Source organism: Zea mays, chromosome 4, assembly GCF_902167145.1.
Source record: "Zea mays cultivar B73 chromosome 4, Zm-B73-REFERENCE-NAM-5.0, whole genome shotgun sequence".
Classification (NCBI taxonomy): domain Eukaryota; kingdom Viridiplantae; phylum Streptophyta; class Magnoliopsida; order Poales; family Poaceae; genus Zea; species Zea mays.
In genome coordinates this window covers 211,457,271-211,529,359 of record NC_050099.1, presented here as the reverse complement: position 1 = coordinate 211,529,359, position 72,089 = coordinate 211,457,271, and the positions used below count along the sequence as shown (strand labels likewise).

The 72,089-nt window shown below is 44.6% G+C and overlaps 1 protein-coding gene and 1 long non-coding RNA gene across 2 annotated transcripts; both read left to right on the top strand.

Moving 5' to 3' along the window:
* The first annotated feature begins 45,883 nt into the window (after positions 1-45,883).
* LOC100383886 (uncharacterized) lies at positions 45,884-62,055 on the top strand. Its single transcript, NM_001346823.1, has 10 exons — positions 45,884-46,234; positions 49,738-50,542; positions 50,630-50,678; positions 50,786-50,889; positions 50,993-51,047; positions 51,116-51,175; positions 51,328-51,449; positions 51,567-51,633; positions 60,811-60,932; positions 61,011-62,055. Exons 2-10 carry the CDS (start codon positions 49,853-49,855, stop codon positions 61,581-61,583), a joined length of 1,842 nt encoding a protein of 613 aa, NP_001333752.1. The 5' UTR covers positions 45,884-46,234; positions 49,738-49,852; the 3' UTR covers positions 61,584-62,055.
* Positions 51,640-54,897, top strand: LOC111591370 (uncharacterized). The gene is made up of 2 exons (XR_002750555.2): positions 51,640-54,515; positions 54,596-54,897. It is a non-coding gene; the product is annotated as an uncharacterized lncRNA (long non-coding RNA).
* Positions 62,056-72,089: the final 10,034 nt, after the last annotated feature.

Here is a 72,089-nt window from a genome sequence, read left to right as displayed (position 1 = left end):
TATATCCTAAGGGAAATAATGCTTCGAAGGATGAAGGGCATTAACCATTAACTTCTTTCTGTGTTGCCTTGTTCTTAATTCATAGCATTTGAGAACAAGTCCCCAACAGACATTTAGCAATATAGTGTCCAGACTTACCACACCGGTAGCAAACCCTCTTTGAGCGGGGTTTGTACTCCTTCTCCTTCCTTTGCTTGAGGATTTGTTGGAAGCTCTTAATAATAAGAGTCATCTCCTCATTGTCAAGCTTGGAGGCATCAATTGGGAGCCTATTGGTTGGTGTAGGCTCTTCCTTATTTTCCTTTGTTGCCGTAAATGCAACGGGTTGCACCTCGGATGTGGATGTGGCAACTTGCTCCAAGTTGACAATGTGTTTGGAGTCTTTAACTATAAGTTCAAAGCTCACAAACTTGCCAATCACCTCCTCGAGCGACATTTGCTTACACCTATGATTCTCACGAATTAATTACACTTGAGTGGGGTTACGAAAAACAAGAGATCTTAGAATAACCTTGACCATTTCATGGTCATCCCACTTGGTGCTCCCGAGGTTGCGGACTTGGTTTACCATTTTCTTGTGCCGGTTGTACATGGCTTGTGGCTCTTCTCCTTTGTTGAGGACAAACCGACCGAGTTCTCCTCGATCGTTTCTCGCTTGGTGATCTTGGTCACTTCATCCCCTTCGTGTGCCGTCTTGAGGACGTCCCAAATTTCTTTGGCACTTTTCAACCCTTGCACCTTGTTGTACTCCTCTCTACATAGGGAAGCGAGGAGTATGGAGGTGACTTGGGAGTTGAAGTGCCTCACTTGGGTGGCCTCATTGGAGTCGCAGTCCTCATCGCCCACTTGTGGTGCCTGCGCTCCAAACTCAACAATATCCCAAATGCTTTCGTGGAGTGAGTTTAGATGGTGCCTCATTTTATCACTCAACATACAATAATCTTCACCATCAAAGTATGGTGGTTTGCCTAAGAGAATGGAAAGTAAAGGAGCACGTTTAGGAATGCGAGGATAGCAAAGAGGGATCTTACTATACTTCTTACGCTCTTGGCGCTTTGAAGATGTCGACTCGACGTCGGAGGTTGCAGCACCCCGAAAACTCAAATCTTGAAATTTTCTCAAACTCGCTCTAAATTCAAAATGAATTTTAAATTTCGTTTCAAAATGTTTGTTTGCGAGTTGATCTCAACAAATAAAATATAGTGGTCTATATTCTCTCCAAAATCCTCCACAAAATATCCTACAGATATTTCCCTAGTGATCCCCTTCAAGTTCTTTCCAGAAATACTGCCCAAATATTCCACCGATAATTCTCCAAATATTTTCCTCCTGAGAAATACCTCCAGAATCATTTTTAAAGTCCCTACAAATATTTTCTCCATAATTTTCCCCATGCTCGTATGTATACGTACGCCTCTGGTGTCATACAGTGAGCTCTACAAGCTAATTTCACTTATACAAGACAAATACGTGCTTATCTCCCACTAATCCTCGCATCCTCCCACTAATCCTCGCCTCCTCCCCCTAATCCCCCACCTAGCGTATAAATAGAGGGGCAAGGGCCTCCTCTCAAGCCACCCCAAGTCATTTCATGGCAACTCCCCCCCCCCCCCCACACGCCCACTCCAAGTCTCACACAAGCACACCACTAGCACAAGGATCGTTCGGTCGTTCATTCGATCGTTCGTCCACCTATTCTTAGTTTGTTCGTTTGTTCATCCGATCGTTCGATCGTTCATCCGATCGTTCATGGTTCGTTCGACCGTTCGTCCGATCATTCGCTCATTCGTTCGTCCAAATAATCTTTGTTCAGTCGTTATGCTGCTAAAATTCCGATCGTTCGTTCGTCCGATCATTCGATCGATCGATCGTTCGTTCATAGTCTCTATTCATCATTCATCGTTCGTTCATACGACTATTCATTGTTCATCGTTCGTTCATAGTCCCTATTCATCGTTCATTCATAGTCCTTATTCATCGTTCATCATTCGTTCATAGTCCCTATTCATCATTCATCGTTCATTCATAGTCCCTATCCATCGTTCATAGTCCATATTCATCGTTCATCGTCCGTTCATAGTCCCTATTCATCGTTCGTTCATAGTCACTATTCATCGTTCGTTCATAAGACTATTCACTATTACTATTCATCATGGTTGCTATTCGCCATTACTATTCACCACCTTTACTATTCATCGATGATTTTATCGTTACTGTTTCATCGTCACTATTTATCGTTACTATTTGTCGTTACCATTCATCGATCATCCAATCACCCCAAATTTCAACTGTTCATCCATCATGTTGTCCAATTCACCTAAGACATGCCAGACCAATATTCCAGTCATACGAACTCAGGTGACTGTGATTTTCTACTCAAGACTCTACCCATCCATATATCGCCATTCTGACCACTATACTAAATATTTGTTGATATACTTGCTGGTTTGTATGTTTGCTTGTTCATGTTGCATAGTAATCGGAGCGTTCGTGCCGTCTCGTGAAGGCCGGATCTGCAAGTCTACGCTAGACGGTGAAGCCAGAAGCCAGTTCCGCGAGCTCTCACCCTTTCGCCGGTTAAAGCACGGCAAGCTCATTGGATCCCTTTGATGCATAAATTACCTGTGCTTTTTCAACCACAACCCTCAGCCTGTTATTTTATGCATGATATGATTTTGGTAAGAGACAAGTTATTATGGCCACCCAACCTTAGAACTTGCCGCAATCAATCTTTATACTCCTTGACATATTTGTTACAAATGATTTGAGAAAAGGTGTGAGTTTTCAAAAGAAAATGTTTTCAAAATGGGTATGATGAAGGGTTGTCACCCTTATGTCACACTCGGGTTTCGGAGCACCAAGACCCGCGCGCGAACATAAACACCAGGTGTGCTGGGACTAAGTCTCACACATATGATGCATAGTGGCACAGGATCGAATGTCACATCTTTACTATATATAACAGGAGTTCTGTACAAAAATAATTAAATAATTACATCATATGAGGAAACGATCCAGCGACCCAAAGTTGACTGGGAGACGACGACCTAGACCTCTCACGAACACATCGCAGCATCCTCCATGCACCTCATCCTGTGGTACCTGATCTTGACCTATGGGGGGATGTGAGACAGCAAGAGTGAGCTCACATACGTTCATCGCTCAACAAGTTGTGGGGAATAATGTGCATGAACTCGCCAAAGGTAGGAGCTCATATGAAGTGTAAGGCTTACCAAAGAGGATGGTTAGAGCTGAGCATTGCTTTTAAAGTTGGTCAAAATTTTATTAGCAATTACTAAGTATAAGTAAATACCAACCCAATTAAGTAGTAGAACAAAAGTAACAACCTCACCTGCGATGCAATGCATATGACAAATTGAGTTTAAGTTCCATAATTTAATCATGTGAGTGTCCGAGCTGCTCATGACCGTGAGCACGGCTAGTATACCAGTTTTACACTCTGCAGAGGTTGCGCATCTTTACCCACAAGTCATGTTACCCATCTGCCAAGAGACGGCCAATCCCATACACCTCTACCGAGGAGGCGAGGCAGGGTAACACTACGAGGCCTTTACAAAGTTCCACTAGCTTCAGAAAACCCGCTACAGTTTATAGGAAGCTCCAGTGCAGGAGTCCCTCGACTGACCGCCATCGCAGCAAAATCAACCAAGGACCTCCCTACACTGACCACTCCCCTACTGCCCTTGCCCCTTTCGGGTAAGGTAATCATCCACTAGCTTTCCTAGTTAATCAGCCAAGGGCGTCCATAAACCCTTGTGGTAGCACTGTTTTCCCGGGTGGTTCTCCATGTTCCAATTAACATAATGATCTTAACATGAACAGTAAATAACAACTTATAATAAAGGTATAATCATGAATAATGCATCTCCATACCCAAAACCACATAAAGCAATAGCAAGTACTACCCAAAAAGTTCAATGGTAGTCAAGGTATAAAGATAGTCAAACTGGGGTAACCTATTGGGTCCCATCAAAATTAACCTATGCAGATCATTATGATTAATCAGAACATGAGTGGGTAAAAAGGAAGTGATCAAGGGCTTAACTTGCCTGGGACTTGAGATTCCAGGTACCAACTTGCCTTTCAGGTGACTCGTGACCTCGCGCTAGTCGAAGCAATACAAACAAACATGATATATGCAAAATTAACATCACACCAAACATAAGAACAAACTGCATAATGATAATATACTCATCGTGACGATACCGTGGGTTCGAGAACCAATAAATTCGGAGCTACGGTTATTAAGTTATGAATTTCCGAAGTTATTAAGTACTTGGCACGGGATAAATTAAGTAACCAATTTTAAATCTATGTTTCCTGTCTAAACAGAGTTACTAGGTGATAAATAATATTAAAACAAAATTAATGTAACTTGAATGGATTTAAAAGGAGCTAAAATGAATTTTCTATACATTAAATAAGTTTCAAGATTTATTTTTATACTAACAATCAATTTCTAATATTAGTTATCTAGTTTTCTCTGTTATCTGGACTGCGTGTCATTTACTAAGAAGCTTGAGGTTTAATTCGCAAAATCTACCAGACCCAGACTACTCCCGCGGGGACGGCGGGTTGATTTGTGAAAAAGGCAGGGTCTCTTTAGCAAATCGTCCAAGACGAAGGGGTACGAGTAGAATTCAACTGTTGGATCGGCATTTGAGGGCTCGGATTAGATCACCATCATATGTGAACTGGTATTCAATCCGGGCCGCAGGATCCGGGATCCATGGTCCAGATCTCATCCTGAAGCGATACGCCCTGGATTCGATCCCATACGCCCATTGGAAAACCAACGGTATGAAGATCATCACCCACCCGGATCTAATTGCACGCGTCCACCATGGATCTAACGGTTGGCACGCCATCACCCACCTCCAGCCGAGATGGACGGAACAGGGCATCGCCCCAAGCATGTTCACAATTTCACGTCAGCGAGCCCCTGACGACCGCGCGGATAAGTGCTAAAGGGGGGCAGAGCATCGGGCAAACAACAGACTTACCAACGTCGAGATTCAGAGGAGCTAGCCTCGGTGTAGGCTGATCCGCGGCGAGGCGCAAGCACCAGTGTTGTCACACCCGGTTTTAGAAGGCAAACCGAGTGTGAACCATGTACGTGCCAGGATCAGCAATTCACGTACACAGCAGTTACATAACATGGACATCATCACACAGTGCTCAAATAGTATTAAAAGGGAAATAGTCGATTACATCATATGTCTGAGACATCCACATAGTCTTTACAATAAATCAAAGTGCGAAAATGAAACGTAGATAAACGCGGCCTTCACAGGCAGCCGACTGGGGGTTGCCGCTAACCCACACCTAGAACTCGTCGTAATCTTGGAACTCCTGGAAGTCTCCTTCCACTGCTTCATCTTCTCTTGAGCAGTGGTTGCAATGTTGACAACCTGGGGATGGGGGGGTTGGTGTGTAGAGCAAGGTTGAGTACACTTCAACATACTCAGCAAGTGTCTTGTTTGGCTGTAGTGGACTAGCTTTATGTGGGGGATAAGTCAAGCGGTTGCTTTTAGTTGGTCAGATTATTATTTACTAGTAGAAAGCCAGGTTTTAGCATTAACCCAAGTTATTAGCCCGATGTACCCTTTCCAAACGGAAAGAATACCACTTACCAGCACCATAGTCATAACCAGAACCATCAATCTCATTGCCACCAGTAAACCAAAATGTCTCTGATCAAGTACCACTAATCACTGGAGCTCCCTTGGCCGCTCATAACCGCGAGCACGGCTGATATATCAGTTTTTTTCAAACACTATGCAGAGGTTGTGCACTTTACCCACAAGCCGTGATTCCCTTTCTGCCCGGAGATCATGACTCTCCATTGATCACTACCAAGGTGACCCAGCAGGGTTTCACTATGTAGCCTTTACAAAGATTCCCCGGGGCTGTAGCCACCCGTTAGGTTTCCTAAATGCACCGCACTCCTCCCCAAGGGGCGAACCCAAGCTTGGCAGAGCGAGCCGCATACACCGAGCCCCATTGACGGCACGAAGGCTAAGCGAACTACATCCCGGATCCTCTAATTATTCAGCTAAGGGCACCCCATTCCACCCTCATGGTTGCACTGTTTTCCCGGGCGGTCATCCAAAGAACAGGTCCTTACGGAGAGGCACTTGAGAAACCGCTCGAGCCCCCTTAAAGGCCACAAGTGTAACATCATAATAAGAAGAGTGGAGCAATAGCATAAAACTAAGCAATAATAATCCAACCCAAATAGGTAAACAAGGACATGGATAACAAAACTAGTCAATCCTTAGGCATAAATGTGTAATGCGGGAGGTGAATTAAAGAATGAATAGGACAGAGATAGGTCAAGGGACACTTGCCTCCACCAACCGACTGCTGCTCAGGGGCTTCTCCTGTGAGCTCTTTGGGCTCCTCAACCAGATCGTTCTCTATGCGAGCGCAAACATACATACATCCACATATTTAATACAAAAGAACAGTACACCATACAATAGAATGCAGTAAGTAAACAGACGTTTCATGCGGGTTCGCAATTAAGGCTAAGAGAGAAAGAGAAAAAGACAGACGAGAAACGATCACGTTACAATATTGTAAATCAAACTACTCGCTTAATGGAAAGGAATTAATTTGGATACTACGTTTGGCATAAAGTAAAGTCAAGTTCCACATTTAATCATTATAAACAATTGAAGATGAATAAAAGGGAGTGGCCGCACGTCGAGACGTACGACACGACATTTAGATTGCATTAAGAAGTAAACGACTCGCTACGCGACAAAGCGCCCAACGAGATGCTTGCACTAATTATAAATAGACGTTAAGCATCGCGCGATGAAGCGCACGACGACATACTCCAACAGAGCTGAGTTTAAAGTGGAATGTCGCGCGTCTGGACGCGCGACATCGTACCTTAAACAACCTGAAATAAAAATAGATCGTCGCGCGACGAAGCGCGCGACACAACACTTTAATAAATATAAACTAAAAGAATCGTTGCGCGACGAAGCGCGCGACGCAGCACATTAATAAACACAAATTTAAATTGAATCGTCGCGCGACGAAGCACGCGACGCAGCACGCTAACTAACGGAGTTTGAAATCAACTACAAACCAGAAATAATCACCGCGCGCGTGGGTTTACGCACGCGGGAACGCGTTAGGGGGTAAACGAGGCCACGCGAGTCACGCCGGGAGCTGGGACGCCACGCGCAGGGAGCTGCGCGCCGAGGGCAGGGGCCGAGGAGGCTGCGCCGGGGGGCTGGCTGCGCCGGGGGCAATGGCGGGCGGACCACGCGCGGGGCCGGGGGCGCCGCCGCGGGGAGGGGGCAGGGACGGGCGCCGCCGCGGAGCCAAGGCGGGGGGCGAGCGCCGCCGCGGGGGAGGCCTGGGCGGGCGCCGCCGCGCACGGGGGAGGGGCAGGGGGCGGGCGAGCGCCGCCGCGCACGAGGGCCGGGGCGGGGGGGCGAGCGCCACCGCGGGGGGGGAGGGGCAGGGGGTGGGCGCCGCCGCGCCGGGGGAGGGGCAGGGGCGAGCACCGCCGCGCGCAGGGGCACATGCGCAGGGGAGAGAGAGAGGGGCGCAGGGAAGAGAAGGGGAGGGAGAGGGAGAGAGAGGAGAAGGGAAGGGGAGGGGAGGGGAGCTCACCTCGGGGTCCAAATTCCGGTGATCGCTGTCTCCAATCCCTAGGGCACCACGGGGAGAGAGAGGTGGAAGAGGGAGAGGGAGGTTGCTACGCGGGAAATCCAAATGAGAGAGGGAGAGGAGGAGGGGGCGCATGGGGGGTGTGGGCGACAGAGGCGCGCAGGGCCGGGCCGGACTGGACCGGGCCGGGCTAGGTTGGGTTGGGCCGGGCCACTTCGCGAATCGAAACCCACGACACGCACGACCCAATCCGAGACGCACGACACAGGCTCCAATCGTGAACCGAAAATCGAGACAGAACGAGACGAACACGCAATTTCAGACAAAGAAATGTGCTTCAGCATGATGCAACACCCATGACACTTAGGTCTTTGTTCATACACGACACGGACACTTGTCACTATACTGGTTTGAAATTGGGAAGAAAGAGCAAATCAGGAAGAGAAAAGAGAGTAACGCCCGAATTTGGTGAGAGAAAAGAAGAAAACGTTCTACCCCCAAATTCAGGGCGTTACAAACCTATCCCCCTTAAAAGAATCTCGCCCTCGAGATTCAGGGTTGGCTAGCAAAGAGCTCAGGGTATTTGGCCATCAGATCATCTTCGCGCTCCCAAGTTGCTTCTTCCTCAGAGTGGTGATTCCATCTGACTTTGCACATTCTGATGGTCTTCCTTCGGGTGACTCTATCTGCAATCTCAAGGATTTGCGCTGGTTTCTCTGTGTAGGTCAAGTCCTCCTGGACTTCAAGACCTTCCACTGGCAACTGCTCTTCCGGCACACGCAAGCACTTCTTCAACTGAGACACATGAAAGACATCATGCACAGCAGACAAATTTTCTGGCAGACTGAGCTGATAGGCCACTTCTCCACGCCTTGCGAGAATTTGATACGGACCGATGTAGCGGGGTGCTAGCTTGCCTTTGACTCCGAACCTTCTGACTCCTCTGATCGGTGACACTTTCATATAGACAAAGTCTCCAACTTCGAAACTCAACTCTCTTCTTCTTGTGTCTGCATAGCTTCGCTGTCTTGATTGCGCTATCTTCAGATTTTCTTGGACCATCTTGATGTTCTCTTCGGCTTCAAGCAGAATGTCTGGCCCAAACACCTGCTTTTCTCCAGGCTGATCCCATTGCAACGGAGTTCTACAACTCCTTCCATAGAGCGCTTGAAATGGTGACATCTTCAAGCTGGCCTGGTAACTGTTGTTATAGGAAAACTCTGCATAAGGCAATCGCTTGTCCCATCCGGACTAATCTTGCAACACATAGGCTCTCAACATGTCTTCAAGAATTTGATTGGTCCTTTCGGTCTGGCCATCTGTCTGCGGATGATACGCTGAACTGAAATTCAGATGTGTGCCCAAGGATTCATGCAATTGCTGCCAGAAATGAGAGGTGAACTACGTTCCTCGGTCTGACACTATCTTCTTTGGCACACCGTGAAGACAGACGATCCGAGACATGTACAGCTCTGCCAATACTGCACTGCTGTAGTTGGTCTTGACAGGTATGAAGTGGGCTGACTTGGTTAAGCGATCCACCACTACCCAAATGGAATCGTAGCCGGCTCGAGTGCGAGGCAATCCGACTATGAAATCCATACCGATTTCATCCCATTTCCACTGAGGGATTTGCAACGGTTGCAACAATCCAGCTGGTCTCTGGTGCTCCGCCTTGATCCGCCGACAACTATCACACATAGCCACATGCTCTGCGATTTCCCTCTTCATTCCGTACCACCAGAATTTCTTCTTCAGATCCTGATACATCTTCTCACTACCAGGGTGAATCGAATAGGTTGTCTCATGAGCTTTCTTGAGAATCAATTCCCGAATAGACTGGACATTGGGAACACACAAGCGGTCTTTGGACCATATCACACCTTCTGCATCTTCTCGAAAATCTTTGCCTCTGCGATCTAGAATCAGTCGCCGGATCTCACTGATCTTCTCATCATTCTTCTGTGCTTCTTTGATTTCCCGCTCCAGGGTAGGTTCCAACTCAATTGTGACTCCTCGCGAATTATTCAGAAATCTGAGACTCAACCTATCAAACTCTTTGGCCAACTCATAAGGCATCGGACGAGCGACCACCAGGTTGACTTGACTCTTCCTGCTCAAGGCATCTGCCACTACGTTCGCTTTGCCTGGATGGTAATGGATCTCCAACTCATAGTCTTTGATCAGCTCTAACCATCTTCGCTGCCTCATATTCAACTCTGACTGAGTGAATATGTACTTCAAACTCTTGTGGTCTGTGTAAACATCGCATTTCTGTCCATACAGGTAGTGCCTCCATGTCTTTAGTGCGTGAACCACTGCTGCCAACTCTAGATCATGGATTGGGTAATTCTTCTCATGAACCTTCAACTGTCGGGACTAGTAAGCCACAACTCTCCCCTCTTGCATCAACACACATCCCAAACCTGTGTAACAAGCATCACAATACACCGAGAAGGGCTTGTGCACATCAGGCAAGACTAAGACAGGCGCTGTAGTCAACTTCTCTTTCAGCGCTTCGAAGGCCTCCTGACATTTCTAGGTCCACTTGAACTCGGCCTTGTTGCCTAGCAAAGCTGTCATTGGTTTCGCAATCTTCGAAAACCCTTCAATGAATCGCCGATAATATCCGGCCATTCCAATGAAGCTCTTGATTCCTCGAGCATCTGTTGGCGCTTTCCAGTTCAGAATATCTGCCACTTTCTTCAGATCCACAGCCAATCCTTCTTTGTTGATTATGTGACCCAAGAACAGGACTTCACTGATCCAGAACTCGCACTTGCTCAACTTTGCATACAACTGGTGCTCTCGCAATCTCTGCAATACCATCCTCAAATGACTTGCATGCTCTTCTTCGCTATGAGAATAAATCAGAATGTCATCGATGAATACCACCACAAACTTGTCAAGGTAATCCATGAATACATTGTTCATCAAGTTCATGAAGAAGGCCGGTGCATTGGTTAGACCGAAAGACATCACAGTGAACTCATACAACCCATACTTGGTAATGAATGTCGTCTTTGGAATGTCCGAAGGTCGGATCCTGAGCTGATGATAACCTGACCTCAGATCAATTTTGGAGAACACACTGGCTCCTCTCAACTGGTCGAACAGATCTTCTATTCTGGGCAAGGGGTACTTGTTCTTGATGGTGACCTCATTCAGAGCTCGATAATCGGTACACATCCTTTTGGTGCCATCTTTCTTTTCCACAAATAGGACAGGGGCGGCCCAAGGCGAGGTGCTTGGCCGGATGTAACCTTTCCTTGATAGCTCATCAATCTGCTTCTTAAGTTCAACCAACTCTGGTCCGGATATTCTGTAAGCTCTCTTAAAGATAGGGGCGGTTCCAGGAAGAAGCTCTATGGCAAATTCAACTTTCCGCTCTGGTGGCATACCCGGTAAGTCCTTTGGAAACACATCTGGAAACTCGGACACAACCTTGATACTCTCAATTGGGTTTGCTTCCATGCTATCAACAGCCATCTGATAACAACTTCCTTTCTTTGGCTCAGGCGAGACTAATTCGGTCACCACTTCCTCTCCTAGTGGGGACACCAACTTGATTGTCCTCTTATCACAACTAATAACTGCCTGATACTTATGTAGCCAATTCATCCCTAGGATGACATCTATTCCCTGAGTACCCATTACTATGAGGTTAGCGGGAAATGCTATCCCCCTTATTTCCACACATACATTCAAACAAATGCTATCGGCTCGAATTCTACCACCGGCTGAGTCAATTTGAATGGGGGTTGACATGGCAGTTATTGGAAGATTATGTGCTTTTACCCATGATGCAGTAATGAAAGAATGTGTTGCTCCAGTATCAAATAACACCTCTGCAATATGGGAGTCGACTGGGAACATACCTACTATCATGTCGGGGGTCTCCTGAACTGCTTCAGCCTCCAAGTGATTCAGTCTCCCATGATTATAGCGCGGTTGAGAGCGGTTGCCTGCTCCAGGCTGAGACACGTTCTGCTTCGCTGGGGCATTGGGGCCTGACTGCTGCTGGGCTGCCTTCTTCGAACATTGCATCACCTAGTGGCCTTGCTCTCCACAGTGGAAACATGCTCTGTTTCCAACCTGAGCTGGTGCTGCCTGGCTGTTCTTCTGGTTTGCTGGGGCAGGAAGACGAGGTGTCTGCTGATTCTGCCTCTGAAACTGACCTCCTCCTGACTGATTGTTCTGACGATTCGGATACTGGTGCTGAGGATACTGCCTTTGGAACTGCTGATGTTGTTGAGGTGGACGCTGGTTCTGCCTAAACTGCTGAGGTTGATTGCCTGAGAAACGAGGACGATTGCTGCTTCCAGGCGGGGGTACACTGATCTTGCGCTTACGATCCTCCATCTCTTTACGCTTCCTCTCTGTCATGATTGCTCTATCAATCAAGTGTTGGAATGTCGGGAAGGTATGATTCATCAGTTGGTACTACAGAGGGTCAACCAAGCCTCTCAAGAAACGGTACTGTCGCTTGGCGTCGGTGTTGACATCTTCAGGAGCATAGCGAGACAGCTGCAGAAACTTGTCCTGGTACTCGCTAACAGACGATGACCCCTGCTTGAGGGCCAGGAACTCCTCCTTCTTCACTATCATCAGACCTGCGGGCACATGGTACTGACGAAAGTTACCTCTGAACTCTTCCCAGGTGATGGTGTCGGGGTTGGCATGGATGGTGAGATAAGACTCCCACCATGACTGAGCTGCTCTTCTCAACAGACGGGGACCATACAGGACTTTCTCCCTGTCATCGCACTGAGCGGTATGCAACTCTCGCTCCACAGTGCGCAGCCAGTATTCAGCATCCATGGGGTCAGAAGAGTGAGCGAACGTTGGTGGATGACCTCTCATGAATTCAGCACGCTTGTCCCTGGGCATCTGAGGCATCTGAGGCTGAGGTGGGGCATGCTGCTGTTGCTGCTGAATGGCGGCCAGAGTCTGACCGATGGCTTGGACTGCCTGAGTCTGCATCAGAAACATCTGCTCGATGGACATCGGGGGCGGGGGCGGCAGTTGCTGTTGCTGAGGCACCTCATCCTGCTGAGCGGCTTGCTCCTGCTGAGCACGCCTTCCTCCTCTGCGCCTGTTCTCTGACATCTGCAGAATGCAACCACACATCAGAACTGATCTTGCAAATCTTGCAGCATAAGAAAAGGGTATAGAATTCTTCAGCAACACTAAACAGATGAGCATCTTCACTTATCTCCAACACAGACCACACAACTTCTTAGATAAAGAGGAAAGTGGAGTAAAAGGCTTCCCAACTAAATAACTAACTCCATTAATATAATAGGTAAACCAAAATGCAGGGGATACCCACACTCTGGTGAAAGCCATTACAAAGATCCAAACCAAACATAGTTCATCATGACAAACATAAATGCACAGGATATAGCAAACTACCCTGTCTAACTAAGACTAACTAAGAGCGAGACTAACGCTAGGACTGTAGCTTCTACGTATATATTTTGTATTAATTACAAGATCCGACTCTAGCGATCTATGGTTCTAGATTTATCTTGGTCTTGCAGTCGGGATTGCCATAAGACTGGTGTCCACGCCGAGGTGAGTGGTACGGGTGCTGAGTCCCGACAGGAGCGGGGGAACCATCATCCAGGTGACGACGCTCCGCGCGCTCAGCCCACAGCAGGGCGATCTCAGCACGAGCCCTACTCAGCTCGTCTAGTGCATGGTCCAGCTCCGTGTTTAGCACGGCGGCTAGGTTGACTGTGCTGCTCAACCTAGGATTGTCCTCACCGACAGGTGAAACAATCACGCCTCATGTGCTGCCAGATGGACGGCGGGGGTAATACTTCAGGTTGAGACCGTCAGCTACCCCACCGAGAACCGAGCAGTAGTGCGAAAGCGCATGTCGTGCGGCATCTTGCATGGCCGCCTCAGCTGAGTCCCGCTCAGAGATAGAATAGTGCTCTGAGAAGCCTCCGCACCCTAGAGACTGTTCTCCGGACGGCGCACCAAGCAGGTCGCCTCCCAGCGGTCCGGGTAGACCCCGCGACTGTGCTGGTAGACCACACAGCGATACTCGATGGACCAAGTACGCCGGTTAAGTGCCCGACGTAGCAGGGTGTCGAGCGCATCGTGAAAGTGACACCCGCGAGCAGCGTCGCGAGTGATGGGTCGAGCAACCCATCCTTCCGGCTCCTGGTCAGCAGAAAAGTCGGTGTCGTGGCTCGAGCTGTCGTCGCCACCTCCGTCGTCTGGGTCTCCTCCAGCAGCTACTCCAGAGGCTGGGGCGCCCAGTGGTGGTGCAGGGGGCGCCTCCAGAGGAAGCACAGGGGAGCAGTTCCTCACGGACTCTATCTCCTGTTGGAGCGAGAAAGAAGAGCCCTGCTGCTCCTGTCGTCGACGTTCCTGCTCCTCATGCAGGCGGTGGTGCAGCCTCTCCAAGTGACTGGACTGTCCGGCCACGGGACGGCGAAGCGGACGCTCAGCAAGGCGGGAGGGTAAGAAGGGGATGACGGACTTCCGTGCGGTGTGTCTAAGACGAGCCATCTACAAAAGACACCGCAAGCAAAAGAGTGAGAACAGAACTAATATGACCAGCAAGTAATGAACCATAAATAAATGAAGTATTAGAATAAAACACAATTTTCAGCAAGGTATAATATACAGTAGAACATAGTTTTGGTCGATATGACCAACTTTTGAAGGGATACCAAAGTCAAGGCAAGGACAGAGGCCTATAATCCTTAGAACGACCATTCTACTCTAGGTTAGCGGTCCTATAGTCAGCACGGCTTTGATACCATCTATGTCACACCCGGTTTTAGAAGGCAAACCGCGTGCGAACCATGTACGTGCCAGGATCAGGAATTCACGTACACAGCAGTTACATAACATGGACATCATCACACAGTGCTCAAATAGTATTAAAAGGGAAATAGTCGATTACATCATATGTCTGAGACATCCACATAGTCTTTACAATAAATCAAAGTGCGAAAACGAAACGTAGATAAACGCGGCCTTCACAGGCAGCCGACTGGGGGTTGCCGCTAACCCACGCCTAGAACTCGTCGTAATCTTGGAACTCCTGGAAGTCTCCTTCCACGGCTTCATCTTCTCCTGAGCAGTGGTTGCAATGTTGACAACCTGGGGATGGGGGGGTTTGGTGTGTAGAGCAAGGGTGAGTACACTTCAACATACTCAGCAAGTGTCTTGTTTGGCTGTAGTGGACTAGCTTTATGTGGGGGATAAGTCAAGCAGTTGCTATTAGTTGGTCAGATTATTATTTACTAGTAGAAAGCCAGGTTTTAGCATTAACCCAAGTTATTAGCCCGATGTACCCTTTCCAAACGGAAAGAATACCACTTACCAGCACTATAGTCATAACCAGAACCATCAATCTCATTGCCACCTGTAAACCAAAATGTCTCTGATCAAGTACCACTAATCACTGGAGCTCCCTTGGCCGCTCATAACCGCGAGCACGGCTGATATATCAGTTTTTTCAAACACTCTGCAGAGGTTGTGCACTTTACCCACAAGCCGTGATTCCCTTTCTGCCCGGAGATCATGACTCTCCATTGATCACTACCAAGGTGACCCAGCAGGGTTTCACTATGTAACCTTTACAAAGATTCCCCGGGGCTATAGCCACCCGTTAGGTTTCCTAAATGCACCGCACTCCTCCCCAAGGGGCGAACCCAAGCTTGGCAGAGCGAGCCGCATACACCGAGCCCCATTGACGGCACGACGGCTAAGCGAACTACATCCCGGATCCTCTAATTATTCAGCTAAGGGCACCCCATTCCACCCTCATGATTGCACTGTTTTCCCGAGCGGTCATCCAAAGAACAGGTCCTTACGGAGAGGCACTCGAGAAACCGCTCGAGCCCCCTTAAAGGCCACAAGTGTAACATCATAATAAGAAGAGGGGAAAACAGCGTATCATTGATCATTCTCATCATGTTCATTGATTAGAGTGGAGCAATAGCATAAGACTAAGCAATAATAATCCAACCCAAATAGGTAAACAAGTACATGGATAACAAAACTAGTCAATCCTTAGGCATAAATGTGTAATGCGGGAGGTGAATTAAAGAATGAATAGGACAGAGATAGGTCAAGGGACACTTGCCTCCACCAACCGACTGCTGCTCAGGGGCTTCTCCTGCGAGTTCTTCGGGCTCCTCAACCAGATCGTTCTCTATGCGAGCGCAAACATACATACATCCACATATTTAATACAAAAGAACAGTACACCATACAATAGAATGCAGTAAGTAAATAGACGTTCCACGCGGGTTCGCAATTAAGGCTAAGAGAGAAAGAGAAAAAGACAGTCGAGAAACGATCACGTTACAAGATTGTAAATCAAACTACTTGCTTAATGGAAAGGAATTAATTTGGATACTACGTTTTGCATAAAGTAAAGTCAAGTTCCACATTTAATCATTATAAACAATTGAAGATGAATAAAAGGGAGTGGCCGCACGTCGAGACGTACGACACGACATTTAGATTGCATTAAGAAGTAAACGACTCGCTGCGCGACAAAGCACCCAACGAGATGCTTGCACTAATTATAAATAGACGTTAAGCATCGCGCGACGAAGCGCACGACGACATACTCCAACAGAGCTGAGTTTAAAGTGGAATGTCGCGCGTTTGGACGCGCGACATCGCACCTTAAACAACCTGAAATAAAAATAGATCGTCGCGCGACGAAGCGCGCGACACAACACTTTAATAAATATAAACTAAAAGAATCGTTGCGCGACGAAGCGCACGACGCAGCACATTAATAAACACAAATTTAAATTGAATCATCGCGCGACGAAGCGCGCGACGCAGCACGCTAACTAACGGAGTTTGAAATCAACTACAAACCAGAAATAATCACCGTGCGCGTGGGTTTACGCACGCGGGAACGCGTTAGGGGGTAAACGAGGCCACGCGAGTCACGCCGGGAGCTGGGACGCCACGCGTAGGGGGCCGACGTCGTGCGCAGAGAGCTGCGCGCCGGGGGCAGGGGGGCCGCGCCGGGGGCAAGGGCGGGCGGACCACGCCGGGGCCAGGGCCGCAGCCGCGGGGAGGGGGCAGGGGCGGGTGCCGCCGCGGGGCCAAGGTGGGGGGCAAGCACCGCCGCGGGGGAGGCCGGGGCGGGGGCGGGCGCCGCCGCGCACGGGGGAGGGGCAGGGGGCGGGCGAGCGCCGCCGTGCACGAGGGCCGGGGCGGGGGGCGAGCGCCGCTGCGGGGGGAGGCTGGGGCGGGGGGCGAGCGCCGCCGCGGGGGGAGGCCAGGGCGGGGGGGCGAGCGCCGCCGCAGGGGAGGAGGGGCAGGGGGCGAGCGCCGCCGCGCACGAGGGCTGGGGCGGGGGCGAGCGCCGCCGCGGGGGGAGGCCGGGGCGTGGGGCGAGCGCCGCCGCGGGGGGGAGGGGTAGGGGGCGGGCGCTGCCGCGCTGGGGGAGGGGCAGGGGGCGGGCGCCGCCGCGAGCAGGGGCACGTGCGCAGGGGAGAGAGAGGGGGGCGCAGGGAAGAGAAGGGGAGGGAGAGACAGAGCAGAAGGGAAGGGGAGGGGAGGGGAGCTCACCTCGGGGTCCAAATTTCGGTGATCGCTGTCTCCAATCCCTAGGGCACCACGGGGAGAGAGAGGTGGAAGAGGGAGAGGGAGGTTGCTACGCGGGAAATCCAAATGAGAGAGGGAGAGGAGGAGGGGGCGCATGGGGGGTGTGGGCGCCAGGGGCGCGCAGGGCCGGGCCAGACTGGACCGGGCCGGGCTGGGTTGGGCCGGGCCACTTCGTGGATCGAAACCCACGACACGCATGACCCAATCTGAGACGCACGACACGGGCTCCAATCGCGAACCAAAAACCGAGACAGAACGAGACGAACACGCAATTTCAGACAAAGAAATGTGCTTCGGCATGATGCAACACCCATGACACTTAGGTCTTTGTTCATACACGACACGGACACTTGTCACTATACTGGTTTGAAATTGGGAAGAAAGAGCGAATCCGGAAGAGAAAAGAGAGTAACGCCCGAATTTGGTGAGAGAAAAGAAGAAAAATTCTACCCCCAAATTCAGGGCGTTACAAGTGTCCCTTCCCGGATTATCGGCGGCAGGAATCTGGTAATCACAGCGAGTACCAGTGCACGTCGAGATGGAGAACTCTACGGCGGCTACCCAGTGCACACCCCATGCGCAAGTCCTGGCGGCGACCGAACTCCGACTTCCCCATGGCGGCAAGCTTTCTCTCCCCCTCGATCTGTTTCCCTGGGTTATGGTGCTTCCTATCCGATAGAGAGGAAGGGGCGCAGCCCGATATATAAGCGCAGGGATGAGGTTCCTCCCGGGCGGAGTCCGCACGAACGGCGAGATCCACGACGAGTTCAGTAGCCATGCGCGCGGCGGAGATCTAGCGGAGCACGCAACAAACTGAGCAAGGAGAACGACCAGACGACGGGTCCACGAGCTAGCGACACAGCGCGGGGAGCGGCTGGAGGAATGGGCCCGGATTGTCTGCGAGAGAAGAAGGGGAAAGAGGGCAGCGCTGGGCGGGTGCTATGTGAGGCTGAGCAGGGGCTCCACCCGTTGGCCACACGCGTGAGAGAGCAGGCCGCACAGGGTAGAAGTGGAGTAGTTGGGCCGAGGTGGGCTAGTTTTGGCCCAACTGTAGGAATGCTTTTCCATTTTTTTCTGTTTTCTCTATTTTTTCCATAGATTTGAGTTTAAATTTGCTTTGAAATTCAAACACCAGTTAAATGCAACAAACAAAGAACCTCAACATGAATTTATGATGTATCTTATTTATTTATTGGTTAATTATTCCCCTAAATGAATGCTTCTATATGCATAATTTGTAAGGGATTGATTTACACATTACTTATTTAGTTTAGGAGAATTTTATTATCAAGTCTTCATTATGATTTATTTTTCTTTTGATCCAAATATTTCTAAGGAGTGCTCTAATATTTATCCTTATATAGTACCTATTAACTTTAAATAAAGGATAATTTATATAAGAATCCCTTTATTGAATCTTTATTATTAAAAATTTTTAGGAGATGTGACTTCAAAAGTTTTGAAAGAAGAGATTAAAAAAATTCTAACTCAAAACCTTTAGAAAATTTTACATAATTCTCAAAATAAGATTTTGAGGTGTTACACCTTATCACCTTTGAGCGGGATGATCAGGGACTCCCTGGTTTAGGGGAGGGCCTAAGGTGATGGCTCAGCTGGTTTAGGTGTGAGCATGAAGGATTGTCCCTCTCGCCTAAGGACTGGTTTGTCATCACTCCTTACCTATACTCTTATCAAGTACAACCACTCGAGACTGTATGGGCAGTCGCTTGATCTGAACTTGTACGGTCTGAACCCTAGGATTATGACGGCTGGGGAGCATCGGGAGGATAAGGAAGGGGAATGTTTTGTCCGGTTTGGGCATGGTGGTGGCCTTGTTCCTTCCGGTATAATCGATAAGGTAAGGACGTGCAAGGAAAGAGAGAGATCCGGCATTCGGATCTCATGACAGTGAGATTGCAGAAACCGGACTAGTGGGTAAAGTGTACACCTCTGCGCAGAGTTTAAAAACCTATTCGAATAGTCCGCATCCACGGATATGGATGAGTCATGGCTTGGATTTGACAATTAGTGTTTTGTTTTCCAAAAATGCTTTTGAAAAGTGGCTTTAAAAGGTCCGGCGATTGAGTCGTGAGCTATGGTGGACGGGAAGTCCAGTAGCTGTTTTTGAAAATGAAAATCATTGGGAAACTGCTGAGATACCTGGATGGTTTAGTCTAGGGGATTTTTTTTCTATATAGAAAAACTTTATGCTCCTTTGGGAGAGGATGTGCTTTGAAAAATATAAAATGTTTTACAAAATAACCCTACATCAAATATTGCTCTTTCTGCAAAATATCCTGAGCTCCACATACTCCATGCATTATATCTGATTTCCCCATTCCGTGGGTGAAGGTGGCCTGCTGAGTACGTAAGTACTCACCCTTGCTTATTTATTGTTTTTCAGAGAAGGAGATCGTTGATCGGGTAAGAGTTACGCCTGTTCCCAACTTTGCATGTGGCTGTTGGACCGCTGATTTGCTTTGCTACGTATATCGGGCTGCTTTAGCCCCACTCTAATGATATGTCCCGAGTTGTGGACCAACTCTTAAAGTTGATTGCCACCTTTATAGGTTTGTCTCGTTTAAGCAGATCTGGAACTATCTGATGTATAAATGTGTTTACTAACCTCCTGGGACTAGTAATTGTATCATATTTGTGTCCGAGAGGATTAGGGCGCTTCAGGTGGTATCGGAGCTGTTAGGTTGGCCGCAGGACGTAACCCTTAGCCTTGATCCAAAAGTTTTTGAGTCAAAACTATTTTCTTAAAAAATTCTTGCTCTCGTCCCTCCATTTCAAAAATGTTTTCCCCTTTCCTTCTCTTAGAAGTCAGATGGAGGTCCGCTGCCAAACCAGCTTTTGCCAGAATAAAGATGGTTTCCCCAAGTTGCTGAGAGAATGCACAGTTTGCCTCAAAATCAGGAGTCACCCAAAGTATGATGGTCGTGAATTCGTCGAGCATGGCACAGAGAAGTGTGTCGTGACTGTATACATTGGATCTAGTCTGCACCATGTGGAATGGAGTGTCACTGGTGTGGGGCACAGATTCAAAGACACCTGCCAAGTCGTCGCTCGCAAGGCATTGAGGGCCCTATGTCAGATTTATGAAGAAGAAGTGGCCGACACCCTGCTCAGATTCTTTTTGCCCCTTCAGAGAAACCATCCCATTTGGATGGCCAGGATGCGTGCATTGGAAGGACAGCAGCTGCTTGAGGACGACCCCACAGTCGTGTACCTCACTGCATACCTGCTCACCCTGGATGCACAGTATGATTTCTTGGCTCGGCACCACCGTCAGATGATTGCCTGAGCAGAAGATGTAGAGAAGCGCAACCATAAGCTCCATGTGGATCTCACCACATCTCAAGCACGTGTAGCTGCCTTGGAAAGTTGTGAAGTCATTGCTGTTGAACCCCTGAAGCAATCCAATGATGAGCACGTCCAGAAGTTGATTGAGGCCTACTTGGTAACCCACAACCAACGTAGAGCCCTGTGGATCCAAGAGCCCGCTTCATCCAACCCAGTTCAACCCATGAGAGGTGAAGATCCGTAGATTCTTGAAGGTCACTTGGTCTCTATCAGAGGAGAGAAGAAGGCTTGGGAACTCCTGGAAGGAGCCATAGTCTTGGAAGGAATGCCAGTCTCCCCTAAGGCTATGGGTAAGCAAGAGCACCCTGAATCCTCCCAAGATCCCCCGCCAGAGTTGTTTGAGCCCCTCGCCATGAAGAAGATTCCAGCACCCTCCCTCGAGATCAAGGAAGAAACTGCAAGCGTCCCGCCAGCACCGCCGCCCTCTAAGGAGCTACAAGAGCCAGTCCCGCTTGAAGAAGAGTTCAACCCCGTATTTCCATCTCAGTCACCGCTAGAAGAAGTCATCAACATCAGCTCCCTCTTGACCTATCCAGGAGATGTCTCAGATTGAAGTTGTGCGCCAGCCTCGCTAGAAGAGAAGCTGCCAGATCTGAAGTTAGTTATGCCCAGTCCTCTGCATGCATTGGGTAGTGCAGTTTTTCTTCACATTGGCTAGAGCCCTGCATGTAAGAGAGGTAATCGTGTAGCCCTGTGTTTTGAAAAACTCTATGTGTGGCCCCCTAGGGCATTCCAAAATGAATTTCGCTTGATGTTTTCTCCTCTTTTGAGTGCATATGTGATGCTTTAACATTAGTGCTCATAAGTCGCATTTAAGCATAGTTCTCAGTTCAGGAGCCGAGCAATAGTAGTTATGCTTAGCCCTCGAATCTGAGTAGTCCGTGCTTTGAGAAACTCTATTCTTCCCCTATTCAAAATATTTGATTTGTTTGTGCTTATCATTGCCGAGCTTTTGTGTTTTATTTCTTTTTAAGAAAGGTTTTCTCTAAAAACATAGATCACAAATTAGAGCTATTCCTCACCTTATGCTTCCATTCTCATCTTAACCCATCTCAAGAGAAAAGTACCTTAGCCAAGAAGATACCAGGAAGCTTACCCTTGAAGCCTGGAATAAGCTACAGAAGGAACTTGTCCAGCCACTCAGTTAAAAAGGACCGACCGTGAGAATCAAAGCATTGCCCCTAAGTCAAAGTAAACAGAAAAAGAGCGTAGAAGAAGTTATTACCATACAGAGAGGCTAAGATTCTTGGAACTAGAGACCACAAACATCAGGGTCATTGACCCCACCACTCACCCATGCCCCCCCGCACACGTGCCCGCCTCCATGCGCACTACCACCGCCCCACGCCCCCTTTGCAGCGCACCCACTGCCACCATTGTCGCCGGCAACAGCCCCCCGTCCCCCTCCCCTTGTCGCACCTGCTGCCACGTGGCACCTACTCCCCCCCGTCCCCCTCCCCTTGTCACCACCACTCCACACCCCCGAGCACCACCATCAGTGCAACTCGCCTATAAAACTCCCGCCCCAGCTCCCTCAGTTCCCATCCCAAGCAAAACACTCCCGATAAAAATCCCCTCTGCCAAACCACAAGCAACTCCATTTCCCACTCCCTCGCCCCTAAGATCACAATGCTTGGTGATTCTTGGGTTGAAGACTGTTGTATATGGTTCATAGTCTTTGGTTTCCTCCTCTGTATGATGGTAATACTCTTTGATAGAATCCTCCAGTGGGAAGAGCAAAAGAGAAAGAAAGGGGCAGTGAAAAGTGAAAGGAAAATAGTGAAGAGAAGATAAGAAGAAGGTTCTCCCAAAATCAACCCTGTGTCAGTCATCTCTCCGCAGCCTGCTCAAGCAGCAATAGCAGAAGAAGGCCCCGTAACACCCTTGTTATGAGGTACTCAAGGAGTTCAAATCCCCAAGATTCAAGAGTTCTACCCTCATTCATTTTAAGTGGGGTAGTGTTCCAGTAAGGTTCCTACTATGGAGAAGAAGAAGGCCTTTAGCAAGCTTGTGGTGGACCAGATCATCGAAACATATAAGTTTCTAGATGAGAAGTGGTCACCCAAGTTTTGTTGATGAAGCACCAGAAGACCAATCAAGGAATCCATGTGAGAGTTCACAAGAGGAAGGTTTGTGTGTTGGCATCGATGCTTCTTCAATAAGCAAGCTGCCAAGCGAAAGCTAGAAGCCTGAAGATGATCTTTGAGTAGCCAGAATCATCGTTTGCAATCAGCAATCGGATGCTCCGCAAAGGCCAGATTTTGTTGAAGTTCCATCTCCTCGAAGAGTCTCCAAAGTGAAGATATATAGCTGAAGTAAAGCTATACCGATAACCCTTCTAAGCCGAATCTCGAGGACGAGATTCATTTTAAGTGGGGTAGATCTGTAGCACCCAAAAATTCAAATTTTGAAATTTTCTCAAACTCGCACTAAATTTAAAATGAATTTTAAATTTTGTTTCAAAATGTTTGTATGCGAGTTGATCTCAACAAATAAAATATAGTAGTCTATATTCTCTCCAAAATGCTCCTCAAAATATCCTGCAGTTATTTCCCAGTGATCCCCTTCAAGTTCTTTCCAGAAATACTGCCCAAATATTCCACCGATAATTCTCCAAATATTTTCCTCCTGAGAAATACCTCCAGAATCATTTTTAAAGTCCCTACAAATATTTTCTCCATAATTTTCCTCATGCTCATACGTATACATACGTCTCTGGTGTCATACAGTGAGCTCTACAAGCTATTTTCACTTATACAAGACAAATACATGCTTATCTCTCACTAATCCTCGCATCCTCCCACTAATCCTCGCCTCCTCCCCCTAATCCTCCCACCTAGCCTATAAATAGAGGGGCAAGGGCCTCCTCTCAAGCCACCCAAGCCATTTCATGGCAACTCTTCCACCCCCCACACGCCCACTCCAAGTCCCACACAAGCACACCACAAGCACAAGGATCGTTCGGTCGTTCATTCGATCGTTCGTCCACCTGTTCTTAGTTTGTTCGTTCGTTCGATTGCTCATGATTCGTTCGTCCGTTCGTTCGTCCAAATAATCTTTGTTCAACCGTTATGCTGCCAAAATTCCGATTGTTCGTTCGTCCGATCATTCGATCGTTCGTTCGTTCATAGTCCCTATTCATCGTTCATCGTTCGTTCATACGAACTATTCATCGTTCGTTCATAGTCCCTATTCATCGTTCGTTCATAGTCCCTATTCATTGTTCATCGTTCGTTCATAGTCCCTATTCATCGTTCATCGTCACTATTCATCGTTCGTTCATACGATTATTCACCATTACTAGTCACTGTCACTATTCATCATTTCTATTCATCATCGTTACTATTCACCGTTACTATTCATCATTGCTATTTATCATCGTTACTGTTCGTCGATGATATTTATCGTTGCTATTTCATCGTCACTATTCATCGTACTATTCGTCGTTACTCTTCATCGATCATCCGATCACCCCAAATTTCAACTGCTCATCCATCATGCTGTCCAGTTCACCTAAGACCTGCCAGACCAATATTTCAGTCATATGAACTGTAACGGCCTGAATTTGGGGGTATAAAATTTCTTTCTAATGATCACCCAAATTCATGTGTTACTCTTCTCTCTCACCCTAGGTTCTATCTCTCTCTAGATCCTCTCTTCATTTTTCCCTTTTAAGTAGAACTAGTATCTAACGCGCGCCCTGCGTGCGGTATTTTTTATATTCCTATCAAAATTTGTATATAAAATAAAAGGAAGAATGATATATAAAGGTATTATTATAACACAACTTTGTTATTTTTTATGATTAAACTGAAGATACGATGATATGCATACCAACAGGTTTTCTTTTTTCGAACCGCGTCTTCTAGAATGCTTTCGTCGTGTGGAGAAGCCAAAATTCGTCCTATCCTGGGACGATGGCCGTTGAAGGAGCACTGGCCGTTGAAGGAGAATCGTGTGGCTGAGGTGAGAAAGGATGATGTGGACGCACGAAAGTTCAGTTTTCCGTTCGTCTTTAATATATAGAAATTAGCTTAAAGTTAGAGGGATTTAATTATTTATTTTTGCCAAAACATTATGAGTCATGACATGTTGCATCATGTTGAGTTTATTTATTCTTTGAAGTGTTGCACATGTTTGAATTTATTTGAACTTGAAACCTAATTTGAATTTGGAATTGAAAACCCTATAGAAAAGAAATAGAAAAGGAATTAGAAAATCCAGAGAAAAAGAAAAAGGAAAAACAGCCTAGCAGCCCAACTCGGCCCAGTTAGACCGCGCGCCCGCGCCGCCTGACAGGTGGGCCCCGCCTGTCAGCGGCGGCTTTCTCTCTCGCTCTCTGCCCGCTGGGGCCGACCTGTCGGTGCCAGTTGCTTTGCCCGCGCACGTCCCTCTTCTCTCTCTGCCTCGCGGGCCCGGTTCGCCAGGCGTTGAGCCGTTGCCCCGCGCATCCCTCTTCTCTCTCTGCGCCGTGGACCCTCCCTATCAGTTCCGCCCTCCCCACGCTCACCGTGGACCAGTGCGTGCGCACTCGCGCACGTAGCCGGATTTCTCGGCCACGACGCTCGCCCACGCGCCCAGCTCCCTTCTTAGAGCCCCACCAGTGCCCGCACTCACTCCCTCGCCTCATTTCGCACAGCATCGTCCTCTCTCGCGCTCTGCCCTCGCCGCCGGAGACCCGCGTCGGCGTTCCCGACCATCTAGCTCGCCGGAGACCGCGCCAAGCCTCCCCGAGCTCCACCCCGAGGTGAGACACCTTTGCCCGTGCTTAATTTCCCTAGTTTCACTCTGTGCTCGGCCAATTTTGGCATCGACGGTGCTCGGCCGTGGCGGTCCGCCGTGCTCGCGCGGTGGCCGGCCAATTTAGCCCGGTCTAGTTCGTCGGTGTAGGTTCCTATGTCACCCCTGCCTCCGCTGAAGCTTTCCCCAAGCCTTAGCACGCCTCAAGCCCCCTCCCTGTGGCCGGAATGCCTTGCCGAAGTACCTCCGGTCCGCTCGAGGCCTTCTCCCCGCCGTACTCCCCTCTCTGCCCTCGGATTCGTGGCCTTTTCCCTGCCATTTAGTTTGCTATGGCATTCTCTCCCTCTCTGGCCAATCCCGGCGACCCCAGAACCCCCCTAGCACACGCCTGCCTCAACTCCGGCGACCTCACCACCGCGGAGAGGAGCAGCGCTGCCCGCAACTGTTCGTCCCTCCCTGGTTTGATCTTCCCCGTCCGATCTTGATCGCACGACCCAGATCGTGGATACCGCTTTGCGCAAGCGCGCCCTGTGCCCCTGGCCTGCCTGTCAGCGCCCGTGTTCCCTGGCGCTGGGCCCGCTCGGTCAGTGCACCCTCCCCCTCTGTCGCTGACATCCCCTGGCCCGCTTGTCAGCACTTGCTCGCCCGCGCGCGCCCTCGGCCGCAGATCTAATCTCGGCAGTCGGTTTCTGATCTAACGGTTAGAATCACCCGATACCCCTTCGTGTGGTAGTTTTATTAAAGAGACCCTCGGTTTGTTTAGAATCAACCCGTCGTACCTGGTTTTCACGCGCAGGCCCCTGTATTCTTATTTTGATATGAACTCCATGACTTGTTTATTTCACATAATTAGACCTAATTTCATATTTTGAATTCCTAAACTTGTTTATTTCATATCTTTTGCATATGAACTCCAAATTTAGTGTTTCAAATTGCAAAATGTTCATAGTATTATTCTCTGTTCAAATAAATTAGTTCCATTTACACCTTGTGCTTCCTAATTTTATGGATAACTATTAACTAGTATATGTATAGATTTGGTATATTTAATAAAATAAAAAGGGAACCCCCTAGAGAATAAAACACCTTTTCTCTGTTCTAATTTTTAGGTCACAATAAAATAAATTGAACTATGTTATGTATTTGTGAGTAACACTTAGAGAAATAATAATCTATTTCCAAATGAAGTTAGTTTATGTTATACTTTGAACTCATTATCCCTTATGTAGTATTGTGTCTTTTTAAGATGTATTTATATGTTTGTACATGTTTGGTGTGCTGTTCATTTGTACTTTCCAAATGTATTGAGTGCATGTTCGCATTATTTAGACAACGAGCAGTCCGAGGTTCCTGAGTGTGTTGTTGGAGACCATCCTGAGCAACAACCTGGTGAAGGCAAGTGTCCTCTGACCTATTATGTCCTACATACCTTATGATTCACTGTCCCGCATTACATTATTTAAACCTAAGGATTGACTAGTTTGTATGTACATTATCCTTGCTTACCTTTTTGGGTTATCATGGTTAGCATTTTGCTATTGCCTTAACTTTAATCAATGAACATGATGTGAACATTTATGATACGATACTATTATCCTGATTATGTTGATGATCTTGTGATACTCTAGGGGGCTTAGGCCTTTTTCCTGAGTACCTCCCCGTAAGGACCTGTTCATGGAGTGACCACCCGGGATAACAGTGCAACCATGAGGGTGGAATGAGACGCCCTTAGCTGATTAATTAGATGAACCTGGGGGTGTAGTTGGCTTTGCCGAAGGGCCGTCAATGGGGGTCGGGGCATAGTGCTCGCTCTGCCAAGGTTAGGGTGTAGAGGTTCATTCGATTTGGTTTTGTTAGTCACCCACATTGGGGAGGTGTACTACGTTTGTATGACTAGCGAAACCTAACGAGCAACTACGCACCAGGGGAGTCTTTGTAAAGGCTACGTAGTGTATCCCTGGCCATTCACCTCGGTAGTGAAGATCGGGTCTGTACAACCCAGGCTGGAAAGGGATCACGACTCGTGGGTAAAGTGTGCAACCTCTGCAGAGTGTTATAAACTGGTATATCAGTCGAGCTCACGGTTAAGAGCAGCCTTGGGATCCTCTTTGATTAGAAGAACTTTGGATACTTTTATGATGATGGTTAACAATGATGTTATAAATCTGATCTCTGGTATTTCCTCTTTTGAGGGAGTACTTTTGGGTAATAACTGGGTTGTTACTAAAACTTGGCTCTACTAATAATAATAAATACTTGACCAACTAAAAGCAACTGCTTAACCTCAACCCCATATACAGCTAGTCCACTTTAGCCAAACGGGACATTTGCTGAGTACATTGATGTGTACTCACCCTTGCTTTACGAACCACCCCACCCCAGGTTGTCCCCATTGTACTCAGTGATCAGAAGGTGATGCTGGCAACATGGAGGACTTCAAGGAGTTCCAGGATTACGATGAGTTCTAGTTTACTTAGTGGCAAACCCCCAGTCAATTGCCTGTGTAGGCTTATCATCTAGGTTTCCTTTCTCGCACTTTGATATTTATGTTAAAGACAATGGTTATGTAATAGACTCTGTGAATGTCTTGGACATCTTGATGTAATTAAGTACCTTTCCGTTATTTAATTCGAGCATTGTGTGATGATGTCCAATTATGTAATCGCTTTGTACGTGAGTTCTGATCCTGGCACGTACATGGTTTGCATTCGGTTTGCCTTCCAAAACCGGGTGTGACACGAACTCCGGTGACTGTGATTTTCCTTCTAGTGAGAACTTTCCATCTGGTCACCCATCCCAAATTTCTCCAAGTTGAGCACGCTTAACTTTAAGATTCTTTTGAACTAGGCTTCCAAACTCAGATTCCAATAATTCTTGTTTCTGAATTCTTATCAAATTATTCCCTATCCAACCATGTCATCCCTTAAGCAAGGTTCATATTCCAGAAAACTCCCAAAATACTCTTGTCCCATATTCTGCCTATAATTTCCATGTCCAGACTAAGTCAGACGATTAATTCGCCACTATTCTCACCAACAGTGAAGTCTACTGTACTACACCACATACACCCAGCTATAAATACACCCAACTACCCTCTCCCTCTCCACACACTCATCACCCTCAGCCAAGGCAAACACCCCACCCACTCAGTTACCCCGCTCTGTCGGCTACGCGTATAGTGTCGCTTCGCCTCCAATCCACCCTCCTGGTATGCACCTCCACTCCACCACTAGTAATATGACAACACCACATGACACAGATTCTGCTCAAGACTCTTCCCATCCATATATCGCCATTCTGACCACTATACTAAATATTTGTTGATATACTTGTTGGTTTGTATGTTTGCTTGTTCATGTTGCATAGTTATTGGAGCGTTCGTGCCGTCTCGTGAAGGCTAGATCTGCAAGTCTACGATAGACGGTGAAGCCAGAAGCCAGTTCCGCGAGCTCTCACCCTTTCGCCGGTTAAAGCACGGCAAGCTCACTGGATCCCTTTGATGCATAAATTACCTATGCTTTTTCAACCACAACCCTTAGCCTATTATTTTATGCATGATATGATTTTGCTAAGCGACAAGTTATTATGGCCACCCAGCCTTAGAACTTGCCGCAATCAATCTTTATACTTCTTGACATATTTGTTACAAATGATTTGAGAAAAGGTGTGAGTTTTCAAAAGAAAATGATTTTAAAATGGGTATGATGAAGGGTTGTCACCCTTATCACCTTTGAGCGGGATGATCAGGGACTCCCTGGTTTAGGGGAGGGCCTAAGGTGATGGCTCAGCTGGTTTAGGTGTGAGTATGAAGGATTGTCCCTCTCGCCTAAGGACCGATTTGTCATCACTCCTTACCTATACTCTTATCAAGTACAACCACTCGAGACTGTATGGGCAGTCGCTTGATCTGAACTTATATGGTCCGAACCCCAGGATTATGACGACTAGGGAGCACCGGGAGGATAAGGAAGGGGAATGTTTTGTCTGGTTTGGGCATGATGGTGGCCTTGTTCCTTGCGGTATAATCGCTAAGGCAAGGACGTGCAAGGAAAGAGAGAGATTCAGCATTCGGATCTCACGACAGTGAGATTGCAGAAACCAGACTAGTGGGTAAAGTGTACACCTCTGCGCAGAGTTTAAAAACCTATTCAAATAGTCCTCGTCCACGGATATGGATGAGTCATGGCTTGGATTTAACAATTGGTATTTTGTTTTCCAAAAATGCTTTTGAAAAGTGGCTTTAAAAGGTCCGGTGGTTGAGCCGTGAGCTATGGTGGACGGGAAGTCCAGTAGCTGTTTTTGAAAATGAAAACCAGTGGGAAACTGCTGAGATGCCTGGATGGTTTAGTCAGGGGATTTTGTTCTATATTGAAAAACTTCCTGCTCCTTTGGGAGAGGATGTGCTTTGAAAAATATAAAATGTTTTACAAAATAACCCTACATCAAATATTGCTCTTTCTGCAAAATATCCTGAGCTCCACATACTCCATGCATTATATATGATTTCCCCATTCCGTGGGTGAAGGTGGCCTGCTGAGTACGTAAGTACTCACCCTTGCTTATTTGTTGTTTTTCAGAGAAGGAGATTGCTGATCGGGTAAGAGTTACGCATGTTCCCAACTTTGCTTGTGGCTGTTGGACCGCTGATTTGCTTCGCTGCGTATACCGAGCTGCTTCAGCCCCACTCTGATGATATATCCCGAGTTTGGACCAACTCTTAAAGTTGATCGCCACCTTTATATGTTTGTCTCGTTTAAGCAGGTCTAGAACTATCTGATGTATAAATGTGTTTACTAGCCTCCTGGGACTAGTAATTGTATCACATTTGAGTCCTAGAGGATTAGGACGCTTCAGAGGTTGAGGGCATGGAAGAGTCGGTCTCGTAGTAGACCACCTTCTTCATCTTCTTTTTCTTCTTGTTGCCCTTCTTGTGTGATTTGATAGAGCCGACGGATTCATCCTTGTCCTCTTTGTGCTTGTCGTCGGCCTCCTTTGACGGAGTCTTGCCTTCATTTTTCTTTCCCGAAGATCCGGGCTTTTCCCCAGAGATCATCTCTTTTTTGGCGTGTTCTCCCGACATCACTTCGAGTTGTTAGACTCTAATGAAGTACCAGACTTTGATATCAATTGAAAGTTGCCTATAGGGGGTGAATAGGCGAAACCTGTAAATTATAAACTTTGAACACGATTAAAACGCCAAGCAACAAAAGCAACAAATGGAACACGAATCACACTCTCTCAAGTCACTAATCACTAATGATCACTTGTCTTAATTATGGCACTTGGAGAGGATTGGAAGCTTTGAATGTGTCTTGAAATGAATTCCTTGCTCTTGTATTGAATGTGTATGAATGAGAGGCTTGGGTGTAGTGAATGAGGTGGTTGGAGTTGTATTTATAGCCACCAACCACTTCTTAGTCGTTGTCTCCTTTCTGTCGACCACGGATGGTCCGCGTCCCTAGTCTGGACGGTCCGCCCCTGTGCATCAACGGTTGAAATTGCAACGATCAGTAGTAACAGTTATATCAACGACTATAAGTGCATTAAATGCGTCGTCAGATGTCAGGCTGAGCAGTTGTAGACGGTCCGGCCGTGCACCCCGGACAGTCCACGAAGACGCTAAAAATGCATTTTATTGAACCCGTCGCCTTCGAGTTTTTCTGGTTTTTGAACGGTCGGACGGTCCGCGCCTGAGGCCGGACGATCCGCGCTTAGTCTCGGACGGTTCTTGCTTCTCCTTCGGACAATCCGCAGTGTAAACGATGTTTTTTTGCATTGTTCCTGTCCAAGGCTCTCCCTGGTGTCGCGGACGGTCCGCCGCAAGGGCCCATACGGTCGCGCTCAGGGGAATTTCCAAAACACTTTCCCTGTCCAGAATAATCTACGATATTCCGAATGGTTGTCTTAGAATTGATGTGTATGAACTTTATACACCTGAGAAATGATCACTTAGGCAAACTAGTTAGTCCACAAGCTTTGTGATGGTCGTCAAACACCAAAATCGATTATAGGAAATATTTAAGACCATTTCCCTTTCAATGTGGCAAATGAGTCCAATTTTGTTCATTTTTTTATAACCGGAGAGATTGTACTAGTTAACAAGAGTTCCTTGAATCCTTGTGTACACACGGAGATGTAGTTATTTGTTCGAAGAAAACCTACTTCCCAACTGACAGTTACTAGGATTAATGACATCATAAAAGGCTCTAGATTTTTCTCGGTTTATGTACATGTACTAGCTAACAATGCAGTGGGGTCTGATAAGTAATTGAGTTTGCCGCCAACTTTGCATTTGGGAATTGACATGTTATTCTTTTATATACCATTTTTGTACAATTGACGATTATCTCAATTTGATTCAGGAAGCTTAGTATTAAGTGATGAGATAACTGCCCATGTAGGCATGTACCAAGTTTATGTTGGCGACTGCTTGTACATGTAATTTATTAGACTAACAATATGAGAAACTCTTCATTTATAATCAAGTGCAGCTGTCATAACTCGTGCGCACTTCCGCTATTTGACTTAATATTTAAATGGTTGTCTTTCTCGTTAGATTGTAAAGCTTTGTAACATACTTTAACAACTATCACATTTAAATAAGATCTAACTATATGATACATAAAGGCCATGCTTGTTTCCACTTTTTTAGCTTTTGGCTACTAGAAGCTGCTACAGATTGCCAAACATCTAGCTTTTCAGCCCGCTTATATGAGAATCACTTTAGTCAAAACAGTCTAAATCATCGTGAACGCATAATTGGTTGAGTCCTTGCGATAGTAAGAAACCGTCACTTTCAACATCCTAAACCATATAGATTCTTTTATCGTCCTCCACATGTAATCTTCACAGACAGATTCTCCGTACAACCGGATTCTCGAAAAAGCTTCTAAGAAATAAGTTGAACCAAACAGGCCCTAAAAACCATTGCAACGGACAGACACTTTCATTTGTAATATAATGGTTAACTGAAAACATTAAATAATGTTTGTTTAAGTCTAACCATAATTAAATACTATACTAGAATTGATACTGGTCAATTCAAAGTTGTTAACGCTGATACTCGAGTGTGAACCATTACCATTTACGCTATATTTCATGAACCAAACGACACCTAAATATATCCCACTATATCCCACTTTCCCTGCGGGTCATCATTTTCTCTCCCTCTATTTCACTACCTCCTACAACCGTCCCCTATATCATCCCCTAAACAACATACCAATCTTAAATTAGGGATACCTTGCAGGACATAGCACTCTAATGTGGCCGCTATATCATCCCCTAAACAACACACCAATCTTAAATTAGGGATACCTTGCAGGACATAGCACTCTAATGTGCCCGCTAAAGCAGGGAAGGAGAGGTCGCGCGGTAATCGTTGAACACAGTCTACGACTATCTGCAGCAGCTGTTTTCTCTAAATTTCTCCTTTATATACTACTATGTAGTCACGTCAGTAAGATTTTCCCTCCCCTATATTCACTCTTCCTACACGGCCCCCTACATATTCTCCTATCTCTCACTCTACACATAAAATATACATATCATTCCAACTATCATCAACTACCTTCTTTTTTCCATTTTGTACGTGTGCGCGTACGTATGATTCAAATATTGAGTTTATATTTTTAATACAAAGATAATCTCCAATAATTAGTGTGCGACCCATTATGCATACAATTAATTTTTTCATTACTTTCGAAATTCCACGCATGCACAATTGATATCTTTGTTCCGGCCGAATACTTTTGTTCCAGACCTCGCTGGCACTTGCACGCCGCCGACGCCTCCTCACCGCGACACCATCGTCGGCGTCCGCAAAGTGCACCAGCGAGGACTGCGACTGCTTTCGTCCGTGTCGCACCGTCGCTCGACCTCTGTCACACCCGGTTCTGAGGGGCAGAGCCGGGTGCATAGCATATGTGTGCCAGGATCTATTTCCACACATATGTTGACATCACAAGTGTAATATATCAAAAGAACAATGCATAAAAGCGTAAATAACGATTATATTAACATATTACACTTCGAACAGACATAATGTCTTAACCTTTATTCATCAAAGTACAGCGAACATGGACATCCATCCACAGGAAGATGACCGGGGGTATCACTAGACTAGCATCCATGGAGTTCAGCATCATAATCTTCATCTGCAACTTCTGATCAAAATTAAGCAAGGGTGAGCTCACTTATGGTCGGGGCTCAGCAAGTGGGGGAAAAACTAATGCAAGGTAACAAGGTGAGGCTGAGGTTGAGCAGTAAGCATTTTAGTTGGTCAATATTTTATTATCAACACTTGTCTTACTAATAAGTGTGAATCCCAAGTATTCCCATTAAACAAAGGTACATGAGTATATCAAAAACACTTAAGTGAAACCACTTAAGCAAACCATTGGCAGATCATCGGATCTCGATTTATTTCCATCTTCAAGTTCAATTATCATGTGAGGAGTCCAGGCTGCTCATAACCGTGAGCACGGCTGATATATCAGTTTTACACTCTGCAGAGGTGGCACATCTTTACCCATGAGTCGCGATTCCCTTCTTGCCTGGGTTAGCTAGACCCGTATTCACTTCCGAGGTGAATGGCCAGGGTCTCACTACGAGGCTTCTCCCTAGAGTCCTCATTACGCAAATGCTGGAAATGGTCAAACTGCATAAGGCACACCTACCGTAACCAACTTATAGTCCAGACTACAGGGTAAAGCTTTGGGAACTATGCCCGTATCCAATCTGCCTGAGCCGGAACTATAAGAGCTTGCCAGATGCCCCCGTTCCTGTCGACCACGACCAGCACCCAACATAAGACTTCCCTAGTTATTTAGCCAAGACCAGAGCCATGATAGTTCTCATGGTAGCACTGTTTTCCCGGGTGGTCACTCCATGTTCCAATTAATATGCAATAATCTTGTTTAACCATCGGGTTAACAACAATAATGTAAACTTACCATTTGGAACATTAATATCATAAGCGGGAGTGACTGCATAAAGTTAAGTTGTAGCAATAGCATAGCTACAAAGCTAAAGTATAATTCCCAGGTTTGATCAAGGAATAAGGTTGGAAAGGTTATCTAAATAGGTAACTCGTCAAATTATGCATATATATCCAAAAGAATAAACTTTATTAAATGTATTGTTTGGGATCAAACAGAATATGCAGAGGGAGAAGTCCACTTGCCTTGCTTACAGAAAACTTGAGGTTCTTGAATCTTGATTCTCAAATTTGGGATCAATCACTGAATATCACACAAACAAACAAGAAGAAACAAACACCACTCAATAACATACAACATTCACCATACGCAAAGCTAAAAGAAAACATAACAAAAAGAGCGCTCGCTTTTCAAAAACATTACACGCAAGAGCTATAATAAAAAGGTATTCTTTTCAAAAGTGTGTGATCTATACTTTATAAAATAAGGCATGAGCTTAAAATATCTTAATTAAAATATACAAATATTAGGTTCATCAAATTAATCTTTTATAAAACGTCATATGTGATATGTCTACGATTAAGGGTTTATAAGATGATAAAACATGTAATAACGATATTAGACCTTTTTAACCTTTTAGAAAAGATATATGTTATATCTAATGTTAATGGGCTACTAATCACGTTATTAATTGTAGGAGCATTATGGAGCATATTATAAATATTGTTAATCAATCACTTATGACAAACTACGATATAAGTCTAAATAGGTTTTATGTGAAAAGATCATTATTATAAAACACTTATTTATGGAAAGTTATGGTGTGACTAATAAATTATGATAAAGGATAATTAATCTACTAATTATCTTTAATTCTATTGTAGGAACAAATGATCTAGATAATTAAAATGAATACTATATTTATTAGTATTAACTATCATTTAAGTTATGACGGTGTGAGCACTTAATTAAGTCATTATTAGAAAAGTTATGTGACATATTACTTTTAAGTTTCTATTTAATACAGCTATACTTAAACATATATAATGAATCTTGTTAAATATGATAACTATTAAATAGGTCATTTTAAAGTTAGAAACAAATTATCTAATTCCTTAGTAAGAAACCTATATTTACCAATATAACTATCAATTTCTTTATTAGGAAAGCATGAGTGTCTAATTAAGTCATTTTAACATTATCATAAATTATACTCTTCCGGTTTTTCTCCTTTCTTTTCTAAATAGAATTTATACGTATAACTAAAAATTGTTTATTTAATTCCTCTAACATTAATATACTAAAAAATAATTATAATTTACTAAATGGGACTTTTAATAACCTATTCATGGTTATTATAACATAAATGAGCATTTTACTATCCTTAAGCAATTAGGTGATATACTTACATTTATTATGAACAGTAAAATCTATACATTTTTCATTCGCCCGGAAATACGTGGCTTAATTCTTATTTCAATTTCTTATATCACTAAAATTATGCTTATATCAATACTAACCAATTATCGCTCTACACACTAAAGCAAAATAAACATTTCTAGTATGAAAATCACTGAAGTAGTGAATAGTGACCGTGCTCATAAAATCATACGTATATTTAAAATATTATCGCGGGTTCAATTTTGGCTACACGCATACATAAAAAATCTCTAAAATTATACACGAATATCGCCAAATCGCATCATCTCAATATTACAACAATAATTCATAAATTAATTTAAAACGTGATTTAGAACATAAATCAACTTTTGGGGTTGTTTTTAACCTTGGATTCTTGCTCAAGCGCAGCGATGAACGTCGACGAGCAGGGAGCGGAACCGGGGGGGGTTCGACGGACAGGGGGAACGGACGCGAGTTCCGGTCGGGGTGCTGCGTGGACGGCGAAGCTCCGACGGGGAACGCGGACGGTCCGGCGACAAGCTTCACGACGGCGAGACGCGAACAGACAGTGAACGGCGAGGACGAACTCCGGTGAGGCACGACGGTGAGCGGTGGTGCTGCTGAGCGTGACTCCGGCAATCGACGAACGACAGACAGAGTTTCGTCGGCGAGGAGTGAGGGGCAATAGGAGTGAGCTCGGGATGGCTTGGAGAGAGAGGTCCGGCTCCTATTTATAGAGGGAGGAGAGGGAGAGAGAGGGTCGCTGAGGAGGAACGGCCGGCGTCATCAAGCACCAATAATGGCTTTCATCAATGGAGGGATTAATGGGAGAGAAGTAACAGCTCCATTGAAGTTTCTTGAACGCAGAGGAAACGGTCGGGGCTGCTCGGTCTTCGGCCTTGGGCGTGGCGCGCTGGGCTCGGCGTGAGAGCTGCGCGCGGGGTGCACGGCTCGGGTCCAGACTTCCTGGCGGCGCGGTCTGCTGCACAGCTCGCGGGTGCGCGGCTTCGCTCGGTGTTCGCGGACGTAGGGGCGCGCAGGCGAGGTCCTGTCTTTGGGCTGCTCCTGGGCGCTGGTGTTGCTCGGTCGGGTTGGGCAGCGAGGTCGCGCGGCGCGTCGAGGCTCGGGGTCGTGTCGCGCGCTGGTGCTCGGCGGCCTGAGCGCGACCGGCCTGGCTGCGGGCAAGGCGCGGCTGGCGTCGTGCAGGCGCGGGCGGGGCAGGAGCGCTGCTCCTGGCGGCTTGGCGCGGGATACAGGGCGCCTAGCGGCTGCACAGTGAAGAGAGCAGGGAGAGGAGAGCAGGGGGAGGAGAGAAGAAGGTGGGGCCTGGTGGGTGGCGGCGGCTGCAGGGAGAGGAGCGCGCGCGCTAGCTAGGAAGATGGGGAGCGGCGGCTGCTGAGTATTGGGCCCCTAGTGGGCCGGCTAGGGTTAGGATAGTTAGGTTTTTTTTCCTTTTTCTGAATTCAAAATACATTTTTGAAATAACTCTAAAAATCATAATAATCAAACCAAAATTATTTATAACAACATATAAATTCTTAGACTAATATTTATTATATATTATTTATGTGAATTTTAATTTAAGAAGAAATGATTTTCAATATTAAAAATTACTTATGAGTAATCAAAAATCATTCTGAATGAAATAAATAACAAACACTTCAATGGAAAAATTTATTATCATAAATATCATTATTAACTAAATGTATTATTTTTATTTAATGATTTTCATAGTGTCACAAATCTACCCCTCTTAAAAAGAATCTCGTCCTCGAGATTAAGAAAGGCTAGCAAGAAAACAAAGGTGATATATGGTTACTCGTAGGTTCTTGGTTCACATTGAACTCCTCCAAACTTAAGGAACTTCCTTACTTCTCTGCTCCAAAATGTATACTAATCAAGCGTCCTTCATCATCATACTTATAAAATGGTGGGTCTTCTGAACTATTGCTTAGGTCATGCTTGGCAGCTTTCTTCTCTAGTCGGTCCAGACGCTTCTTGGGGCAATCACGAATAAGATGTCCTTCATTTTTGCAGTAGTAGCAAGCACCTCTTGCTTTGAGTTCTTTGTGAGTCAACTTTGCTTGATCAACAGGGGGTGAGGGTTGATTGGGTGTCTGTATCTCATGTAGCTGAGCCTGACTTGATTCTTCTGTTTGGGTATCAATGTGTTTCGTGGCTTTCGCTTGAGGTGGACTAATCATGTATCCAAACATTCTTCTATTCCTTTTGTTGTTCTTCATTCCATTCATCGAATATCTCTGGGACTCATTTTTCTCGTTCATAGTTGTTAAGGTAGGAATATTGTCGTTGGCATCATTTACTTCATTTCCATTGAGGTTCATCATCTGGTTAGAGTGTAAAAGAGATAGTGAGACAAGATTACATAAGCGGCTTGTACGATATGAAGATAAAGGGCGAACACAACTTTTTGATTTCCAAGATTGGTCAAGGAACAAGGGTGGTTTCATATTTCTCCTAGCTTCATCATACTACAAGAGCGTACAAGTGTTATAATCCTTAGCATAGATCCTTTTGAACCTTATAAGTTACAGAGCATGATATCCAAATAATCTTTTTGATCCAAGAGTATTTCTTTGAGCACAATTTGAGAGAAAGACTTGAGTGGGTACTTTAGGGCAACTAGAGTATCACATTGTTTGCATATAGCAGATGGCACCATACTTTATTCTCTTATAAAGAGGCAAAACACAATAAGTGCGAAAGATTCTCCAAATTTATTCATATATCACTTAGCACAAATACAAATCTTGAAAGGGGCAACATTTTGACACATTTTTTTTCTTCGTGAGACATACTCCTTCTTCTAGCGTAATTGATATATTATTCTTCCTTGTCAGATGTACCAATCTTCAGTGCTGGAGGTCGGTCGTCTTCAACTACTATTCTTTCTCCAGATGGAGTTTCCAAGCACATGGTTTTCTCAGTATGTTGGATTACCGCCTTAGTTCTTTGTAACCAATTCTTTCCAAGAATCACATCCTTTCCCATTGATTCTATCACTAGGAGATCAGCTGAAAAATCTATCCCGTTGATTTTAACACTTACTTTCGGACATATGTAGTTTACTAACATTTTTCCTTCAGGTGTACTGATGGTCTTCCTTGATCTCAAGGGACACTTAAAGATACCATACTTTGTTGCAAACTGGGCACTAATCAGAGAATGTGTTGTACGAGGATCATACAGCACGGTGGTGATAGTTGTGTGAATGACTAGTGTTCCAAAAATTACTGCATCGTCATATGGAATGGTTCCTGTCACTGCATAACTTATCTTTCTTGTGGTCTCTTCCCGTTGTTTATTCTTTGTTGATGCATGGGTTTGAGGGTGTTGTCTTTTCTTTTGGACCTTATTGATCTCCACATCCTTCTTAGGACAACCATTAACAAGATGACCGGTATCACCACAGCCAAAGCAAGCACGACTTGATAAGTTACATGGTGGAGTTGTCATTACTGTGTTGGTAGAAGTTTCTGTGCATTTTTGTTCATATTCCATGTCTAAAGACTGAGATAGCTTCATCTCGGAGGTGATCTGTAGTGAACTCTTCTCAGGACAGTTATGGAAGTAATGACCTTCACGTCCACATTGATAGCAAGCTTTTCTTGAAGTTATTTCTTGACTTTTTCCATATTTCCCTTTTCGTTTCTTGGACCTGATGCGACGACGAGGCTGAAACTGTGTGCAAGTAATAGTCCATCCATCAATGTAACACTCATGTGTTTCTTCTTGTGGCTGGGCATTCTTGTGATGTTTCCTTTTTGGAATACCTGACAATTCATCGTCTGATAGTGCATCTGCTATTAGTTGTTCTTGGGGAGACCATTGTCTTTTTATACCGGAAAACAAAATCCGGTTCTTCTGTTTTGTAGTTTCACTTTCGTTTGTACTGATCTGGCGACAAAGGAATTCCATAGTACTCACAACAACAACATGTTCCAGGGTCACTTGTCTGTTGGTTTGGTTGTGCATCCTTTTGTGTCTTCAATGTCTGTTCATCAATTGTTTTATTTAGAGTGTTGTTTTGACTTGTCAACACACCGCATTCTTTGCATTTAGTGACATCACTTGTAGTTATCATTCCAAGGTCTGACATCTGTATGGGTATGGAAGAATGGAAGGGATGAAAGGGTTGAGCAAAGACAGATTATAGAGAGCAGAGAAAACCCATCTATCTAAGGTTTTACCTAGCTAACTGATGCTATTGTGGACAAAAGTCACACAATACACCAACAATCATTTCAAAGAAGCAAATCAAACATGAACACAAAGGACAATGAATTCAAGCATACTAGCACAACACAATCCAATTCTACTCATTCAACCAAAACAAAAGGTGAGACAAGGTTTGGAATAAGAAAGATATTATAAAGTCAAGGAGTTGGGTAAGAATTATCAAGGAGTTAGACAAGACATATTTGTCGGTGGCCAAGAGTGGAATAAGCTAACCATGAACTATTAAAGTGAGGATAAATGATACAACCAAGGATATGAAGTGAGTTAGGGAGAAAGTATTATCCAGGAGAGAAGTAGAGAGGCAAAGGTTTAATATATCAAGGTAGATATTGCGCAAGGGTGGCAATACAATGGTACGAAAGCAAAAGTATAAGAATTCAATAGGAAGAAAGCATTATCAAGGAGAAAAGTAGAGAGACAAAGGGTTCAATATATTGAGGTAGATATTGTCCAAGGATGACAATACAATGGCAAGAAAACAAAAGTATAAGAAGTCAAGGGTTATATAGCAATATTAGGGATTAGAAAACCACTTATAATATAATATAATATCGCCATTACCGATCTAGTCGAAAATCTTAATACTAAAGAACAATCCTATCACCTTAGCCAAGAAGTCAAATAATAGATCCAGGGGATCCATAACAAAACTTCTTGCGGAGTGGGGATAAGACAGAGAATAGGGCATCGTTGATAGCTTCGAAAAGGTTTCTTCTGGCAAACTTCGCTTCAAGTTCTGCAATCCTAGCTTGATCATCTTGCAGTGCTTCTCATTAGAACCTTCTGATAGACGAAGAATCAGACAAGAAGGGTTGAAGATAAAATAGACGAGGTTTTATATAAAGTAAGTTTTTATGGAGAAAAATATATCAGGCTTTGAAAGACTGGCTGGGCTTTCCATTTCTAACTAATCTAGCGACCTACGGTCACATTGTTCTGATACCACTTCTGTCACACCCGGTTCTGAGGGGCAGAGCCGGGTGCATAGCATATGTGTGCCAGGATCTATTTCCACACATATGTTGACATCACAAGTGTAATATATCAAAAGAACAATGCATAAAAGCGTAAATAACGATTATATTAACATATTACACTTCGAACAGACATAATGTCTTAACCTTTATTCATCAAAGTACAGCGAACATGGACATCCATCCACAGGAAGATGACCGGGGGTATCACTAGACTAGCATCCATGGAGTTCAGCATCATAATCTTCACCTGCAACTTCTGATCAAAATTAAGCAAGGGTGAGCTCACTTATGGTCGGGGCTCAGCAAGTGGGGGAAAAACTAATGCAAGGTAACAAGGTGAGGCTGAGGTTGAGCAGTAAGCATTTTAGTTGGTCAATATTTTATTATCAACACCTGTCTTACTAATAAGTGTGAATCCCAAGTATTCCCATTAAACAAAGGTACATGAGTATATCAAAAACACTTAAGTGAAACCACTTAAGCAAACCATTGGCAGATCATCGGATCTCGATTTATTTCCATCTTCAAGTTCAATTATCATGTGAGGAGTCCAGGCTGCTCATAACCGTGAGCACGGCTGATATATCAGTTTTACACTCTGCAGAGGTGGCACATCTTTACCCATGAGTCGCGATTCCCTTCTTGCCCGGGTTAGCTAGACCCGTATTCACTTCCGAGGTGAATGGCCAGGGTCTCACTACGAGGCTTCTCCCTAGAGTCCTCATTACGCAAATGCTGGAAATGGTCAAACTGCATAAGGCACACCTACCGTAACCAACTTATAGTCCAGACTACAGGGTAAAGCTTTGGGAACTATGCCCGTATCCAATCTGCCTAAGCCGGAACTATAAGAGCTTGCCAGATGCCCCCGTTCCTGTCGACCACGACCAGCACCCAACATAAGACTTCCCTAGTTATTTAGCCAAGACCAGAGCCATGATAGTTCTCATGGTAGCACTGTTTTCCCGGGTGGTCACTCCATGTTCCAATTAATATGCAATAATCTTGTTTAACCATCGGGTTAACAACAATAATGTAAACTTACCATTTGGAACATTAATATCATAAGCGGGAGTGACTGCATAAAGTTAAGTTGTAGCAATAGCATAGCTACAAAGCTAAAGTATAATTCCCAGGTTTGATCAAGGAATAAGGTTGGAAAGGTTATCTAAATAGGTAACTCGTCAAATTATGCATATATATCCAAAAGAATAAACTTTATTAAATGTATTGTTTGGGATCAAACAGAATATGCAGAGGGAGAAGTCCACTTGCTTTGCTTACAGAAAACTTGAGGTTCTTGAATCTTGATTCTCAAATTTGGGATCAATCACTGAATATCACACAAACAAACAAGAAGAAACAAACACCACTCAATAACATACAACATTCACCATACGCAAAGCTAAAAGAAAACATAACAAAAAGAGCGCTCGCTTTTCAAAAACATTACACGCAAGAGCTATAATAAAAAGGTATTCTTTTCAAAAGTGTGTGATCTATACTTTATAAAATAAGGCATGAGCTTAAAATATCTTTATTAAAATATACAAATATTAGGTTCATCAAATTAATCTTTTATAAAACGTCATATGTGATATGTCTACGATTAAGGGTTTATAAGATGATAAAACATGTAATAACGATATTAGACCTTTTTAACCTTTTAGAAAAGATATATGTTATATCTAATGTTAATGGGCTACTAATCACGTTATTAATTGTAGGAGCATTATGGAGCATATTATAAATATTGTTAATCAATCACTTATGACAAACTACGATATAAGTCTAAATAGGTTTTATGTGAAAAGATCATTATTATTAAACACCTATTTATGGAAAGTTATGGTGTGCCTAATAAATTATGATAAAGGATAATTAATCTACTAATTATCTTTAATTCTATTGTAGGAACAAATGATCTAGATAATTAAAATGAATACTATATTTATTAGTATTAACTATCATTTAAGTTATGACGGTGTGAGCACTTAATTAAGTCATTATTAGAAAAGTTATGTGACATATTACTTTTAAGTTTCTATTTAATACAGCTATACTTAAACATATATAATGAATCTTGTTAAATATGATAACTATTAAATAGGTCATTTTAAAGTTAGAAACAAATTATCTAATTCCTTAGTAAGAAACCTATATTTACCAATATAACTATCAATTTCTTTATTAGGAAAGCATGAGTGTCTAATTAAGTCATTTTAACATTATCATAAATTATACTCTTCCGGTTTTTCTCCTTTCTTTTCTAAATAGAATTTATACGTATAACTAAAAATTGTTTATTTAATTCCTCTAACATTAATATACTAAAAAATAATTATAATTTACTAAATGGAACTTTTAATAACCTATTCATGGTTATTATAACATAAATGAGCATTTTACTATCCTTAAGCAATTAGGTGATATACTTACATTTATTATGAACAGTAAAATCTATACATTTTTCATTCGCCCGGAAATACGTGGCTTAATTCTTATTTCAATTTCTTATATCACTAAAATTATGCTTATATCAATACTAACCAATTATCGCTCTACACACTAAAGCAAAATAAACATTTCTAGTATGAAAATCACTGAAGTAGTGAATAGTGACCGTGCTCATAAAATCATACGTATATTTAAAATATTATCGCGGGTTCAATTTTGGCTACACGCATACATCAAAAATCTCTAAAATTATACACGAATATCGCCAAATCGCATCATCTCAATATTACAACAATAATTCATAAATTAATTTAAAACGTGATTTAGAACATAAATCAACTTTTGGGGTTGTTTTTAACCTTGGATTCTTGCTCAAGCGCAGCGATGAACGTCGACGAGCAGGGAACGGAACCGGGGGGGTTCGACGGACAGGGGGAACGGACGCGAGTTCCGGTCGGGGTGCTGCGTGGACGGCGAAGCTCCGACGGGGAACGCGGACGGTCCGGCGACAAGCTTCACGACGGCGAGACGCGAACAGACAGTGAACGGCGAGGACGAACTCCGGTGAGGCACGACGGTGAGCGGTGGTGCTGCTGAGCGCGACTCCGGCAATCGACGAACGACAGACAGAGTTTCGTCGGCGAGGAGTGAGGGGCAATAGGAGTGAGCTCGGGATGGCTTGGAGAGAGAGGTCCGGCTCCTATTTATAGAGTGAGGAGAGGGAGAGAGAGGGTCGCTGAGGAGGAACGGCCGGCGTCATCAAGCACCAATAATGGCTTTCATCAATGGAGGGATTAATGGGAGAGAAGTAACGGCTCCATTGAAGTTTCCTGAACGCAGAGGAAACGGTCGGGGCTGCTCGGTCTTCGGCCTTGGGCGTGGCGCGCTGGGCTCGGCGTGAGAGCTGCGCGAGGGGTGCACGGCTCGGGTCCAGACTTCCTGGCGGCGCGGTCTGCTGCACAGCTCGCAGGTGCGCGGCTTCGCTCGGTGTTCGCGGACGTAGGGGCGCGCAGGCGAGGTCCTGTCTTTGGGCTGCTCCTGGGCGCTGGTGTTGCTCGGTCGGGTTGGGCAGCGAGGTCGCGCGGCGCGTCGAGGCTCGGGGTCGTGTCGCGCGCTGGTGCTCGGCGGCCTGAGCGCGACCGGCCTGGCTGCGGGCAAGGCGCGGCTGGCGTCGTGCAGGCGCGGGCGGGGCAGGAGCGCTGCTCCTGGCGGCTTGGCGTGGGATACAGGGCGCCTAGCGGCTGCACAGTGAAGAGAGCAGGGAGAGGAGAGCAGGGGGAGGAGAGAAGAAGGTGGGGCCTGGTGGGTGGCGGCGGCTGCAGGGAGAGGAGCGCGCGCGCTAGCTAGGAAGATGGGGAGCGACGGCTGCTGAGTATTGGGCCCCTAGTGGGCCGGCTAGGGTTAGGATAGTTAGGTTTTTTTTTCCTTTTTCTGAATTCAAAATACATTTTTGAAATAACTCTAAAAATCATAATAATCAAACCAAAATTATTTATAACAACATATAAATTCTTAGACTAATATTTATTATATATTATTTATGTGAATTTTAATTTAAGAAGAAATGATTTTCAATATTAAAAATTACTTATGAGTAATCAAAAATCATTCTGAATGAAATAAATAACAAACACTTCAATGGAAAAATTTATTATCATAAATATCATTATTAACTAAATGTATTATTTTTATTTAATGATTTTCATAGTGTCACAACCTCCGCCTGAAATCCACCGTGACTCAAGACGCGTGTTACCGTTGTCGTCGTTTTCTTCTGGAGCGCGCGACCGCTGGTGTCCTCGAGAAGCCGCTCGTGGGAGGTGAACAGGGATCCCTCTATTTGCCATAAGAGAGAGGCAGTCCGCTACAAGGGGTGCAGTAAGGGGCTACGCTACAGAACTAAGAGGTGGCCTGTAGCCCCTAAAAGGAATAGGGGAGAGGAGGGATATGCCTAAAAGGAATATGGGAGAGGAGGGATATGGCGTGATGCTGCGGACAGTCTAAGGGTCTGTTTGGTTGGGCTGTGGCTGTGAAAAAAGTTGCTGTGGGCTGTGAGCTGTGGAAAAAGCTGCTGTAGTCTGTAAGCTGTTAAAAAGCTAAAAACCGTTTGGTGGAAACCACTAAAAGTCGTTAAAAATTCTTCGATATATGTTTTCATAGTTCCATCCGAAAAGCCACTAAAAGCAGGTCCAGAGGTGCTTTCAGATTTGCACTAGAAGAAAGTCGGCTTTTAGAAAAAGCTGCTTCCTTGATTCAGCCCTTTGGTTGGCTTTTGGCTTTTAGGGGGCAAAAGCCAAAGCCAAAAGTCAAACCAAACACACCCTAAGAGACTGTTTGGTTCATAGATAATTGTGCCATAGTTTACCTAAGGTTAATCGTTTAAATTAAAGAACCAATTTTAAATAAAAAAGTTAGATAAAATATAATAAGTTAGACAACAAACCAAATATACTATGGATATAGACGTTGTCAGTTGTCATTGCTACCAACCTCAGGTCACCAGCACCTTCTCCCCACACCCCCGAGTTCGAGTGCAACCGAAGAGCCAAGAGGAGCTGTCCGCGTCGTTTCGACTCCCGCCGCCGAAAGGCCGAGCCCGTGCCCGTGCTCGCAACCCTAATCCCCTTTCCCCGTTGCCTCTCGCCGGGAAGAAGAGGGAGCCGCGTGGCGTCGCCAGCCAGCACGCGCCCCCTCCCTTCCCGGCTCCCTCCGCGCCGTGGGCGAGGCGCATCCAACCCGATCCGCCCTCACCGCGAGGCGGAGGACCTGGAGGGGAGGGAGACAGGTCTGGTGCACCCTCTCTCGTCCGCGCCGGCGAGCGCCAAGTGTCCCCCACAGGTTGGTGTGCTCCTCTTCCTCGTCTCTCTTTACCTTCGAGCCGGCGGCCTAGGATTTTCATTTCTATCGCGTCCTCATCCTAGCTAGGATATTCACTTTCCAAGCATGAGAACATGTTCTTTTCCCATCGGTTCGCGTGGAATGATCAAGGAATTGGCGTGCCTTACTCGGGGCTCTTCGAGATAGGTTATGGTTAGTTTGTGCCATCAGGGAAATGAACCCATTCCTTTCGGATCTGCAGGAAAATTGATCCGGTTTCGTTGCCAATACGAAAGGACCGGACCTAATTTCTCACGAAACCGAATTCCAAAGCAACCTTTATGGGACCTCGACCTCCCTAGAATATTTTGTTGTCTTTAGGGCTAGTTGGGGATTCTAGGGTTTGCTTAATGGGTTGTGTGCTTGCGTGCCTTATCCTGTGGTTCCTCTATAGTGCTTTAGAATTGCATCATCTTGCATTACAGTGCTTCTTTGATGGACTTTTTGAGGTAGATGGTTTCTGTCTGGGCACTTGGTCTGGTTCATAGTTGTTTCTATTTCCTGCATGGCTCGTTGGGTAGGCTAAAATGAGACGTTAGCTGATTTTGATAATTAGTGGAAATGGAAACATGCAATACCATTATGACAACGTGCAATATTAATTAGTGGAAACGGAAATATCGTTATTTTAACAGTTGGGGATGATACCGTTACTATTCGGGAGAATCAGATTTAGCATTGAGAAATCCGAAATGTTGATTCCACTAAAACTTGCTGCTTCTGTTTCTCAACTGGTTTTGCTGTTCTGTTTTTGTCATTTCTTTATTATGCTAGTACATCCTCTGCAAGTGGAGAAAGAATTACCTCTCATTTCTGTTATACATCCTTTGGACTCATTGTATATAAGCTGAAATGTTCCATTTATGGGTATAACTGATTATATAAGCCCAAATTTGCAAAGAAGTCACATGTAACCTCTTTTGGCTTGATAACATCGATTGAACACATATTGGTAGTAATATATGTAATCCTCGCTTACCTGAGCAAGATTAGTTTGGGACGAGCTTCTAAACCAGTAGAATTGGGATAGACTATTTCTAAATTATAGTTAGAGCTGCCTGAAAGAGCGACATGTCACATGATATTTTCATTGCTTAAAAAACTATGTTTGGTTACTTGATTAGAGCTTTGCCAATTGCCATTTTAAAAGCATGTAGGGGTGGGAACAAAACCCGATGTCTGAACCCGAACTACCTGGACTCAGAGTGGAGCTACCCGTACCTGAAATATCCTATTACAATATTGGAAGTAACTCAAGATACCCAGATTTAATTTGGGCAGCTCGAGTGTTGTGATATCATGACTCAAGTGGATTGTGAGATCCTAGCTCAAGGCTTAATAGGATTGATATAATACTCATACCAATAAGGTGTATCTTCTTTTTGGAAGCCTACATTGAAAGAAACTCTAGGCTAAGCGTGTTTGGCCTAGAGCAATCTTGGGATGAGTGACCGACAGGGAAGTCTTCTCGGGTGCGCATGAGTAAGGACAAAATGCGTACAAAAGACTCACATTGGTCTGTGGGGATGGTCTATGATTTTAGAGGGCTGCCAGGAGTAAGTACCGCTGGTCTGGGAGTGAATAGGGTGTGTTACAAATGGTATCATAGCCGACCCTCGCGGTTTCACGATCATGGCATGGCATATGATGACAATAGACATGCAGACATGGCCAAGGGGGAGGTTCCTGGCTTGGGGTTGACCGACAAGATGTCGGTCTTTTAAGGGGGGAGGATTGTGATATCATGGTCGGATTGTGAGATCCTAGCCCAAGGCTTATGTTGGGGCGGAGGCCAAACCAGACCTCGATCAGCACCGCGAAGACTTGCCCCCTTGTCTTGAGTCTTGACTAACCATACTTGAGCGCAAGCCTAGGATAGCCGGACCCTTCGTCGAGCAAAACTTTGATGTAGCCTTCGACCAAGCAACTAATCTCGACCGTGGCGATGACCGGTGCCCAAGCGAAAGCCCAGGCGCGGGCCAAACATTGAGGTCGAGGACTTTGCCCGCCACGACTCCAGGGGGCACTCAACACAAGCTACGTCCCCGTGAGGAGTGAGGGGTCCCAATACGCGAAGGCCACGGGACGATGAAGGCTCTAGGGAAGAAGACCCGCTTGGGTCACCAGCCTAGTTTTGGGGCTCCCTGGCGGGCCCACAAGCTACGTCCCCGTGAGGAGTGAGGGGTCCCAATACGCGAAGGCCACGGGACGATGAAGGCTCTAGGCAAGAAGACCCGTTCGGGTCACCAGCCTAGTTATGGGGCTCCCCGGCGGGCCCATCTGGCAGTGTAACCAGAGGGTAAGATTGTGAGTGTATGTGTCCACTGGGCGCTACAGTGTTGTAATTACCCTGTTACACAGAATATTCTGGTAATGTAGTTGGTAACTGGGGGTACGATTGTATTTTGGACCACCTACACTGGGTTACCCTATAAATACCCCTGTCCTGTAGCTGGACGGGACACGCATAACGAAACGGTACAATTCCCTATCTAACGTATTGTTTTGCGCTATGCTCCCCTTTCTGTCTCTGAGTGTTTGGGTCCACCTGTCGGTACCCAACAACTTAATAGGATTGATAGAATACTCGTACCAACAAGGTGTATCTTCTTTTTTAGAGGCCTATCTCGAAAGAAACTTTAGGTTAAGCTTGCTTGGCCTAGAGCAATCTTGGGATGGGTGACCGACTCTTCTCGGTTGCGGATGAGTGAGGACAAAATGCGCACAAAAGACTCGTGTTGGTCTGTGGGGATGATCTATGATCCTTGGTATATGAACTGCCCATAATACCCGAATTTTATGTTTGTGTGATCTATGATGTGTATGAGAGTATATGTTTATCAGTTTGAACACATTTCTGTTGTTGTTGAAAACATGTGCTGTTTGGTACTTTGGTATTTGCTAGATGTGTGATTGGTTATATATTTTTCCTCTATTAAATGCTGGAAAAACTTGTTGTTTACTGCTTTAAAACACCAAAATTGTCTATTTTGCTGGTTTTGTCAAATTTTGGGTACATCAGGTATACTCGAATTATTGGTAGTGTTCTCTCGGGGGCAAAAGTCGGGTATCAGTTTGTAATGCCAACTTGAACATTTGGAAGTTTGGGTTACCAGAATGCAATATTTGGAAGTTTGGGTTACCCGAATGCATCATGTGCCTACTGTTTTTAGTTTGGGTGGATTGTGTAGGTCATTCATCCAGCATTTCTGGAAAATGTACATTTGCTCTTTTTCATTCTGGATTTGAGTTTATTCATTCATCTGAATTTCTAAACATTAATAGTGGTCATGCAGTTCTTTTAACGTGTCAGCAATTCTCATTGTCCCTGAATTGGTTAAAATTAAATAAATAACTCACTTAAGTCCATTGCTGCAACTCTGTTGGATATCTGGTGTGGGGATATGGGCCTACTTTTTTCTTTTGGCGTGTTTAGTAGCTTCTTCTGAATGCTCCACCTACAGGCTTGGCTGAGGAAGACCCGTGCTCTGTGGGTCTTGGACACTGCTTCACCATTTACCAAGTCTTGAGTTATTGCTCCGTTGTTAGACAAGAAATCAAACTCTCTGGCCAAACACAATGATGGCACAAGCCTGTAAGAAGAGGAGAGGAGTTTATATAAGCACTGAATTGGGAGGCTCTGATACAGATTCTGATGTTGAGGGAAGCAAACCCTCTAAAAAATCTGGGGTGACATCAATTTCTACATGCGAGCATCAGTCATCTTATAATCTCAAGGCTGCAAGTATGAAAAGTAGCAGGATGATAAGGCTGTGTGGAAATATTGTAAGGAAGCTCATCGATCACAAAGGTGGTTGGCTTTTCAAAGATCCTGTTGATCCAGATCTATATAAGATTCCTGACTACTTTGATGTTATCCGCAACCCAATGGATTTGGGTACTGTTAAGAATAAACTCACAAAAAAGAAGTATGTAAGCATTGAGGAGTTCGCAGCAGATGTGAGGCTAACATTTTCAAATGCTATGAAGTATAATCCTCCAGGCAATGATGTACATGCTTTCGCTAGAGAATTGAATGAAATATTTGACTCAGAATGGGAATCAGTAGAAAGGAAATTTAGAGGCCGAAACCTTGTTCAAGAGCAGAAGACAAAGGCCATAAAAGTTCGAGCTATCGTGGATTCGAAGTCTACAGTTGCTAGAGGGCAGGTTGCCTGCTCAAATCCTAAATCTTTGGCTGCAAGAGGGCCAGTACCTTGCTCAAATTCGTTTGCAAAGAAGACACTGACAGATGCATTATCCTCCAAAGTGAGACCACACATGTTCTTATTCACTTGATTTGTTTCTCTGGTGGTAATGTGATTTTAAAAGTACTGCTATCTATTATTTGTACAGGTAAAAATCAAATTTTCCGTGCGCAGCTCTGCACATACCTCTTCCAAAGGTGTCAATGTCATAATTTCTTACTTATATGCATTACATGACATGCTTTTACCCTAAGGTTAATTAGAACTCATTGTTGTAATTGTTAATGCTTTCTTTTTCATTCAGATATACCTGTTCAAACAGCTGGTGTCAAAGAGGGGTCATTAAACCACTCTTTTCCTACCGGCAACAAAGAGGCATATTTAAATTGCACTTTTCCTTTTGCTAAGGTATTGGGCATGAGTTACCTTCTCAATCTTTTTGACTCATTATTATCTGTTCACAGTATAAACAAATTTGTAACTCATCTAAAGCTATATTTTCTAACTTTAGGAGAATGCTAAAATTTCAAGTACACGAGAAACTGAGCGCAGCTCTGGTTCAACTGGTATGTTGAGCATTTCTGCACAATGTTATTCCAGGGTTTCTGTGTTGCTAATATACTTGAAATCCTAGGAAATGATTCATGGTCTTGCAATGACATTTCTACTTCGCCTATCGCCTCCTCTGTACAAGGTTATTTCACATGTTCTCCCTTAATTTATCTGCTTATTTTTTAATTCCTATTACTGGAATCAATGAAAATTTAACATTTAGGAGCTTAGTGTACTTGATTTTGTCCATATAATTCTTGGCTAATGTACTGCTTGCTCTCATGTGAGTTCCAGGTGAGGAAAGTTACCTTTGTGATGAACCTTTATCACCAAGCAGGGCTCTTCGTGCAGCAATGCTCAGGAGTCGTTTTGCTGGGACTATAGTGAAGGCTCAACAGAAGGCACTTCTGGATCATGTAATATTCCAAAAATATATGCTGAACTTTGTGATCTTCTATTTGGCTTTGCAGAGGACAAAGCTTATCTCTGTGCAGTGATGCAGCTGTTGCTGACATGCCGTTTTGATGCCCCAGGGGAAGAATATAGACCCTGTGAAATTGCAATTGGAAAAGGAGAGGCTGGAAAAGAGGCAGCAAGAAGGTAAATGTCATATATAATTGTGATCTGGATCTGTTTTTAGTACCTCTAGACTTCCTGAGAAGAAATATCTGATATAGGTGTTCGTCTGTCACTGAGACTGGTGTAGACTTCTTACCTAGACTGGTCCTGTCTGAGGGATAGTTTTGTATTAGTGAAACAATTTTTAAATAAAAGTACTCATAAGCTTTCTTGACTCTTCGCTTTGAGAAACCATAACTTTGCACCAATGTCCCTGGTGAAGTATCAGCAGTGTCCCGAGTTTAGCGTGATGTCACGTTGATTTGTACTTAGTGGTGAAGAGACTAAGACAAGGCATGCTGTTTTGGCCTGAGTGTTTAGATTCTGCAGATTGATGTTTTGTATCAGCACTAGGCCATTAGATAGATACAAGCGAAAGACCCTCAATTATGGACATGATGAAAAACTGTGTTAATAAAATCTTTTTACTTGTTTTACATCCTGGATGAAAGAAACACAATGCCATAATATTAAATTGCTTGCCTTGACCACTAAAGTTGATGGGGCTGCCTATTTATATAGGCAGGAGCAGCCTATTACAAGGGGGATTCTACTCGGTTACAACTTTCCAAATTCCCAACCGACTTCAATTCTAAATGATCTGGACACATGCAATCCTGTTTTGTTTTATCTTTAATCTCTAATCAAAGTCGGTTTCTAATCTAGCCAAGACGATTCTGGACAACCAAGTCCATAGCGTATTTATAACATATTCTAACATCCCCCTCAATCATGACTTGCACAAGTTAAATTGTTTCTAAGTGAAGCCAACTTTTGCATAGTCAGTGCCTTAGTAAAACCATCTGCATCTTGGTTCTTTTGTAGATATAGTTTTTACCTCCAAAAGTCCTTAAACTACTCTTTCTCCCATAAAATGAAAACCAATCTCAACATGTTTCATACGGCCATGAAACCTGGATTTGTTGTAAGATTGGTAGCTCCAATGTTACACACTGGATCCTTGTGACAGGAGGACAAGGACCCTTTTGGTTCCTATAGAATACTGGATCCACATCAACTCTGCTTTGGAATTAGCTATGGCTTTATATTTAGCTTCAGTGATTGACCGGGAGGCCGAAGACTATGGGCTGCTTGCGAGCACTCTAAGATACTAGATCTCTACCAAGATATACTACAAAGCCTCTTGTTGAGCGTCTATCGGGCCTGTTTGGTTCAGCTTTTATCTGACCAACTTTTCTAGAAATCTGGCTGTGGGGAGAATCTGGCTGTGGGGGGAATCTGAGTATCATTACGATTACGTGTGGAGGAATATAAAGTTGTTCATAGGGCTCAGGATCTAGAAAGTGACGGATTCCTACTATTACAACGACTCAACCGATTATGTGTTTATGTTGATTTTGTATGATTTTTGCCCCCAACGAATTTTATATAAGCTGGCTGGAAAGCTGAGCGTTTGGCAGTCCGCAGTAGCTTTTGGTGGTCAGAAGCTGCTAGAAGCCGAAACAAACAGGGCCATCATCTATGTCACTTGGCCAATTTGCATCAGAGAAGGCACTCACAATAATGGAGGGATACTTCACAATTTTAAGACCATGTCCAAGAGTGAACCTTTTCTCGAAAAGCGCAGGAGAACTGCGCCCCGTTATATTAAGAAGGAAAAGGTCTGAAAAAAACAGACCAGGTACAAAGACTCCCTTACGGAGGTCTAAAACTCAGAAACCTAAGAAGATCCATCTAAACAACCTAAAAAAAACACTATGAGCCAATCCCCGGGATTGAGGCAGTAAGGAGGGCCAAACTCTTGGCACCAGCCAGCTCCCACATCTCTCTTTCTTCCTCCGCTATTCTGATGGCTGTTTCCAAGTTAGGAGAAAGACCATCAAATACACATCAATTTCTGTGGTTCCAAATTGTCCAAAGCCCCAGGATAATTAATGAGTTGAGATCTTTTCTAGCAATCTGTTGCAGCTGGTCACTGCAGCTTTTCCACCACTGCATGACATTTTCTTCTCCAACCTGAGGAGTAAAACTTTGGAGGTTGACCTGTCCAAGCAGCATAAACCAGAAGTTCCTCGCAAAGACACACCCTACAAGTAGATGATCTATAGTCTCAGGCTCTTGGTCACAAAGGGGGCATCTCTCAGGATGATTGGGACCTCTTTTTTGTAGCCTGTCAGCTGTCCAGCACCTTTTCAAGGCAGCTAACAAAAGAAAAAAATTGCATTCAGGAGGCGCCCAGGAATGCCAAATTCGCTCCCAGTGATCAAAATGAGTGGATCCAATAAATAGTCCATTATAGTCTGCTTTGGCAGAATATTTTCCATCAGATGCAATACTGAAAATGTGCTTATCATTACACCCTGGGTAAATATTGACTGAAAGCAAGTTTTCTGATAGGTCAAGAAAATCTGCAAGCACCCTGACAGTAAGCGCACCCTTAATATCAGCTATCCATTTGTTATCTGCAAGAGCGTCCTGAACAGTTCTGCACTTTCTGTATTGCTTGGGAACAGCCACAAGCAATCTAGGAGCAAAGTATTCTATTCTTTTTCCAAAAATCCAATGGTCTTGCCAAAACAAGGTTGAAGCACCATCTCCAATTTCAGTATATGTTACAGCTGAAAAGAAGGATCTAACCTTTTCAGAGAGGTGTATATGTAGGAATGCCCATGGCTTAGAAGGTTCAGTTTTGGCCAACCACAACCATCGCATTTTAAGGGCCCAACCCAATTGTTTTAGGCTGAAAATACCCAGCCCTCCCAACTCAATTGGTCTACAAACCCTTCCCCACGCCACTAAACAGTGACCACCTCTAACCTCTCTTCTTCCTTTCCATAGGAATCCTTTCTGATTTTATCTATAGCCTTGAGAGCTCCTGGAGGCAAATCAACAGCCATGGCGAGGTAAATAAGTTTTCCTGTCATCACATATTGGACTTGAACCATTCTCCCAGCCCTTGATAGTAACTCAGCTTTCCACCCAGGTAATTGATCAGCAACTTCGTCAATAATGGGCTGCACTTGCCCTCTGGTTAGCTTCTTTAGTGACAGGGGCAAGCCGAGATAAGTGCAAGGGAAGGAAGAAACCTGGCAAGGCAGCTGCTGCTGCAGGACTTCCATCTCCCCAACGCCGCGACGGATGGGATAAACACAGCTTTTCTGCACATTAGTTTGCAGCCCCGAAGCTTCCCCAAAAAGCTTCAAAATGTTGAGAACAACTTGAATGTTTTGATCTTTTGGCTGTAAAAACAATACCACATCGTCTGCAGAGGGATAGCCTATGTTGCAGTGGCCTGGTTGATAGTGGCTGCAGCAGCCCCCTTTCCTCTGCTTTAGAGACTAGAAAACCAAGTACATCCATAACCAGTATAAAAAGCATTGGTGACAACGGGTCCCCTTGTTTCAATCTGAGTGGAGGAGGTTGCCAAAAGACCACTAAAGATGTCTCTCCAAATCTGTCCAAAACCTAGTTTCTGAATAACTTCTAGAAGGAAAGCCCAAGAAATAGAGTCAAAAGCCTTTGTGATGTCGAGTTTCAAGAGGATTCTTGCTTTCTTTCGGTGATGAAGAAATCTGGCAGTTTGTTGCACAAGCATGAAGTTATCTTGAATGAAACGGCCTTGAATAAACGCACTTTGTCGAGGTGAGACCATCTCCTGTAGTTTTTGAGCCAATCGGTTAGCAAGAACCTTAGGGGGTGTTTGGGAACAAAGTTTTTCTGCAGTATTGAAGCAATACTGTAGTATTGAGCAATACTATGGTATTATATACTTTGAGGTGTTTGGCAACTCATCTGAAATCTCTGTATACTAAACTGTAGTATTGTAAATACTGCATTTGTTTTGCAGTTTTGGAAACTTTGGTCTCAGCCAAAGTTTTTCCCAAACACCTTGACGTATTGGATACTATTGTATTCGAAAACTGAAGCATTGTAAACTGTAGTAATGTCATGACTAAAGTATACTTTAGTATTTGAAAAACTGCAGTTTGGAAGAACTGTATTCCCAAACAGGGCCTTAGTTGTTAGTTTTGCCATGCTGTGCACTAAGCTAATAGGTCTGAAATCCTTGACCTCTTCAGCTCCCTCCCTCTCGAGGAAAACAAAATGAACTAGCCTAAATGACGACTTGCTAGTATTGTAAGGACGAAAGTTAGGTCATCGAAACCTTAAGGAAATGATAGTCAGGAAGTTATTGAAATAACTTCTCAAGAGAATATTCGAGCAACTTGGTGGGTGTGCAATTTATAAGGTACGCAACAACAAATGCTTCATCCTAGAATTTGTGGCATTGAAGCATGCACAAGCAAAGATAGACCAATCTCTACTACGTGGCGATGCTTCCTTTCAGGAGGGTCTTTTGCTGATGAACATGGGGACAAAACACTAGGTGTGAAGTACCTATCTTGGTGAAAAACTAGTTAAGACGTTGGTACCCACCTCCCTAATCACTTTGGAAAACAATGATCTTGGTGTTCAAGCAACAGTCGACCATGTTTTGAAATTTAACAAACTTTTCAAACACTTCAAATTTAAATTTGAGCATATAGACCTAGGTGAACTTTTGCTGAAATCATCAATAAAATTGACATGATACTTTTTTTGACCTAGACTTGGGAGCAGGACCTTATACATCGAAAGCATAATTTTAAGGGGTTTTAATGAGACATTTGTTGATGTAGGATAGGGAAAGTTGATGATTTTTTGTCTACTGATAGGCATTATAGACAAACTATATGGACTCACTAGAACACGAAATCTTATTTTGGCTAACTAACTTCTGAATAATCTGAAAGGACGGATGACCAAAGGGATTATACCATTGGTGAGGGGACATCTTGATGATGTTGAGAGCCCCTCGCCGGAGACTTGTTAAGGGGTAGAGACTGTCTTCACATCTACCTTGGAGCAGGACCTTTCTCATGTCTAGATCCTTAATCAGAAAGTGATAAGAAAAATATTCAAGTGAGACAATTGTCTTTGGAAAAACAATAAAGTGAGACTAGATTCTGTGGCATGAGGAATGTGTAAGACATTGTTGAGGTATAAGGCTGTCTCCCGCAACTATCCTATTCCATCTCCTATTTCAAACGTCACTCTGTAAATAGTGTAATCTACAGTGCAAATCCCCTATTTTACACGATCTGCTGCGAACAGCCTAAGTTTTAATAGGGATATCAATAACAACATGACTAATGTTACCAATATTCATACCTGCTCCATTGGCTTTGAGGATCTGATCTCCCCCCTTTTACTTGTTCTGAACTATGAGCTTGTCTAGGTTAGATGTAATCTAATCTATTGCCACTATATCAGTGTACCAGTTCGTGTCGACACCATAGCCACCATAGGTGGCCGCAACTGTAGTCTTGATATCGGAGTTGTAGCTCTCATCATAGCAGTATCAACAATCGAGGGCAATATGGCCTACTTGCAGCAGACTTGACAAATCTTGTCAGTGCGCCGAGCTTGTGTATGTCCATCAGACGAAGATGACGATATACGTTGGTGTCCATGACCACCAGGAGGACCACCATGTGCTCTACCTCGATCACGTCCGTGACTGTGCTTGTTGTTTCCGCACCCTCACAACATTATCAGAAGTTTGATGGTCTCCATGAAGTAGATCCATTTTGGCGTCGAAGTTGAGAAACTGAGAGGTGGTTTGAGCTGCGTGACCTGCTCAACATGGGCCACCAGTGCAGAGACCACCAAGTTGCACTCCATTAAGTCCTACCAGAATGACGAGACAAGTTCTTCATCATCAACAATCTTCTTTGCAGATGCCATCTTATTTGCAAGAGATTTCATCTTGGCAATATATTCAACCATTGTCATATTACCTTTTCTTGTAGTTCCTAGGGCAACACATTCACGGTTCAGGCTCTTGATTGTGACACATAGGTCTTTTGCAGTTCACGGTTCAGGCTCTTGTGAGACGTAGGTCTTCTGTAGTTCTGACCACACCTCATGGGGTGTTTCGTGGATGGCAACATAACCCATGACTTCTTGAGTAATGTGTGTCATGAGGAAGCCAAGGATCGATTGTTGAGCGCGATCCATCGGATGTACTCCGGGTTGACGTTGTCGATCATCTTGCTTGACGGAGTTCTCGTTGGGTGCTACAATTGTGCCATCTAGGTAGCCTTGTAGCTGCATATCTCTTAAGGATGGGTAGAACTTGTGTTTTGTGAAGTGCAAAGTTGGTCTTGTTGAGCTTTACAACAACACTTGGCCCTAGGAGAGGCGTTTGTACTGCAGAGCTGGGTGGAGGTGGCTTTAATACCATGAAAGAAATAAGGCATCAGAATATTAAATTGCTTGTCTTGACGTCTAGGCTCAGTGGGTACGTATATTTATATAGCCAGGAGCCGCCTATTACAAAAGGAATCCTACTCAGTTACAACATCCCAACCAACTATACTATAAGTCTATAAATGATCTAGGCACATGCAATCCTGTTCTGTTTTATCTCTAACCTCTAATCAGAGTCAGTTTCTAATTCAGCCTTTTAATCCAGCCTAAGAGGATCCTTGGACTACTAAAGCCGTAACCTATGTATAACATAACACTGGAGTGGTAAGGCAAGGCTGGAGGGCAAGGCGTCGTGGTCGCCTTGCCTTGAGTGCAAGGCATGGGGAAGAGGCCGAGGCGCTGCGCGGGGAAGATAGGCAGCAACAGCGCGCAGAGTGCGGCGACGGCGGCACACAGGTCCTGCTTGCGGCACGCAAATTGTGGCGCTGCACGCAGGTCCCGCTGCACCAGCATGCAGGGTGCAGCGGCTGAGGCGCGCAGGTCATGGCGGCGGCGGCGTGCAGGGAGGAGAGCCGTGGGGAGGGAGGAGAGCTGCCTGGAAGGAGAGGGAGAACGGCTGGCGGCTGAGAACTGCTGGCGGCAGCTGAGGAACTGAGGGGTAGATATTTGTGTTGGGTGAGGTAACTCTAAAACTGTTGGGCTAGACTGGGCTGACTAGTGGGCTTCTTTATTTTTTCTTTTCTTTTATCTGTTTCTCTCTTCTATGCTAAAATAGGCCTACTAGGTCTTATAGTTGTGCTAGCTTGCTTATTAACTTTGAATTAGTGATATATAAATAATATTTTGTCTAATTTTTATATTTATATATAAAATTTAGGCGTCGCCTTGCCTTACGCCTTTTTGCTTAAAAGGTAAAATGGGGACGCTCACATTAACTCGCCTTACCACATTAATAACTACGGTAACAATAGGCTTAATATGTGTAATCAATAACTGGTATCTGCCTTGCAGTCAACTCAGCAGTGTTATTAAAAAGGCACTTAAGCGCCTTTTAAGCGCTAATGAGGTGGTAAAGCGCTGTAACGTTTCACGAATCGACGTAAAGCGCTTGTTTTAAGTGCTAAAGCGCCACTTTTAAGCGTTAAAACGCTCTGGGCCATAAAAAGGCCACGTTTTGTCGCTTTTCAGATTTCCAGCCCAGCCCATTTCTCCTAACTTAAAACAGGGATCTCCTTCTCCTTTGGCATGCAACGTCCTTCTCCAGCCGTCACGGACGTGCCCCAGCCGTCACGGACCGCGAGTTTGCTCTGTCCTTCGGCGTCCCTAGGCTTCGCCGCCGCCGGTAAGATCCTTCTTGAGCTCGCCGTCTCCCTCCCCTCCTCCCTGCGTTGCTCCCTACTCGCGGCCACGCTCGGCGCTCGCGCCGTTGCCTCCATGCGTTGGCCATGCTCGCTTCTTGTCCTACTCAGGCTCGCCGCCACCACCGCCGCCGTCTCCCTGTGCTGCTCGCCACCGCCGCTCCGTATCTGGCTATCTGCCCTGCTCAGCGCTCGTGCTCGCCACTCCAGTGCTCCAGCTCACTGTCCCTTTGCTGCTCACGCTCGCCACTGCCTCCCTTTGCTGCCACTGTCCCTGCTCTCATCCTTCTCCCTTTCCCTGCTGATCTGGTCACAATCTCCTCTAATTTTGGTTATTATGATGATGAAGAAACAAACAATAGTGCTGGCTATGGTGATGAGCAAGACAAAGACAAGAATGATGGTGGTATAGATGATCTGGATGATGGTTATTGAGATATGATAGAGGGAGATTGAGTAACACTTGTGTGCTTGCAGTTGTGGACATTGCATTCCACTTTAGTTGCTTTTGTGCTATGTTTGTGCCTTTGTGGTTGTGGACATTGCATTCCACTTTAGTTGCTTTTGTGGTATGCTTGTGATTGTGGACTATTGAACATTTCATTCCACTTTTTTTGTGGTTGTCACTTGCTAATTGCTATTAGTTGAACACTTGAACTTGTGTTATTGTGGATTTGTGGTAGTGTGGCTATGGACATGTTACATTATTATGTGAATTTTTGTTATATTCATATTTTGTCCATGTTTAAAAAGACGTTTTAAAGCTCGCTTAAATGTTTTAAAGTTAAAAAGTTCTCATGAGCGCTTCAACGTTTTATCGCTTTAATAACCTTGCAACTCAGTCACAGTCCACTGGGTCTATGAGCTAGTTTTTGGTAGACTAGTTACAGTCAGGATTTGAGAACTTCAGCTATTAGGCTATGGTCAACAGATCATGCATATGACCATGCAAAGTACTCTTTTGTACTGTAGACTGCACTGTTTACATAGTGTGGTTTGAAATAGGAGATGGAGATAAGTAAGCTGTTGGAGCCTTAGTGCATGGAGATCAGTGATCCACATGCTCAAAACATGACCTGCCGTTTACTATCACTAAATTTCTATATGCCTCTTTTGAATTATCATATTTTCTTTTTTCTTGTTGGTTTTCATCCTTAGTCTACTTGACTTGCTTGGGACTAAATGTTTTTGGTGGGGGTTAAAGATGGGAACCTGGTACTGAAGGCATGTTATAAACTGCGCTGAAGTTAACTTCCTGAGTAATTCTTCTTTTTCACTTGTAAGGTGAGTTGAGAAGTTGACATTATCATCTTCCGACCAATTTGTGCTGATGAAATTTCCTATTTACTTCTATGTGCTCTTTAGACATGATCTATGTACATATATCGCTAGAATAATAGGCATCTTGAGGTCGAGAGTTCTGTTTTGAGGGATTGAAAATATAATCAGTACTTTGCACATTCGGTCAAGAAGCTACATTATGGCATATTGAGAAGCTGTGATTTTTTTTATCATCTTTACATGAGCTATGCCATTCCTGTGGATGCTAATATGGGTACCGCTTCATTTTGTTTTCATTGTAATACAGAGAAAGCAAGGATTGAGGCTCAGGTGAAGGCTGCTGAAGCAGCTGCACAACAAAAGTTTGAGGAAGAAATGAGGGTGAAGCGAGAGCAGGAAAGGGAAGCAGCACGGCTGGCAGTACGCATGGTACAACCTGCTTGCGGTTTTCTGACCTGCAAGTTTATATGCTTGATGGTATGAAGGGATAAATCTCCTCTTGTGCAGATGAAGAAGACTGTTGATATTGACAACAGTGACTTCCTAAAGGAGCTGGAGAACTTCAGCAAAACGTGGCAGTCGAATCCACCTGGCAAATTAATCGTGGATTTTATTGATGGGGACTTGCCACCGGGGTTAGGGAGCCCTCTGGAGAGGCTTGGCCTGTTCATGAAGAACGATCTCGAGGATGAGGTGGAACAGGAAGTCGAGGACAGCGCATCACCCTCGATGGACGTTGACATGAGGAAAGATTTAGCAGGGCATGAAATGCAAGACAGCATATCACCCGTGAAGGTCATTGGCACGAAGGATGACTTCCAGGGAGCGGACATTAACACGAGGAAAGATTTCCAGGAAGACGCAGCAGGGCATGAAATGCAAGACTGCATATCAGCCGTGAAGGTTATTGGCACGAAGGATGACTTCCAGGGAGCTGTAGGGCATGAAATGGCGAACAGCCTATCACCATCCACTTTCGTTGACACAAAGAAATATTCCGAAGGGACAGAACATGAGATGGTGGATAGCATATCGCCTTTGATGGATCCTAACACCGAGGAAGGGGAGATCAGCTGCTGACGTTAGCTACACTTGTCATCCACATCATTTGTTGAGTTCGTGAGGCAGACATCCTTGCTGGGTTGTTGGATTAGGCGACATCATAAGCAGAGTGACGAAGAAACGCTATTCCCCTCTGGTTGTGTCGTAGAACAATGTGGAGAACATGTGTCAGCCGAACTGAGTAGTGGTTTTGGCTTTGTTGCGGTTTTTTTTCCTGTCGTGGTCTTGTCAGTCGGGCACTCCGCTGTATGCTGGGTTACCTGAGCTCGTCAGCTGGATGACCTGTATAAAAACATGATGAAATTAGGGAGGGGTTAATTTAGTGCTAGTATATATTGTAGGTGTAGGACTGTAGGAGCTTATGGTGGAGCCGGCTGCAGCACACAAGCTATAGCATTGTTCTCAGATTTGGTCAGCGCGCCGTAGTACCTTGTTACTGTATTCATTCTAAAACTTGAATAAAATGATGCCAGTCGCACAAGTTACTGTAGGAGTAGCTATGACATGTTATTTGAAATACTGTGTTCGGTTTATTCGATGAAAGTGACGCTTCCTGAGTTCATTTCTTAAAATTTAGTGGAATAAGTTTATTTCTCATATTAGCAATAATTATATGCCTACGAGGAAAGGTGCGGTCATGTACGAACTCATCTTAACTATATATTTCTAAGAAATGAGGTGACGATAACTATCAGGTTTCATATATTTCTAACAGTGGGGCGGCCGAATCAAGCAGAGTCAGGCTAAGACATATTTTGTCCTTCAATAAAAGCTCAAGACAAAATTACTGAGTTTTTATACATTTCCTTATTATTAAACTTTGGTAATGAAAGATTTTATAGGAGCTCCTAACATCTTTGTCTACAGTAATTATTAAACTCTCATGTCTACAGTACACAGTCGATACCAAGTATAGGTTGGCCCGGCCCGGCACAACACTAGCACTATTAGGCACGACACTATTAGTAATCGTGTACAAGTTAAAGAAGAATGTGAGTTGGAGTCGAATCCAGATTATTGATATAGTAGATGATGATAGATTACCGGAGATCCTATCACTTTGACTGGTTTTTTTTTCTAATCTGACTAGAAGTCAGTAGCCCCCGAGCGTGAACCGTGAAGTCACAAGAGGTCGGTATAATTTCCCTGAAACAATAATAAGGAGCAATACGAGTAGTATTCTTTGCAGAAGAATATTTCATTATAAATAATATCTGTATGACCCGAATAAGTCATTCAGATAAACGAAAAACAATTCACATATTCAAATATGTGATAAATAAATAAAACCACTTACAACCCGTTTGGATGCCTAGAAATGAAATCTTTTCCAAGAAATAAATTCCAAGAAATGAAATATATAGAATTCAATCGACTAGAAAGTGATTCAATTCCATTATTTTTGTTTGGTTGTACAAGCAATTGAATTCCTAGAATTAAATTCTAGATGTTGTTTGGACACTTTGCACACGGAATTTGAATTTGAATACAAACAAGGATCTTTTGACTTTGCATCTGCTTAAAAATGAGCATGAACAATTTACAACTATCAGAAACTATTAAGTTCACAAATAACAGTTCCACAAAGGCAAGTCACACATAACAGTTTCACAAAGTCATCAAGTTCGCACATAAAAGTTCTACAATGACATCAAATCTTCACATAGTAGTTTCATAAAGCCATCAAGTTCGCACACAATAGTTTCACATAGCCATCAAGTTCGCACACAAAAGTTTCACAAAGACAAGTTCACACAATCAGTTCAACACATAGATCTAAGTTCACATATAAGTTGTTTCACTTCCTTAGCTGCATCATAAGCCACCTCTTCCTCCTTTCCATTGGGAGTGCCATCATCGACTCAAACTTGCGTGCATTAGAGGTGAGGATGTCATAAAAAGCTCAAGTTCTGTGTCTTCATCAAGTCCCTCAACCTCTTGTAATGCGGCGAGAACTTCGGCGGAAGAGGGTAGCTTTGGACCGTCATCTTTCAATGCAGATGTAAGCATGTCAAACTTATCACACTACATAGAGTTAAATGAATCATATGATCTTTGTCTTTTTAAACTACTCGAGAAAGATACATAATATGGAGCATCCTTGCCTCCGGTATCATTCTCTTTTGCCATTTCCTTTGAACTTTCAGCTGCTGTTTTAGTACCCTCTCTATTTGCTTGGTCTTTATTGTACACTAGGCTGAGTAGATCCCAAAACTTCACAACCTTATGTCTATATCCTTTTGCTTCCTTATTCCTCTACCAAAAAATTGTTACAAAGATACATCAACAAATAAACTTGGAATTGAAACATAAACTAAACTGCAAAAAATGGAATAAACTACTAGGCAACATTAGCATCTTGCCAGGCAGCAAATAGTTTTCTTTGTCCCGCGTTGCAGGCACCCACCTAGCTTAGCTAGCTCTTCTGCTCTGCGTGAATGTATGTATGACCACAAACAACCACGCCAAAGAAAGCAAAAAGAAAAGCAAGAAAGAGGATGGATGGTTCTGGTTGGCTAGCTAGCCTATAGCAGCAAAAAACTGAACTGCAAAAACTAAAGATTTTGTAGTGCAAAAATTGAACTACAAAAATTGAACTGCAAAAACTGAACAACAAAAATTTTCTTACCTCAACGTACTCATCCCATACAATGTCACTATCAACTTTGAGGTTGTTCTTCTCCTAATCCCATCCAAAACCACTAGTGGACAACAAACCATTAATGATATTGTAGTGCTTATCAAAGGTCTTTCTGCAAGAGCTAATATTTTCCTTTGTAATTGTGACATTACACTTCTCACAAACATTCTTCACAGCAGCTATGTATACATGAGACTTCCACCCATTCTGACATCTGTCACCTTTATTGTAATAGTCCACAAATGTATCAAGGAGTACCTTATCCATCTCATCATTCAAGGAACATAGCCCCTTGTTTTCTTGTCCTACAATGAAAGAACCACACATATAAAAAACACAAACACAAAAATTCATAAATGACAAAGACATAGAAAACAGAAGCATACAACTATGAGCTTTGACCACGCCTCGCTTGATAATCAACAAACATTTCACTAGCTTTGGTGTCTCTAAAATCACCCCACTCATTAGTTGATTGAACATGCGTAATCAGACTCGTTTCTCCTTGATTTTCAGCAGGAGCATCAGAAATGAGACTATCAACTTCATGTATTAGAATATCATCCATATCTCTTTGTTTATCCCTTAAAAAATTATGCAATATGCAACAAGCATGGATGATCCTAATCCGCATAGAATAATATGGCTAAATCAATACACAATTTTAAAACTAACGATTGAATTTTAATTGAATACCTGGTTTTCTAAATCAAAATATGAGCTGGTCCTCAAGATTGCCCATCTCATCTTAAATATCCCAAAAGTTCTCTCTATCACATTCCTAGTTGTTGCATGGCATAGGTTGAATAACTCTCCCGTAGTAGATGGATTGTTGCCTTGAATAGCCCATTCATTCAAGTGGTACCGTGTAGATCGGTACGGGGCAAGAAATCCCGGACCATTTGTATATCCAGCATCAACTAGATAGTATTTACCACTAGGAACAACAAATGAGTCCTCCCGTGACATGGCATCACGTAGTATGCATGAATCCGAAGCCGACCCTTCCCATCGAGCGAAGACATACATAAACTTCATTTGTCGATCACAAACCCCCAATACATTAGTGGTGATTCGTTGCTTCCTATTTCTGTACCTATCTTGGTCAGTCAATGGAACATTCACATCGATATGTGTGCCATCTAGTGCACCTAGGCAGTCCTCAAACCATTTCCACTTTGGATCCTCAGGTAGAGTGGTTTCTGGATTAGGGAGCTTGATGAACTCATGACTTAAAGATAGAATCCCTCTAAGCACTTTGCTGAAGTGTCGACTGATTGGTTCAAGGGACCACCCATAAGTGCTATGGATCAGCCTCATTTTGGTGTTATGACCTACTATCAACAAACAACAACAACAAAGCCTTTTTGTCCCAAGCACGTTGGGGTAGGCTAGAGATGAAACCCCGTATGAAAACCTCAGAGCTCAACCCCCAAAGAGAAAAAAGGGGAAACAAAGGCAAAGGAGAACCGAAAAACGATGAAACGGGGAAACACATAAAAGAGATAAAACCCACAAGAACCAGCAAGATCTAAATGGGCACAAGAAAAGGTCAAACGATTAAAGAGGAAAAGCGAAAACTATAAATCAAGGTTCTGGCACGTGAATCGCACACTTCCACCCCTTCCTATCCACGGCGAGCTCTTTATCAATATTCCACTCCTTCAGGTCCCTCTTCACAGCCTCTGTCCACGTCAAGGTTGGTCGACCTCTACCTCTCTTCACATTCTCGGGACGCCTAATTATTCCGATATGCACTGGTGCCTCCTCAGATCTTCGTTGGATATGTCCAAACCATCTCAAACGATGTTGCATAAGCTTCTCCTCAATTGGCGCCACTCCTACCCTCTCTCGTATATCATCATTCCGGACTCGGTCTCTCCTTGTGTGGCCACATATCCAGCGCAACATACGCATCTCTGCCACACATAGTTGTTGGACATGTCGTCTTTTAGTGGGCCAACATTCTGCTCCATACAACATAGCCGGCCGGATTGCTGTCCTGTAGAATTTGCCTTTTAGTTTGTGTGGCACCCGGGGGTCGCATAAGACACCCGCCGCTTGCCGCCACTTCAACCATCCAGCTTTAATTCTATGACTGACATCCTCATCGATGTCTCCATCCTTCTGAAGCATTGATCCTAAGTAACGAAAAGTGTCTTTTTTGGGTACCACTTGCCCATCAAGACTAACATCGCCATCTTCATACCCCATGGCACTGAAATCACATTTCATATATTCCGATGTGTTATGACCTACTATAAGCAGAAAAATTGCAAGCTTTTCTTCTACCGACAAATTTAGGGTATCCTGTAGGCCACTCTTTTCCTGTAAGATGGCACTCAAGTCAGTAAAAGATCTCTTAGTTAGGCGCAAACTGTCATAGCAATAGACATTTGAACCCTGGTACATATTATGTAGCATTTGTTTTCTGCACTCGACATTTCTCTCTTGAACTTCGTTAGCATCTACGATGTGTCTAGGTCTCCTCCGTTGATACCGGTTTGCGATAATAGCCATAATAGACACAGCTAATACAACAACTCTCTTTTGCTTCTTTCTCTTCCTTTTAATTTCCTCCTCGTTAGTATATTGAGTTGATATCTAGAACACGTAATTTATATGCAACTAGACATGCTAGTTGAAAGAAAAATGCTCTACTCAAGAATAAAAACACTACTAGTAGGAGCACAAGGTGGAATAGGAGAAGTACCGATGTAGCCATGGAGATTGAAGGGTTTGTTGGAGGTAGGTAGATGAAACTTGAGGCGGCAAATCCCAAAACAACGAGCTGTTTTAACACTCCTGCAAATGAATCTATGGCAAATGGATTATATAATCTAGGCATATTATAATATCAAACAAACATAATCATAATTTCAACATAATTAGGATTACTGATACGGTAATAAACGAAATAGAAGCCTTTGCGAGTAGTTATCCTGAAAGTTGTTATTAAGTTGGGCATATGACATTTTAAAAATAGGAAGATTTGGAAAAGGATGCTTAACTAGGAAGGAAGTCACCCGGAATGAGGCGCACATAAGATTTGGCAAAAGGATGTTTGTTCGGCGGGCCAGTCCCCTGACGCAGCCGTGGCCTGTCTGCTTCTTCTACAGCCTGCACTAGCGCTATGCTCGAACGCCACTGGGACGCCGTGGGCATGCAATCAAATCTGCAATGCCTCGTGACTCCCGCGGCCGTAGAGGCTACACCGCCTCTCCTTCCTCACCGCCGTCCGCACCTCCCGCTGCCGCTCTGCCCCACCCTAAACCCAATCCGAGTGTCGCTCCCCCCTCTCCCACACGTTCTCTCGCACGCTTGTCCCACCTGTGCGGTCGGGGGAGGCATCGAGCCGAAGGAGGGCGTTGTTGCGGAGGGAGACGAATCTGGCGGAGGGCCCATGCTCGTGGGTGAGGATTCGGCTGCGTTCGAGCTCAAGGACCAGAGTGTGGCGTCGTGGGCTTACTTCACCTTCTTAAAGCTCAGATCTCACCTCACCTCACCTCACCTCGTCGTTGTTGCAATATTTTCTATCAGATCTAGCAATTCGGTGACTCTAAAAGCTCATCTCACCTTGTCGTCGTCGATGCCGTTGTCGGCTAGGAACAGTCCCACAACCAACTTTCAGTGGTTGATGCCGCCGCCGCCGCCGTGGTGTGTGGGGGTCACCTATCAGCCAGGAAATTTCAGGGATAGGAAATTTCAGTGGTGTGTGGGGGTCACCTGTGCGCAGGTGGTGTGCAGGTCGTTGAGGATGATCACCTGCTAGCCAAGAAGTGTCGCGCTGACGGCGACCACCACAAGCACGAATAGCGGTGCGAGGCACGAGCAGTGCGAGAGGCTAAAACCTAGCTAACTTTCTAACCCTTTCCGACAGGTAAGGGTCTGAAACGTGCATAGGCTAAAATTTCAGGGATAGGAAATGGGCTAAAATGGTGAATTGAATTTTATAGACAGCCAAACGGGCCGAGAAATGGAAACTGATTCAATTTGGACCAATTCCTGTAAACCAAACGGGCTGTTACGTATTTTTGAAGCACGCATAGTGGTTTGTTTCTTGACCAAGTACTCTACAAAATTTACCAGTGTTTCGAATCCTATTCCGAGTTGTGGTAGGAGTTAGATCTGAGTCCAAGACAAAGACGAAGTTTGATCCAAATTCTAGCAAGAAGTTGAGTCCTAATCCGAGAAGGAGTCGAAATCCGAGTTGGGGCCGTCGCTCGAAATTCAAATTTCCTCCTGTCGGTATTCATCCTCGAATAGATTAGATCCATTAGCATGTATAAAACTAATCCAATCTATTAGCATATAGAAATATAAATCAAATCTAATAGATTAAATTTATTAGCATATAGGGAATATAAATTAGAGCAGGACTAAATTGTGTATAGAAACTTCTCTGGTGCATGCGAAATTGGGGATCAACTCAAGCTCCATGTATGAAGAAAAGAGACAACTCAATGAGTTATTTTTGGATCTGAGCTAGTCAGCACGATCTGCTTCTCGATCAACCGATCAATTCTAAATTGATATGCACATCTCCTACCTCGTGCGCCAACTATTGAGGATTTCTCGATAGATAATATATAGGGAAAGTCGTGAGATCGAGAACTGAAGGTAAATGCATAGGAGACACAAGATTTAGACGGTTTGAGCTCTCAGCGTGAGAAAATACACTATGTCCAATATTATGGTGGCTATGCTTATGATCTGTTGTGTTGTCGTCTACCTTCAGGAGGCTCCCCCGTCCCTTCTTTTATAGTCCAAAGAGGGGGTGGTTACAAAGGTGAATACTAGTAGGTTACATGATATATCTATTTTGGTAACCTAGTCGCATGAGAATCTAACTCTATATAAGTGTGCTTTCTTTATCCGTTAGGATATTTCCTTATCTATTAGGACCTCGCCTTATATGATAGGATCTTGTCGTATCAATTTAGGACTCTACCTTATCTCTTCTATTTCAATAAGATCTTTGCCATATTTGTACTTTTGGAGTCCTCATATTAGAACTTCCTATAATCGTGGCAATTGAGTTCTTGGACTCTAGGCCCATGGGCCTACGCATACTCACCTATCTTGTGGGTACCCACGGTATATTACTTTACAACCCTAAAACATAAACTGCAGAATCATGATCCTAATCAATCTAGATAGTAGCAAAGGAAACTCTGACCCACTGATCAATATTAATCCATGAACTAGTGAGAAGCTTCTCTAGGCCTAGACTGTAAGTAATATGATCCATTATCTCCTCAATCCTAAATGATGTTCTGAGAAAGTAGAAGTCAATGAGCTTATGATCATAAAGAGCTATCCTCTCCATAAGCTGGTTTTATAGAATGGCTCCAGAATGATCATGCTAAAAAGTACTTCGACCTTAGGATCTCCTCCAAAAAACTAGGTGGTGACAAGCACATGCATAAAATGTTAAACCTAGCTAGCTATACCACCACAAAGGTGTCGTGGTTTCAGAAACCGGAGGACAATAAGATGTGTTCGGTGGGGATGCTAGCGCAGGCTTTACCCTGTATGGTTCGCCCATCCCCCCGACTCCTATAGCGAGTCTAATGCTCACGTCCTCGTAATGGTGTGCTGTCGGTTCCTCGGATCAGTCTCACGATGCAGTCGTACATGGTGTGGCTTCTCTATTCGTCATGATCCCTTCATCACCTGTCAACGTGACATTGTAGAGACCCCGGTGCCGAGGTCCTCCCCAACTGGTTTTAACTGAACCCACAGGGCAGTGGGGATATGCTTGAGACCATTCGTGCGGTCGTACAGTCGTGTTGATGTTGACCTCCCAACGCCCATTCGATGTGCTATGCGAATGTCCAGGCATGGCTTGATGGTGACTCATCTCGTCATAGCTGACGTGGGTTAGTATTGCTGGACTCAGATCTCCGCCTTATTGGGTCGCTCGACGGTGAGTTGGTCGGTCGGAGTTAGTCGGTGGAGAGTTGATCAGCGGAGTTGGTCGATAGAGAATTGGTCAGCCGGTCCGCCTCACAGAGTTGGTCGGCGGAGAGTTGGTCAGCGGAGAGTTGGTCGGCAAAGAGTTGGTTGGTAGAGAGTTGGTTGCCGGAGTTGGTCGGTGGAGATTTGGTCAGCCGGTCCGCCTTGCAAAGTTGGTCGACGGAGTTGGTCCGCCGAGTTTGTTGGCAGAATTGGTCAGTGGAGTTGGTCAGCCGATTTGCCTCACAGAGTTGGTCAGCGGAGTTGGTCATCCGTCCGCCTCATAGAGTTGGTCGCCGTAGTTGGTCAACCAGTCTGCCTCACAAAGTCGCTCGACAGAGACTTGGTTGGCAGGTGGACCATTTTTTAAAAGGGCCATGGGCCTATTTCGGGTACCCGGTTCTCGAGTACTCCAAAGCAGCCCTCGAGCCTTCATGTAACACCTTGGAGTTGCACGGAGGTTTTTGTTGAGGACCAAATTTTTGGGTGTGCGCAAACGCATCTGCTAGATGTATCCTCCGTGCCCCCGAGTAACCCATGTGGATTGCTTGGGGGTTAACTCGGTATTCACGCATTTCAGGGGCGGGCCCTTCCTGTGATGGTCGTCACACACTAAGCGTGAGTCCAGGTTTGCTCGGCTCTTATTGATCACCAAAATTTCGGGTACGTGCAAGCACATCTACTAGATGTAGCTCCCGAGCCCCTATGCAATCCATGTGGATTGCTTGGGGTGTTCACTCGGTATTCGAGCAGTTTAGGGGCGGACCATTCCTGTGATGCTCATCACGTGCTGAGCATGAGTCTAGGTTTGCTCGGATCTTATTGATGACCATAATCTAGGGTCCGCGTAAGCGCATCTGCTTGATGTAGCCCTCGAGCAATCCACATGGATTGCTTAGGGGTTTATTCGGTACTTGAGTAGTTTATGGGTGGACCCTTCCTACGATGGTCGTCATGCACTGAGCGTGAGTCCATTTAGTGCTAGAGCTGGGCATAGTCTTGGGTTATGATCCTATGAGCTGGTCGTCTTACAAGGGCTTAATACTTGATATGCAAGAATCCCCTTCAGAAGGCCTTTTGAGGTCTCTTTGAGAGGAGGTCTTCCTTCCACTGACCTAGTCGGCGCGGGGAAGGATGCCATTGAGTTACGAACGAGTTATCCAAGTGAGATCTAACCACCCTCCGGTAGGGTTAGGTCTCGGCGAGTGGTCCCACTAGGGGGCTCGACCCGCTGAGGGCATCTCATCGAGTCCTTCCTTATTTGATCCTGTATTAGCCCTTTGGTCGGTCTGGCCGACCAAAGAGGGGCCATGTGGCCACCCTATTAGCCATGTTACCGCAGAAGAATGTGAGGTATGACCTTGGACGTGGGCATGAGCAAATGACCTATGGGCCGATCACCTAGCTTGCGGCTCACTGGGAGCTTGATCGGTCCACCCCTTGCTCTACGTGAGAAATTAGGGTGAGTTTTGGTTTTTTCCTGGTCGATATGAGGTAGCTACCGTGGCGGCGCAGTAAAAGAGGTGACCATCATGATGCCGTTTGGCTCATCCACCATGTCGTGCAGGTAGCGTGACAGAGTGGTTAATCGACTTGCTCGTTATTGGTGTATTCCTTGCGACGTACCCCCCTAGCACTCTGTCCTAGGCGATGTGAAACCTACAATAGGTATCCTTGTCATGTCTTAGCTTTGTAAATACTTTTAGCTTCGTCATTAACAAAAATTTATACTTTGGTGCAGCCAAACTTTCTCCTCCTTCGGAGCCGTACAACCCTGAAGCCGATCCGGCGCTGAAGGGTGCTCTTGATGTGATTAGAATAGCAAATGAAGTAGTTGACGAAGCTGTGGACATGCTCTTGAACGAAGCTGCTGATAAAATCTTGAAGGAGGATGATTAGACCTTGTACATAAAAACACTTGTAGA

Excerpts from the sequence above, each read along its gene's own strand:
- LOC100383886 (NM_001346823.1), top strand. The coding sequence starts at position 49,853 with ATGATGGCACAAGCCTGTAAGAAGAGGAGAGGAGTTTATATAAGCACT. Across the intron at positions 50,543-50,629 it reads CAGATGCATTATCCTCCAAA|GTAAAAATCAAATTTTCCGT; the intron begins GTGAGACCACAC and ends TTATTTGTACAG. Across the intron at positions 50,890-50,992 it reads GCACTTTTCCTTTTGCTAAG|GAGAATGCTAAAATTTCAAG; the intron begins GTATTGGGCATG and ends TTCTAACTTTAG.